This window comes from Symphalangus syndactylus, chromosome 14 (assembly GCF_028878055.3).
Source record: "Symphalangus syndactylus isolate Jambi chromosome 14, NHGRI_mSymSyn1-v2.1_pri, whole genome shotgun sequence".
NCBI classification, from domain to species: domain Eukaryota; kingdom Metazoa; phylum Chordata; class Mammalia; order Primates; family Hylobatidae; genus Symphalangus; species Symphalangus syndactylus.
In genome coordinates, this window is record NC_072436.2 from 16,632,223 (window position 1) to 16,701,488 (window position 69,266).

The window sequence follows — 69,266 nt, forward strand, 5'->3', positions numbered from 1 at the left end:
CCAGACGGGGCGGCCGGGCAGAGGCACTCCTCACTTCCCAGATGGTGGGTGGCCGGGCAGAGGCGCTCCTCACTTCCCAGACGGTGGGTGGCCGGGCAGAGGCGCTCCTCACTTCCCAGACGGTGGGTGGCCGGGCAGAGGCGCTCCTCACTTCCCAGACGGTGGGTGGCCGGGCAGAGGCGCTCCTCACTTCCCAGACGGTGGGTGGCCGGGCAGAGGCGCTCCTCACTTCCCAGAGGGGGCGGCCGGGCAGAGGTGCTCCTCACCTCCCAGACGGGGCGGCCGGGCAGAGGCGCTCCCCACCTTCCAGATGGGGCGGCGGCCGGGCAGGGGCTGCAATCCCAGCACCCTGGCAGGCCAAGGCAGGCAGCCGGGGGGTAGAGGCTGCCGCGAGGCCAGACCACGCCAGCACACTCCAGCCCGGGCAACACCGAGCACTGGGTGAGCGAGACTCCGTCTGCAGTCCCAGTACCTCGGGAGGCTGAGGCGGGCAGAGCACTCGGCGTCAGGAGCTGGCGAGCAGCGTGGCCAAGATGGCGAACGCGTGCCTGCATCCAAAGGAGAAAAGGCAGGCAGCGGTGGCGCGCGCCGGCAGACCCAGGCAGTCCGCGGCGCGGGCAGCAGCAAGCCGAGTAGATTTTAGCCTGGGCCAGAGAGGGAAAGAAAGAAAGAAAGAAAGGAAGGAAGGAAGGAAGGAAGGAAGGAAGGAAGGAAGGAAGGAAGGAAGCATTTTCTTTTTTTTTGAGACAGGGTCTGGCTCTGTCATCCAGGCTGGAGTGCAGTGGTGTGATCTCAGCTCGCTGCAGCCTCAAACTCCTGGGCTCAAGTCATCCTCCCACCTCAGGCTCCTGAGCAGCTGGGATTACAGGTGCCCGCCACCACGCCCGGCTAATTTTTTTTTTATTTTTATTTTTGGTGGAGACAGGGTTTCGCCACGTTGCCCAGGCTGGTCTCAAACACCTGGGCTCAAGTCATTCTCCTGCCTTGCCTCCAAAGTGCTAGGGTTATAGGCCTGAACCACTGTGCCCAGCTGGCTAAATGCTTAATTTGGAAAATATGGTCTTGCTTTCTGGGCCAGGGTGCTAAATGGATTCTGCACGATCCCTCTGGAAGCTTGTCCCCCTGTCCCCATCATGTCGCCCACCCCACCATTGGTAAGCCATCTCCTAGGCCCGGGCACGGTGAGAGGAAGGGAGCCTTGTCACCTTGTCAGAATCAAGGGACATTCATGTCTGCGGACTTGCGCTCCTATGAAAGATCCCAGAGCAGAAGCAACAGATGTGGCTCCCTTTTATCCAGCCAGCATGTCTCCTCTTTCGGACTGCAAAAAAGAGGGGAAGGGGAAGAGGAGCAGAGCACTTATGGGGGAGGACCAAAGTGAGCATGGGAGTCAGAGAGAGGGGCAGAGGCTGCGCGCGCGGTGGGGCCTGAGACCACGCCCCGGAAGCAACCTGGGTGCATTGATATCCATTCCAGAGACAAAAACAAATGTGCTGCTAAGGCGGGGCGAGGGTGGCTCACACCTGTAATCCCAACACTTTGGGAGGCCGAGGCAGGCGGATCACCTGAGGTCAGGAGTTCGAGACCAGCCTGGCCAACATGGTGAAACCCCGTCTCTACTAAAAATACAAAAATTAGCTGGGTATGCTGGCACGCACCTGTAACCCCAGCTACTCGGGAGGCTGAGGCAGGAGAATTGCTTGAATCCAGGAGGCAGAGGTTGCAGTGAGCCAAGATCGAGATTGCGCCACTGCACTCCAGCCTTGGCGACATAGCAAGACTCCATCTCATAAAAAAAAAAAAAAAAAGAAAAAAAGAAAAAGAAAGCAACGTGCTGCTAAGGGGGAGTGTGCAGTGATAGCGCTGCTAACCGGAGCAACTGGGAAACTCAACACAGAGGGAAAGAGCTGCTTGAGATCTGAGCGATGAGGAACCCAGAAAATGTGCCAGCAGCAGCAGGACACCCTGCCAGAGAGCACATAAGAGTGACCAAGGGAAAAGGGGGCCCGAAACCCAATTGTGATTAAGAAAATCAAGAAGGCCAGTGCCGTGGCTCACATCTGTAATCCCAGCACTTTGGGAGGCTGATGCAGGAGGATCGCTTGAGCTTAGGAGTTGGAGACCAGCATGGACAACACAGGGACACCTCGTCTCTACAAAAAAAAAAAAAAAAAAATCAGCGAGGCATGGTGGTGCACACCTGTGGTCCCAGCTACTTGTGAGGCTGAAGCCAGAGAATTGCTTGAGCCTGGGAGGTTGAGGCTGCAGTGAGCCATGGTTGTGCCACTGCACTCCAGCCTGGGTGGCAGAGCGAGACCCTGTCTCAGAAAAGGAAAAGAGGCCTGTAATTCCAGCACTTTGGGAGGCCGAGGCAGGCACATCACTTGAACCCAGGAGTTCAAGAGCAGCCTGGGCAACGTGGTGCAACCCCCATTCAGAAAGAAAGAAACAGAGAGAGAGGAAGGAAGGAAGGAAGGAAGGAAGGAGGGAGGGAGGGAGGCAGGGAGGGAGGGACGGAAGGAGGGAGGGAGGGAAGGAAGGAAGGAAGGAAACGAACGAGAAAGAAAATAACCTTTTCTGAATGAAAAGATACTCTCAGTGTGGAAATTAAGAGGCCCACCTCCAGGTACCTGTTCAACAAGGTTGAATCTTCAAAAACCTCAAGATCTTCCAGGAAGAAAGGAGAGATCATGTTTAAACATATGAGACTGGCTTTGAGTCCTGTTATGCCAGCCTAGGAGAAGAGAAAAGTGGGGACAGTTCATATACAGCCAAGAGAAAAGTGACTTTTATTAAAGCCTGGATCCACAGCCAAGGAATATTTGTCTTTAAAATACTCATAGTTTTCCCCAACCCAAATCCATATGTTGAAAACCTAACCCCGAGTATCTCAAAATGGAACTGCATTTGGAGATAGGGCCTTGAAAGAGGTGATGAAGTTCAAATGAGGCTGCTACAATGGGCTCTCATTCAACCTGACCGGTGTCTTTATAGGAAAAGATTAGGACACGCAGGGACACTGGAGGTGTGCACGGAGGAAAGGCCATGTGGGGACATAGGGAGAAGGTGGCCTTCTGCAGGGCAAGGAGAGAGGCCTCAGAAGAAACCCAAGCTAACACCCTCTTCTTTTTCTTTTCAGACAAGTTCGCCCTTTACTCTGTCGCCCAGGCTGGGGTGCAGTGGTGTGGTCTTGGCTCACTGCAGCTTCGACCTCCTAGGCTCAGGTGATCTGCCGCTACATCCAGCTATTTTTGTATTTTTTGTAGAGACAGGGTCTTGCTATGCTATTTAGCCTGGTCTTGAACTCCTGGGCTCAAGTGATCCCCCCTGCTTCGGCCTTCGAAAGTGCTGGGATTATAGGTGTGAGCCACTACATTTGGTCGATACATTGTTTTGAACTTCCAGCCTCCAGAATTGTAAGAAAACACATTTCTGGCCAGGCATGGTGGCTCACGCCTGTAATCCCAGCACTTTGGGAGGCTGAGGCACGTGAATCACTTGAGGTCAGGAGTTCGAGACCAGCCTGGCTAACATGCGAAACTCTGTCTCTACTGAAAATAGAAAAATTAGCCAGGCGTGGTAATGCATGCCTGGAGTCCCAGCTACTTGGGAAGCTGAGGCAGCAGGATCACATGAACCCAGGAGGTGGAGGTTGCAGCGAGCCGAGATTGTGCCGCTGCACTCCAGCCTCGGCGATAGAGTAAGACTCCATCTCAAAAACAAACAAACAAACAAACAAACAAAAACTCATATGTTGTTTAAGCCACCCAGTCTGTGGTATTTTTTTATGGCAGCCCTTGAAAACTAATAAAGTCCAGAAAACAATTTGTCAACCAACTTCCAAACAGCAAAAATCATATATACCCTTGGGAAGAAATGAAAGACGTGAGCAATAACCATCCTTAGATATTAACAAATGATGAATGATAGACAGTAAGATCAACCAGCATATCAAACATGTGGTGGGAATTGTTAGGAAAGAAACTCAGAATTTCAAAAAGGATTTTCTTTAGCTAAGATATTTCAGCAGATGAGTGGGTAGGCTATGTAGGGAGAAGGGAAGAAGGATAAACTGAAACCATTTAAGTCTTTCTCTCCTCTAGAAGCCAGTTGAGAGATTGGCAGATTTAATAATACTTTTCATTTACATTTCAGTGACGTGCTTACCAAGGCGATGATCACTTCATTTTATTAAAGGTTACACAAATGCTAAAAAGAAACTGTTACCTAATGTGTTTTTTGTTTTTGTTTTTTTTTGAGTTGAAGTTTCACTCTTGTTGTCCAGGTTGGAGTTCTATGGTGCTTCTATGGTGCGATCTCAGCTCACTGCAACCTCCATCTCCTGTGTTCAAGCGATTCTCCTGCCTCAGCCTCCGAGTACTTGGGATTACAGGTGCCTACCACCACGCCCAGCTAGTTTTTGTATATTTTAGTAGAGATGGGGTTTCACTGTGTTGGCAAGGCTGGTCTCCAACACCTGACCTCAAGAGATCCACCCACCACATGTGTCCCAAAGTGCTGGGATTACAGGCGTGAGCCACCGCGCCTGACCACCTAATGCATTTTATTAGGAAAATGTGATATTGGTTCTCAAATCTGATAAGCCCAGCACTAGAAAGTTCGAAGCAATGCAAAAGATCCCCGAGAGTGGTCTTCCTCTAATCTTCTACATCTGAGAGCACCTGCAAGGTGTGGGATGGAACAGACAATGGACCAGGAACCAGGAGTCTTGGGTTTGGGTCTCAGTGTTGCTCTTGAGCAGCTTTGGGCTAGGGGCATACCATTTAATCTCTCTATGCCTCAATTTCCTAAGTTTGTGAAACAGTTACAATACTCCGTATGCAGGGTTATTTGAAAACACTGATATTGCCCCAGCCTGTTGGTACAAGTGAGATAGCAATATTAACACCAGGGTTATGGTGGCTCAATGCAAAATTGTCTTGACCAGCCTGGCCAACATGGTGGAACCCCGTCTCTACTAAAAACACAAAAATTAGCTGGGTGTGGTGGTGTGCGCCTGTAGTCCCAGCTACTTGGGAGGCTGAGGCAGGAGAATCACTTGAACCCGGGAGGCAGAGGTTGCAGTGAGCTGAGATCGCACCACTGCATTCCAGCCTGAGCTACTGGGTGTCAAAAAAACAAAACAAAACAAAACAAAACAAAACAAAAAACTAAACAAAACAAAACTGTGTCTTGAAAGAGCCTCCCTAACAGTTTCTGGAAGTTCCTGTTTTCACTGGTGCTCAGAGACAGGTGAGCTAATCTTGCAGCTGGCTTCCTGGAAGACAGCCCCCCAGCCAGCTGAGGAAGGCATCCTGCCTCTGGCCTAGACCCAGCTGCTGTTGCCATCCGTGGAGACACAGATGCTCTTCCCTGATACTGGGTTCTCTCCTGCAGGGTCCCTGCAGGTTGTTCCATTTAGTTCTTCATCCATGGAACTTTGTGCTTTCTTCCCGTGCCTGCTTCTGTAGGGCAGGCTCAGGCTGGGCTGGGGCCAACATTATCTGGTCCTCCGGTGGGCCTTCTCCCTCCCTGGGTACCTGCATTTGCATCCCCCTCCTCCTTAAGCAAAGAATAAAGTGCAGGTGCATCAACCCTGCCTGGGGACACATCTGTGTGTGCACACAGAGGTGTGGGTGGGGGGGGGGCCCTCCATCCTCAACACCTGCTCAGGGTCAGTGTGCACCACCCTGGAGCAGAAGTGTTGGGCTTACAGGTCCTCAATCCTTTCTCTGAACTCGGCACCACGTGTGTCCTGGAATTCAGAATCCATCAGAGCAGAGAAAGGTGCTGTGTGGATCTAGTGGTGCGCGTTCGATCACGATTCCGCGGGGTGTGGACAGTAGTTCGTGATCACTCCACTAACAGTCCCGGGTGGGGCTGGCAGGACTCACAATCACAGGACAACATCGGGACCAGAAATCAGCTCACATCGGCTCACGCTGTGCCGCTAAAAGTGTTTGTGGCAAATTTTGGAAACGTTTTGGTTTTCAGAGGTTTTTGGAGTTGAGAATCATGGCTAATGCATTGGAAACCCACATCATCCTCTTTCTGGGTTAGCTGAACCTCCCTGTCTGGACATCCCTGCTCTGGGGAGAAGCAGAGAGGCAAAGTGGAAAGCCAAGCATTGATTCTGCATTGACTGTGTGCTGGGTGCACAAACAGCTCTTTCACTGATGTCATCCCACTAAGAGGGTGGGGGCAGGTCTGAACCTCCCATTCAGGACAAAGGTCAGCTCAGCCTGACCAGGGAGCAGAAAGTGGTCCTAGCTCAGCTGCTAATGTGTTTACCCACAGCCTGGAGCAGGTGGGAGTTCCATCTGCTAATCTCTCCCAGCTGCCTCTCCGGGATGGTGGTGCTGAGAGGAGAGGGGCCCTGGAGAGGTTCCCTGGAGAGGCTGAGGGTGGGGGGCAGAGGTCCTCATGGCTCTGATGCGCTCTGCCAACTCCCGCCTCCCAGTGATGGAGGAAAAGACCTTTCCCCAAGGGGCGTGGGCTGGGGGGGCTCAGCAGAAGCTCAGGGTCATCTCCAGCTAGGTCCTCCTTTCCTGCTCTCCCAGTACCCTGGGTTAAGAGACCATTTTCTTTCTCCTCATTGGCAACAACAAAAACTATAGCCCCAGTGCTGGTTCTGGGCCCACGAACCTTTACTGGCTTAGGGCAGGGAGTAATGTGGAATCAAACCAGGGTGTTTGAGACCTAAGGGGCTGTGTCTTCTGTGGGCCTGGGCTCCTTACATCTGATTTAAGATCACCCCTTTCTGGCTGGCCCTGGGGGCTTTTATCCCCCAAGCAGCCCCCTCCCATGGCTCAGCTCAACTTCTTTGTTTCCCCAGCCTAAGAAATGCCTTCAGTCCTGAAAATATCTTCCTTTTCAAACTCTGGCATTGCCACTAGGAGCTGGAGAGGTGATCCATTCAGGGAATGAGAGGCAGGCACCCGGAAACGGGGGTGGGCTGGAGACAATTCGCATCCATCCATCCGTCCATCCATCCATCCATCCATCCATCCATCCATCCGTCCATCCATCTATCCATCCATCTGTCCATTTTTCTTTCTTTCTTTTTTTTTTTTCCTTTTTTTTTTGAGACGGAGTCTCGCTCTGTCGCCCAGGCTGGAGTGCAGTGGCGGGATCTCAGGTCACTGCAAGCTCCGCCTTCTGGGTTCACGCCATTCTCCTGCCTCAGCCTCCCGAGTAGCTGGGACTACAGGCGCCCGCCACTGCGCCCAGCTAATTTTTTGTATTTTTAGTAGAGACAGGGTTTCACTGTGGTCTCGATCTCCTGACCTCGTGATCCACCCGCCTTGGCCTCCCAAAGTGCTGGGATTACAGGCGTGAGCCACTGCGCCCGGCCTCCATCTGTCCATTTTTCTATCCATTCAACCAACATTAATCTGGCATTCATGATGAGCCAGGCAAAATGCCCCCCCTGCAAAGGAATACCCACAGCACTGATGCTATTAGCCCGTGCCTGGCAGTGCCCTTTCATCTTCCCAGGAAATAGGGATTGCTGGTGAAGCAAACGTAAGAGTTGGCTAAGTTGTCCTCCTCTCTACCTGGGAGCCACACCCAAGGGAGGAGCCTCCACCCCCACCCAAGGAAAGCAAGCTGTTGATAAACGTTTTTCGGGCACAACCTCAAAGGCCCCAGTACATGTGGCCATGAGACACCCTGAGCTCCCCAGCTGGGCCCCTCCTCTACACTTCTGCCCCTTCAGGGAGTCCTGGAGGCTCCATCACAGGCTTCACCGCCATGCCCTCTGGCTGTGGTGCCAAAGTGCAGGGCAGGTAGGCATCGTGGATGACCTGTCGGACAGTGGCCCAGAAAGTCTTGCTGACAAAGCAGTAGAGGCTGAAGTTGGCTGCCGTGTGGAGCATGGCCACCATGTTGGCCACATCCAAGGCCAGGTGGACCCTCCAGTCCTGGTGGACAGGGGCCATGTACATGTGGTAGAGCATGACGAAGACCCGGGGTGCCCACAGGAGGGTGAACAGTGTGGTGATGCCCAGGAGGATGGCTGTGCTCTTGCCCACCCGGGGCTGCAGCCCACTCTGGCCCCTCCTCCGTAGCCGGTGGATGATGGCTGAGTTGGTGACCAGGAACACGCCACAAGGGATGAAATAGACAGTGAGACAATGAGCCCACTCGAGGACCTCATCCAGCGTGCTGGGTGAGTCAGCGTCTCTCCACACGTCCAACCACCAGTAGAAGGGGATGCCGGTCAACAGGGCAGCACTCAGGACAGCAGCAATGGCCCGGCGGGTCCGACCTGGGGACGAGGTGGCCCAATGGTGCAGGGGGTGGCACAGGGCAGTGTAGTGGTCAACCGTGAGCAGGATGGCAATCCAGACCGAGGCGTGGTTGGCAGCAAACTCCAGGATGTTGGCCGTGCGCACCACAGCCTGGGGCACCTGGCGGGCCAGCACGGCTCCCTGCAGGAGGAAGCCTGCGAACATGACGACCACCTGGAGGATGATATCCGAGGCTGTGAGTGCCAGAAGGTAGTAGTAGGAGGGCTTCCTTGTCCTGGTGGCAAGGCGTGCCAGGGCCACTGCGGTCAGGAGGCTGACTGATGGCAGCCGAGGTGAGGGAGGGGAGAGGCATCAGAAGAGAGCTCAGACTCTGCTTTCCAAGGTGTCGCCAACACCCCTCCCCATCTGCATGTGCAGAGGCTGAGCTGGCTTCTCTTTTTTCTCCTTCCAGATCCTTCTGAAACCCCACTTTGCCCAGAAGGCAACCCAGGCCAGCTCTGCCCTGTCCATCCACTGCAGGCCACTGACTGTACTGCAGTTACACATAGGTAATTGCACGTGGCAGGGTGTCCTCAGAAGCCACCTGTCCTGGCCAGGCGTGGTGGCTCACACCTGTAATCCAGCACTTTGGGAGGCCAAGGTGAGCAGATCACCTGAGGTCAGGAGTTTGAGATCGGCCTGACCAACATGGAGAAACCCCATCTCTATTAAAAAATACAAAAAGTAGCCAGGCATGGTGGTGCATACCTATAATCCCAGCTCCTTGGGAGGCTGAGGCAGGAGAATTTCTTGAACCTGGGAAGTGGAAGCTGCAGTGAGCAGAGATCACACCACTGCACTCCAGCCTGTGTGACAGAGCAAGAATCCATCTCAAAAAATAAAATTAAAAAAAAAAAGCCACCTGTCCTATGGCATTGTCCTCCAAGTCCTTTTTAGGTTTTCTGTGTCCTCCAGAATGGAGGCATCCCTAGACACAGGTATGGGTTTAGCTACTGGACTTGGGGAAACCCCCAGGGCCAAGACCACTCGCCCTTCCCATATCCACACACCCACCTCTGCCCCAAGCTCTGCTCTCTGATGGCATGGGCAGCATGGGGAGCTTTGTAATGAGCTGAGCCAGCTCCTATGTGAATTTTGTTATCTTAAGAGAGTGCTCACTGCTGGGGAAAACTTGGGTTTAGCTGTGAGCACCCCCAGTCCTAGCCCCTTACTTTTATTCCCCTCCAGTGACCCAGAACACCCTGACAATGGCAAGGAAAGACCAGGGGTCTATGATCCAGGGCCTCGGGGTCAAACACAGAGGACTGGCACCCATTGAAGGAGGATCCCCATTTCTGGCCAAGCCCAAGTCCCCAGACCCCAGCTCGCCACTCACCAGGCAGCCCCAGGCCCAGCAGGACACTGTAGTAGATGACAGGGATGACACCAGCCACACACGGGGACCAGTCTGTGATCTCTGGCCAGTGGCTTTCAAACTCCTGACTCAGCCCACTGACGTTGGGTGTGGGCAGCAGGGTCACTTGTGGTTGGCCAGCTAGAAGGTGCGGACGGGCAGAGTCAGGGCCTCCGGTCTGTTTCTAACCTGGCTGGGTGCAGCCACGCCCTGACCTGGGGTCTTTCTAGTCACCCTGCTCTGTGCAGACCCTCTAGTCAGACCCAGCTGAGTGCACTGTCTGTTGCTGTGAGAATTCTTGCCAAGACCACCCTCGCCCCCACCCCATCTCACCCCACTCCCTCAGTGGCCCGGCTCCCCCACTGATGGGAAGTCCCTGGCAGCGCGGCCTGCTGCCATAGAGACCATTGCTCCCCATGGGTCCTCCCCATGGGTCCTCACCCTGCCTAGCAGGGGCTCTGAAACAGGATCACGGGGGCACTTGTTGAGGTGCAGGCTCCTGGGCCTCCTCCGGGCGGGCTGAGCCAGAGGGTCTGAAGTGGGGTTGCAGCAGCCGTGCTTGTAATCAGCAACCTGGGCGATTCCGACCCAGGTGAAGCCAGCCACACACAGGGACCTCTCTAGGAGGTCCACAGCGGAGGCCCCAGGTCTGCCCAGCTCCACTCAACAGCTGCCCCCCTCTAAGGAGAGGCTATTGGTAGGGCCCCCTCTTTTCTAAACTAAAGATACCCTCTTCAGAGGTGAGCACCACTAAAGCTGGAATGGCCCAAGTCCACAGATGGAGAAACTGAGTCCGCAGGGGTAAGGTGGCTGGTCTAGGATGAGCACCGTCCACTCTGGCCCCTGTTCTCCTGAAGCCACACTGCGCATCTCTTTCAGGTTGAACTCCAGCTTTGCGTTTCCTGCTGAGGCCGGGGGGCTCACTGCTTACTCACTCTCAGCTTTGGCCCCTACTCCACCCTCTAGGTCCCTAACCTGCCTCCTGTTCCCTCCTGCCTTTCCACCTTATTGCCCCCAGCACACCCCACTTCAAGATGCCTTACCTGTCTCTCATCCCTCAAGCCCCATGCTCTGGGGCCCTGAGCCCTGGGTCACCTGTGGCTTTTTCTGAGGGTCCCCGTAGCTCCCTGTCAGCATCGCCAGCTGTACCTCTCACCCCTTGGCTCTCCAAGTGGTTGTTTGCCCCGGGATCCTTCCCGAGACACTGAGCCTGTTAGTGCAGGGGGGCGGGGCGGGGGAAGGAAGAGGAAGGAATCAGTGGGTGGAGGCCCGGGGGAAAGAGCTAGAGTAGATGCTGGTGGAGCAAACCAGAGTCCTCTAAGGCGCACAGGCAGGGGAAGGGGTTGGGCTGGGCAGGGGCTTCAGCTACAGGAGAGATGAGCTGAGGGTGGCATGGGGTTCACAGGTATGTCTATGCCCGGGGGAGCAGGAAGTGAGGCGAAGAGGCGGGATGGCAGGATGAGGGTTCTGGGGGGCTGCCTCCCACCCCGGGGCACTCTGTGAGCTGGCCTGGGTTCAGCTGGGGTCAAACCTGGGGCTGAGGACTTTGGGGACAGGCAGAAGGACTCAGGGTGCTGACTCTATGAGCATCCAGACTGAGAGGGAAGAGAGTAGGGCACCTCTGTGAGGAGTTGGGGGAGTCGTGCCAGGTAGGAGGGGTAAGGCTGCCACAGACAGGGCTATGATCCTAAGAGGCCCAGGGGACCAGGTGTACAGGGTCAGTCCTGCAGTGGCCATGGTGGGGGAGGTGGAGGCTGTCCGCAGGGGCAGGATGGCAGGCAGCCTTGCACAGGGTGGGGCATCCTCTGGGAGCAGCCGGAGCAGGCTGCCTGCAGCCGGTGCTGGGAAACCACAGTCCTGCAAGCTGTTGTTTTCCTGGCCCTGGTGAAATGGACCATCCCTCAAGAATATCAATCCCTGGCAAATAAACACCAGCTATTTCTGGTGAGCACTCAGAAGAGGCCAGAATCTGCAGCTCTGGCTCCCCTGCCCTAGAGGAAGAGTCACCAGAGCAGCCCACAAGCAGGCACGCAGGACATGGATGCCCCGTGGACTGCCTCGCGAGGAGAGCTCAGGCCCCCCTGGCATCACCTCCCACGGCCTGTCCTCCGGAAATGCAGCAGAAAATATGGCAGGAAATATAGGGAGCTTCCCGGCTCTGGGAGTTAGATCTCACATCAGAGCCTGGAACTCCCTATCCCAACACCCCCTCGGATACTCACAGCGCAGGCCCTGCTGCCCCCTGGTGGCCACATCCTGACCCTGCAAGTCCCACGGTTTGGCCAGGCCTCCTGGGTGGCACAGTGGGACTGGAGACGGAGCTGCCCGCTCAGGACAGGTCCTCTGGTGGAGTGCTGGGACCCCAGCCCCAGAAAGTGCAAGTAGCACAGATGACGCCCCAGGCCACCACCTCCTTGCAGCAGGAGGCTAGGGGTGAGAGGAGGCAGACCCTCTCTTCAAGGAGCTGCCATGGGTGAGGGGCAAGGAGGGTCCCTACCAGCATTTACCGAGTGCCTACCCTGTCCCTACACTTTGTTTTTTAAATTTTATGTATAGATACAGACAGAGTTTGGGGTCTCGCTGTGTTGCTGAGGCTGGTCTGGAACTCCAGGTTTCAAGTGGTCCTTCTGCCTTGGCCTCTCAAAGAGCTGGGATTACAGGTGTGAGTCACCATGCCAAGCCCACTTTGTTTCTTTGAGGGATGTACACTTGATTGGAAACCTTAAATATTCTTCAGACAGAACACAATGGTTTCAACCAAGGCTCTCACACAGGCTACACAGAAAACTAGAGCTCCCTGGATTCAGAGCAAGGAGAGGGAGAGATGGAGGAGGGGGACTAAGTTTTCTAAAATGATGCCCCATGCACGTCCTTCCAGCAACTTAGAATCCCACCCCATAGAAGCCCTGTTCTGGGAGACGGCTGGATTCACCTGGCGGAAACTGCTGGAGTCCTCGGATGGTCTTATTCGGAGGTCCCAGCTTCCCCGTGTGACCTGTGGAGACCTCAGCCACCTGGAATGGCTGAGACAAGAATGCTGGCTTTTCTGTGCATGGGACACCACTGATTTGTCTTCCTCAGTATATGCTTCTGTACCCAGGACAGCAGTGATGTCCTGCAGGGAAGTGGGGTCCCACTGGATCTTTTGCATCCATGGGCAACATCATCATACTCATTGCTAACAACGCTGGGATCCATGGTTCAAGAGGTGGAACCTGGAGATGTTCAGCTCAGTGGCAGCAGCAGACAGGACAGGGCAGCCATGTCATCAGCCAGCACACAGCCTGTACAGAGGTGAGAGGCCCCTTCCTGGTGGTGGCGATTCTTTCCTACACGGTGTGGTGTCAGTGACCAGGGCAGGCTGCTAGCCCATGGTGGAAGGGATTCTATCCACTAAGGCAGACAGCTCTGAGCCAGCCTGGACAAGGTGAAAGATGTTATGAAGACCCAGCCACACACCTTGACTTTTTTTTTTTTTTTTTTTTTTGAGACGGAGTCTCGCTCTATCACCCAGGCTGGAGTGCAATGGTGCTATCTTGGCTCACTGCAAACTCTGCCTCCTGGGTTCCAGTGATTCTCCTGCCTCAGCCTCCCAAGTAGCTGGGATTACAGGTGCGCGCCACCACGCCTGGCTAATTTTTGTATTTTTAGTAGAGATGGGGTTTCACCATGTTTGCCAGGCTGGTCCCGAGCTCCTGACCTCAGGTGATCTGCCCACCTGGGCCTCCCAAAGTGCTGGGATCACAGGCGTGAGCCACCGCGCCCAGCCACACCTTGACCTTTTTGGTCTCTGGACTCTGATCAGTCCAGCCGGAGCTACCAGGCATGAGCACCAGGGTCTCTCTCTTTTTTTTTTCCTTCTGCCTCCCCACCCCTCAAGACAGGGTCTCACTCTGTCATCCAGGCTGTGGTACAGTGGTGTGATCATAGCTCACTGCAGCCTCGAACTCCCAGGCTCAAGCGATCCTCCCTTCTCAACCTCCCGAGTAGCTGGGATTATAGGCATGCACCACCATGCCCAGCTAATTTTTGTATTTTTTGTAGAGGCGGTGTTTCACCATGTTGCCTAGGCTGGTCTCAAGCTCCTGGGCTCATGCAATCCACCTGCCTCAGCCTCCCAAAGTGCTGGGATTACAGATGTGAGCCACTGCACCTGGTCAAGGATTCCTTCTTATTTAAGTTTTTGTTTGTTTGTTTGTTTGAGACAGAGTCTCACTCTGTTGCCCAGGCTGGAGTGCAGGGGTGCAATCTCAGCTCACTGCAACCTCTGCTTCCCGGGTTCAAGCGATTTTCCTGCCTCAGCCTCCCAAGTAGCTGGGATTAGTCACCAGCCACCATGCCCGGCTAATATTTGTATTTTTAGTAGAGACGGGGTTTCACCATGTTGCCTGGGCTGGGCTTGAACTCCTGACCTCAAGTGATCCGCCTGCCTCAGCCTCCCAAAGTGCTGGGATTAAAGGCGTGAGCCACCATGCCCGGCCTCATATTTACCTTTATGTTCTCCTCTGAGTACACAGGGCCTGGAAATTAAACCCATGATTTCCTGTCCCCAATCCAAGTGGCCCAGTGACTCAGGGAACCCTAAGTCAGGACAGGAGGCACTACAGATGCAAGGGAGGGTGCCAGGTAGGGCCAGGCTGCATCTGGAGCCCACCCCTCTGAGGTGTTATCACAGTCCAGTGTCTGATCACCCCCTTTGCAGATTCAGAAACTCTTCATCTGGCCCCAAGCTTGCAAGAGTTTTCCGTTGCTTTTACGGTACTAGAGATTCCTTGTCCAAAGGGATCACTTATCACAATTGGAAAAACTTCCCCAAAAAGACAGCATGGGCCGGGCGTGGTGGCTCACGCCTGTAATCCCAGCACTTTGGGAGGCTGAGGCGGGCAAATCACGAGGTCAGGAGATCGAGACCATCCTGGCCAACATGGTGAAACCCCGTCTCTACTAAAAATACAACAATTAGCCAGGCATGGTAGTGGGTACCTGTAGTCCCAGCTACTCCGGAGGCAAAGGCAGGAGAATCGCTTGAACCCGGGAGGCAGAGGGTGCAGTGAGCTGAGATCGCACCACTGTACTCCAGCCTGGCGACAGAGTGAGACTCCGTCTCAGAAAAAAAAAAAAAAAAAAAAAAAAAAAGACAACATGGTGTTGTGAAAAGAAAAATCAAGTAGCCAGGTGCAGTGGTTCATACCTGTGGTCCCAGCTACTTGGGAGGCTGATGCTGGAGGATTGCTTGAGCCCAGGAATTTGAGGCTACAGTGAGCTATGAAAGTGCCACCACACTCCAGCCTGGGTGAAAGAGTGAGACCCCATCTCTAACAACAACAACAACAACAAAAATCAGAAAAAAGAAAAGTCAAGCAGAACTCAGAACTCGAAAAATAAATCCTGCCTCTGAGGTTCCTGGTCATAAGACCTCAGACACATGGCTTGGGCTATAAACACTCCCGTCTGGGGCAGGAAGTAACATTCCTCTCTGGGATGTTCATCAGACTTGCCTTCAAGGAATTATGGAGCTCCCAGATCCATGGGGCCCATATATGTGTGTGTATATATATATGTGTGTGTGTATATATGTGTATATATATGTGTGTGTGTATATATATGTGTATATATATGTGTGTGTGTATATATATATGTGTATATATATGTGTGTATATATGTGTGTGTATATATATGTGTATATATATGTGTGTGTATATATATGTATATATATATGTGTATATATATGTGTATATATATATGTGTATATATATATATACATGTGTGTGTATATATATATATATGCAGTGCTGCAGATCCTTCCTCTCAAAGACTTGGCCAAGCACTGTGGCCCACGCCTGTAATCCCAGCACTTTGGGAGGCCAAGGCAGGAGGACCACCTGAGGTCAGGAGATCAAAACCAGCCTGGCCAACATGGTGAAACCTTGTCCTACTAAAAATACAAAAATTAGCTGGGCATAGTAGTGCACACCTGTAATCCCAGCTACACAGGAGGCTGAGGCAGGAGAATTGTTTGAACCCAGAAGGTGGAGGCTGCAGTGAGCTGAGATGGCGCCACCGCACTCCAGGCTGGGCGACAGAGCGAGGCTCCATCTCAAAAGATAAAAAAAAAAGACTGCTCAGGGCAAATACCCAGCTTCCTCTCTCCCGCCCCAGGACACTCCCCCACACATACACATGCATGTACACACACCACACACACATATCCACAAATATGCATGCACACACACCACGCACATGCATGTACACACACAATATGCACACACATATAAATATGCACATGCACACACATGCACTGCATACACACGTGTGCACATGCATACCACACACACAGACACTTCAGCAATGCTCTGTTAAGAAAATGAGAACAGAGAATGCCTCTATGTGGAAAGCTAGTTTCTAAATCATTCGAAGAGGGCCAGGGATAAGGGAGATTAGAAATAATGGGAGGTGGGGCCTGTCAGAGTTGGGGAGTCAGAGGTGACTCTCCTGGGTCTTCTTGATGATCCAGGGCCTCCCAGCTTCTTTCACACTTGAAATGCCACCAATCTAACTCTAGTAGGTAGCGCTTGTCTTGGGGTGTGTATAACAATTGTCTGGGAGTACTTAGAAAATACAGACAGCCAGACCCTGCCCCTGAAAATTCTGGTTCCAAGGTAGAGCATGGGAGATTCTAATGCAGGTGGCTACCCTTCAAGAATGACTGATGCAAAATTAGCTAGGGGTGGTGGCACTGCCTGTGTCCCAGCTACTTGGGAGGCTGAGGCAGGAGGATTGCTTGGGCCTAGGAGTTTGAGGCTGCAGTGAGCTATGATTGTGTCACTGCACTCCAGCCTTGGCGACTGAGAGATTCTGCCTCTGGAAAAGCAAAACAAAACGAAGAATGACTGATGCAGAGGCTGAAGGAGGCTGGAGTTGAGAGGCACAAACATCAAATGACAGTTTTCTGAGTAGCGGGTTCCCTTATCATCAATAACATTCCTATCAAAAGCACTGTGCTTGGAAGCTGGAATGCCCTCAGGGACCAGGGCTGCCCTGCTGCATGGAGACTCGGACTTGCTGGGTTGAGCCAGGACATGGTACAGCCCATGGGAAGGGCAGGCGGGCAGCCAGTGGGCAAGGGATAGTGGATTTGGACGAGGGGAGCCAGGCATGAAAGTCAGGGCAGCCGGAGGGGTTTCCGCTGGGCTGGAGAGCTCCAACTCTGCCAACCCGGACGAGGCAGGTGCCAGACCCAGTTCTTGCTCTCTCTGCAGCTCCAGAGAGGGGGTGGAGCTTTTGGGTCTCTGTGCCAGCCAGAGGCAGAAATCAATGCATCGAGCTGGCCCCTGGGATCCAGAGAGCCAGGGAGAGGAAGATTCAATTCATCCCCAACCCAGAGCCCTGCCTCAGAGTCAGATCCCTTGGGAGTCACCTACTTCGGTTAGCCAAGCTCAAAGGAGTCCCTCCCACGAAGAGCTGGGGCTGACCCTGCTGGCTCCCTGCGAAGGTGAGGACTCACAGCATGCCATCCTACACACACACACACACACACACACACACACTTCCGCTGAGCTCCAGACTCACTTTCCTCTCTCTGTTGCCTTTGTTTTTAGAAGAGCACTCCTCTGCACTAACCCAACTGAGACTGCAACCTAGCTCCCTGCCTCAGTTTCCCTACAGTGGGAGTGAAACACCAGGTCTGCAGCATGCCTCCTTGGCCTGGAAAAGGAAAAATTACAGTTGGAAATAAGACAGAAACTGGTAAAACAAGCCTTCCAAGGAGGTGAACCCAGAGACCTGAGGCCACTTGGGGAAGGAGAATTCAAGTCAGGAAATAGCAGGGCAGACAGTGCCCAGCCTTGGGCTGGCTGGAGCACAGAGCTAGAAGGTGGCCAGCCCCGCTCTGGGCAGGGGGCACCCATGCAGTGGTGCACGGGGCAGGGTGCATCTGCTGTATGCCCAGCCCTGCCACCTGGCTCAGCTTGCCCCTGGGGGAGGTGACAGTCACAGTCCCCACAGAACTTTCCCGCCAGCCCATCACCCTCCCTACAGCATTCCAGGAACCTTCTTCAACAAAGAATATGAAACTGACATCAGTTGCCCATGGGCCCCTATTCGAGAGATCCCTGAGCTTCTCTCTGAGGAGCTGCCCCACCCCAAAATGGGAGTGGGGGAGGGGTGGGAGCCTCAGCCGCCTCTCCTTTCCTCTTCCAGGCCCTTCCTTTGCAGCCGGCTCACCATGGTGCTCCAGCCACGACGCTGCCAAGTGCGCTCCATGCCAGGGCCGAGGCCTGGGGTTGGGGGAGGGAACTGGGGACCCTCAGGCCAATGGCTGCCAGTGGTCCTGGAGCCCCTCGCCTATTCTCCAGAGAGCCTGAAACTTTCCAGGGAGAGGCATGGCTAGCCCTGCTGGGTGGTAAGGAGATTAGGGGAGGAGGGTTCCGGATCTGTTCCCCTTGGGGGCCCACAGGCAGCACAATAGCCCCCGGGGCTGCCACTCTCTGGCTTAAGTGGTTGCCTGGGCAACAGCTGGGGCCAGTTTCCACCAATCCATGGAGGAGGCTGAGTGGGGGAGGGAGGCCAAGCAGGAAGGGGGGTGCCGCCCCCTTGTGCCGGATCCGATATAAGGAAGAGGGATGTGAGCAGAGTGGTCTGGGCTTCACCGTCCCTCCAGTGGACTTGGGGGCTGAGCATAAAGATGCCTAGGACAGGCTACTCCAAGCCTGGGTCCTGGGGCAGCTTCTGGGCGATGCTGACCTTGGTGGGCCTGGTCACCCGTGCAGGTGAGCGGGCAGTGGGCCAGGTGCGGGGCAGGGTGGAGGGGCAGGATGTCCCAGCCCTGGCTGCACGCGGCTGGCCAGGAGGGGGCGGTGTCCAGCTGCTGGGGAGAGCACGGGGTGGACCGGACTGCTCCACGGACTCATCTCTCTGAAGGAAGGAGGGGCCTGGAAGGCAGGTGGACAGGGGTCTTAAGGACAAGAGGACCCTCCATTGCCCATTGTCCTGGGCAGAGGCTAAATGGGGACGCCATCAGCATTCAGGTCCTTCAAAGTGACAGCTGGGGAAGGCAGGGCTGGGAAACGCACTACCCGCTTCTCTTTCACCCTCCCTTTGTCCCTCGGCCTCCCTCATGCACAGATGCTCTGCTCCTGTGCGAGCCTTCCCTCCTGTGTGCACCACGGGCCTGTGTGTGCTGTGCGTGCACATGTGGCCGGGGCCCATCTGCTGCTATCAGGCCCCCGCCCGCCTCCCTCTGCGAGGCTCCCCTCGCTGTTCTCAGCTTGGGAAAGCTGCTGACAGTTTCTGTAACTGAATGCACATCCCCATCTGACCGTCAGGGCATCCTGGAGCATGAGAAAAGGGCTGGCCTGGCCAGCCTCAACGCTTACTTACCCAGGAAGTTCTATTCCAGCACCAGCTGGCCCTTCACACTTTCTCCTGTCCCCTGCTGGCCACCCACAGAAAATGGGCTTCTGTCTCAGAGATCAGGACCCAAGAGGGCAGGGCTGGGCCTGGAAAACAGCTTCCCTTCCACACCCGCAGCCTCGTCTGACACCCGCCCCTCTCTCCTGCCACTGCTCTGGCCTCCCTAACACTGTCCCTGCTCCCAGTACCCCAGGCCCATTCCCTTCAAGGGCCTTTGCACGGCTGGAGCCTGCCTTGACACTGGTTCCCTGACTGGCTCCTTTAAAACTGGAGTGCTTATTTGTGTGTGTCTTACCCGTCTGATATGTCAATTTGTGCTTTTACGAGCTTTTATGAGCATAAGAACTTGGCTTGCTTTATCCACTGCCATATCCCAAGCTCTTAGGAGAATGTCTAGCATATAGTATTTGTTAGTGAATGCACCACTTTGACTACTGTTCCAAGGGGTTAGATGGACAATTCTTTAGGAAGTGAGAAGGGTGGGACCATGAGTTTCCTCAACCCTTGCCTGGGGGGCTGGCAGCATGGAGATGAGTTCTAGGCATGTTGTCCTAAACCTGAGCACAACCTCTCCCTGCCTGAGTGCACCCCCTTCCAAGAGCATCCTCTTGGGGTTTGCATTGGCATGACCTTCCCACCCAGGATGCGTTTGTGTGTGCACAGATGCATCCACGCGCCTTGTGGGCACAAACAGGTATGCACACACAGCCCGCCTAGGCCCACCTTGCCCTCTGCTCACACCCATGCATATGTCTCCAGCTGGTCCCTCTCCACCCCCAACTGAGGTTCTGGGCCCGGGCACCTTCTCAGGCTGTGCTGTGTTCCTTCCTGCTGCAGCCCAGAGAGCCGATGTTGGCGGGGAGGCAGCTGGCACCTCCATCAACCACTCCCAGGCGGTGCTCCAGCGCTTGCAGGAGCTGCTGCGACAGGGCAACGCCAGCGATGTGGTTCTGCGGGTGCAGGCTGTGAGCACCGATGAGGTCCGGGTCTTCCACGCCCACCGCCTGCTGCTGGGACTGCACAGTGAGCTGTTCCGGGAGCTGCTGAGTAACCAGAGTGAGGCGGTGCTGCAGGAGCCGAGGGACTGCGCCGCTGTCTTCGACAAGTTCGTCAGGTGGGGATGGGGAAGACTAGGGGGAGGCTTCATCCCTTCCTCAGCCCCCCGCTCCTCCACCTACAGGCCCTTAGAGGTTGTTATGTCCATTTCCCCAGACATCATTGGGATGACAGTGACCCCTGCATCCCTTCTTCCACTGTACAGCTCCCTGTCTTTGCCCATGTCATCTGTGCAGTTTGATGTCACTTTCGGTTCCTGGTAACCCCCTCAGAGCTGCTTCCAAACCTGGCCATAGACAGCTTTTAAAAACTACAGTTTTGGGGCCGGGCACGGTGGCTCATGCCTGTAATCCCAGCAATTTGGGAGGCTGAAGCAGGCGGATCACCTGAGGTCAAGAGTTCAAGACCAGCCTGGCCAACATGGTGAAACCCTGTCTCTACTAAAAATATAGAAAATTAGCTGGGTGTGGTGGCACACGACTGTAATCCCAGCTATTTGGGAGGCTAAGGCAGGAGAATCGCTTGAACCTGGGAGGTGGAGTTTGGGTTTGCATGAGCTGAGATCGTGCCACTAGACTCCAGCCTGGATGACAGAGCAGGATTCTGTCTCAAAAAAATCAACCAACCAACCAACCAACCAACCAACCAAACAAACAAAAAAACTACAGTTTCACGGATCCCAACCTGGATCGTCAGTTTCAGGTCTAGGGTTAGGGCCAGCAATCATTTTTTATTTTATTTTATTTATTTACTTTTTATTTTCCGAAATATTCCATTATAGAGGAATATTTTTTATTTTAAAGCATCGCTGTGGTTTTGGTGTTTGGCCAGTTTGGAACCACAGGGCTAGGGAGCTGAAAAAGTTAGATGGCTCTCTCTACCTCCTGCCTCCTGCCATGGTGCTGCTCAGGGGGTGCCATTCACACTAGTGTCTAAGAAAGTAACTCTTCTAACGGTTCAGACGAGATGCCTGCAGAATTCCATACATTGCTTCCAAGTTCCAGGCAACAGGAAGGCGGATAAGACAGAAGGGCAAAAAGGGTCTTTCTGTTACCCTGAATCAGTTGCATTTAACCAGCCCTCCTGCAAATCCCAAACTGTGCCCATTGACCAGCAGTTAGTCACATGGCCAAGGCCACAATCAGGGAGCCTGGGAAATGTGGTCTTTTATTCCCAGAGGCAATCACGCAGGGGAAAGGGGAGAAATGGACGTTGGGGAAGATGGCTGGCAGTGGCTGCCGCACTCCTATAGAGGCAAGTGCGGTGCCATGTGCCAGTGGGGACTGGCAGGAAGGGTGAGCAGCGGGACAGTGGCAGAAGTAAGAGGAAGAGATACTCAGCACAAGTGATCACCAACAGTAGGAGAGGAAAAAGGAAGGTGAGGCTGCAAAAAAGAAATGGGGGCTCACACCTGTAATCCCAGCACTTTGGGAGGCCAAGGTGGGAGGACTGCTCAAGTCCAGGAGTTTGAGACCAACCTGGGCAACACAGGGAGACCCCATCTCAAAAAAAAAAAAAAAGCTGGAGTGTAGTGGCATGATGATCGTAGCTCACCGCAGCCTTGAACTCCTGGGCTGAAGCTATCTTCCCGCCTCAGACTCCCAAGCAGCTGGGACTACAAGTGTGCACCACCAAGCATGACTAATATTTTAACTTTTTTTTTTTTTTTTTTTGTAGAGATAGGGTCTTGCTATGTTGCCCAAGTTGGTCTTGAACTCCTGGCCTCAAGCAATCCTCCCATCTTGGCCTTCCAAAGTGCAGAGATTCCAGGTGTGAGCCACTGGCACCCACCTAGCCTGTGGCAAGATTCTTTATTCTCCTCTGGTTGTCACAATAACCCTGAGGGGTGTGTGCCACTCCCCCTTTCCTAGATGATTGATTAGCCTAAGGTTCATTGAAATTAAGTGACTTGCCCAGACTCATGGCAAGGAGAAGGCAGGCCATGGATCCCAACCAGAATGGAAACCCCAACGGCAGGAGCCACCTCTGTTTTGTTCCAGCCTAGGGTTGCACGCCTAGTAGAGGCACAGAAATGCAGGCAATTTCTACATCACCACAGAAACGGAAAGAAGAGCCTGTGAAGTAAGAATGGCCTGGAAGGGTCCTTGAAAGGAAAACATGGGAAGCCTCAGGGTGGGGCCTCCACTGTGTTTGCACCCGGACCGTGAAGCTCCAACTCCAGGCCGGGTCCCCTGTGGACTCAGAAAAAGCTATGCTGGGAGGTGGGTACCACCCTGACCCCGCCCCACCTCTTGGTCTCTCCCGCAGGTACCTGTACTGCGGGGAGCTGACCGTGCTGCTGACCCAGGCCATCCCCCTGCACAGACTGGCCACCAAGTACGGCGTGGCCTCCCTGCAGCGCGGCGTGGCCGACTACATGCGCGCGCACCTGGCGGGAGGCGCGGGCCCGGCGGTGGGCTGGTACCACTACGCGGTGGGAACCGGGGACGAGGCCCTGCGTGAGAGCTGCCTGCAGTTCCTGGCCTGGAACCTATCGGCCGTGGCGGCCAGCGCCGAGTGGGGCGCCGTGAGCCCCGAGCTGCTGTGGCAGCTCTTGCAACGCTCGGACCTGGTCCTGCAGGATGAACTGGAGCTGTTCCACGCGCTGGAGGCCTGGCTGGGTCGCGCGCGGCCGCCCCCTGCCGTGGCCGAGCGGGCGCTGCGCGCCATACGCTACCCCATGATCCCACCGGCACAGCTCTTCCAGCTGCAGGCGCGCGCTCAGCAGCCCTGGCGCGCCACGGCCCCGCAGTGGCCGACCTCCTGCTGCAGGCCTACCAGTTCCACGCCGCGTCGCCGCTGCACTACGCCAAGTTCTTTGACGTCAACGGCAGCGCCTTCCTGCCCCGCAACTACCTCGCGCCCGCCTGGGGCGCCCCGTGGGTCATCAACAACCCGGCCCGCGACGACCGCAGCACCAGCTTCCAGACGCAGCTGGGCCCGAGTGGCCACGACGCGGGCCGCCGGGTCACCTGGAACGTGCTCTTCTCGCCGCGCTGGCTGCCCGTCAGCCTGCGGCCCGTTTACGCGGACACTGCGGGCACAGCGCTGCCCGCCGCGCGCCCGGAGGACGGCCGACCGCGGCTGGTGGTGACGCCGGCCAGCAGCGGCGGCGACGCAGCGGGCGTCAGCTTCCAGAAGACGGTGCTGGTGGGGGCGCGCCAGCAGGGCCGCCTGCTGGTCCGCCACGCCTACAGCTTCCACCAGAGCAGCGAGGAGGCCGGCGACTTCCTGGCTCATGCCGACCTGCAGCGGCGCAACTCGGAGTACCTGGTGGAGAACGCCCTGCACCTGCACCTCATCGTCAAGCCCGTATACCACACCCTTATCCGGACCCCCAAGTAGCCTCGGGGTCTGGGAATAAAGGCCTGGCCTAGGTGGTCCCTGTGGGTCTGGGAAGGGCAAGGCGAGCATGGAGGTGGCAACAAGCCTGGTCCCCTGGATGGCCAGGCGCGGGCGACCCTAGGGCTGGGGTGGAGTCCAGGTGAGGCGTGGTAGACAAGATGCCTGGTTTCAACAGCTGATTTCACAGCTGACTTGAAGGAACGTTCTTGGTCCTGAATAAACTGATGCTCACAGTGGTAAGGGGATGATTGAACCAGTCAGTTTCTGGGTAAAAACCCAGGGAGGGTCCCACAAGCCAGGGGGTTTAGGGGTTTCACTCCCCTTTGTTGAGCTTTTCCCCCAACCCAGACACAGAACTAGGGCAGGTAAAAGCATCCACATGGTCACAGCAACCCACCTGCCTGGGAGACAGGGAGCACCCCATTCCCCTTGCAGGAGTTTCCTCACTTTGAGTCTGAGAGGCTTAGCTGGGCAGTTTCTGAGCCCTGACCTCGAGGGGCAACCGCCTCATCTGGGTTGTGAGACTTTCTGGCATCCGGGCCGCCCCAAGTCCCTGACCTCTCCTGGGAGGGTGCCTGGGCAGGTGTGAAGACTGGGATAGGGACATAATGGACCTTGCTAGCCCCACCATGGGGAGAGGCCTCAGGATCCAGAGAAAAACCCCTCTCCCCCAGGTATTGGTAGGTTGGTGCTATATAGTGAGCTGGGGTAGATGGGGACTGGGGGGAGGGGAAGTTGGCTGAATCTTAGTCATGGCCACCCCACATTCCAGACAAAGTCAAATTTCCAACACAACCATCAAGACCCAAATGGGATTTTATTGTTAAAAAGAGGGGGGTGAGAAAAAGATCCCCAGTTGTAATACGTGAAGTGCCTGTCGGCGCCTCCCCAACCATCCAGGATGCCCGTGCCCCACACCTGCGCCAGGAGCCCCGTCTCACTGTTGCTGCTTTCTGGTTTCCAAGGCCGAGGCTGGCCTCAGGGCTGTTTAGGGTTTGGCAACAGCATTCTGTCCAGGGCTGGGAGGCCTCGCCTCACCCCTTGTCTGGTGATCTCGAAGTATCGGGACCTCTCCTTCCTTGGAGTTGCCTTCAGCGACTCCTCCCTTTTCTTGCCCAGGCTTTTCTTCTGGCCACGCAGCCAGAAGATGCCCATCCTCATGATGCCCGACTGCCCGGGATGGGGCCTCGCCCGTGCTGCTGGACAGCTTATCCTCACTGGCAGCATGCTGCAGCGTGGGGCTGGGCAGCCACGCATCGTCGCCCTCAGTGACTGCAGGGACAGGCTGCTGCGCTGTCGCGGGCGCCAGCAGGTGTCGCCCCTCGGTGCCCAGGGCCCACGAGCGCTGCCAGGCGGCCTTCACTGAGATGCACTTGGCGCCAGTCAGGATCTCCTTCCTCTCTGCAGCGGGGCACAGGGAACACCCAACCCGAGATCAACGCCACCTCTCAACACCCTCTTCTGACATGGCAGACATGGATAGGAGCCAGACCGCCCGGGCTTCAATCCCAGCACTGCCAGGGGTTTGCTATGTAAGAAACTTGGGCCCATTTCTGAGCCTCACTTTCATCTGCAAATGGGGGATGGTAAAACTAATACCATCGGGTTATTTCCAGGATTAATTGAGGAAATGGACTCAAGCTACATTATCCAGGGGGCAGACATTGAATCGATATTTGCTATTACAGTGATTACTGAGAGGAGGCGGCAGGGGCGGGGGGACATAATTCTCTATGCCACATGTCTCTTTTCTAATTTCCGATTTTGCCCCCATCACTCTAAATGTCCTTGACTTAGAGAGGACTCTTAAGTGTCCTTGACTGACTAATCCTCAGGGGCAATGGTGCCTCTACAGAATGTGTAGCACCCAATGCATGGTTGCACATGGCAGTGCAGTGGGCAGGAAAGGGCTTTGGGCTGGGTGATCTGAACAGTTTAGACGAGGCCAGGTGAGGTGGCCAGGGCAGCAGAGGGCACGCATACCTTTGTGGGACAAAGGGATCTCCGACAGGTTCTCACTGCTGTCGGGGGAAGAGTTGATCCAGCTGCCCAGGCTGTCCTGAGCCGGGGCCTGTGGGGTGGAGTGGTTGGGAGGAGGAAACCCTTAAACACAGCAGGGACCCCATGCCCAACTCAGCAGAGACAGCAGGGCCTCAGGCTGGTGCCATTTGGGAAAGGTTCCATCCCAACTGCTGCTCTCCACCCTCATGTCCCAAACCCGCTGCAGTGGAGCTTGTGGGGCCATTGGGTACTGAGAGCTCACCTCCTGCGTCACCAGGCTGCCAAGCTGGATGGGAGGTAGGGTGGGCACAGAAGAGCTTTTTGCCTGCGAGGCCCCAGTACCAGCCTTGAACACGTGGTTGGCCTTCACTGAAGTTGGCAGAGGAAGATGAGTGGCTGCAGACCAGCCTGTGTCACCGAGGTCCCACCCCCACCCCAGGGGAGAAGCTGTTGGTGTGAAAGGAGAGAGAACCCAGGAGTCCTGGCTCCAGACCTGGGCCACCTGCTCCCTCTCATTGCTGCTCTGTGTTCCCCATTTAGCCTCAGTTTGGGTTGGCCTCTCTGGGACAGGGGGCGCAGGGTGGGGGCTGGGGCAGGTGGCCCCCATCTTACCTCTCTGTGCTGACGGGAGGGAGGGCGCTGTTCTGCAGGCACTGGGCATCAGAGCTCAATGTCTTCACACTCTCCAGGTCATAATCTGGGGTCAGCGAGGTTCCTGCTGGGCTAATTTCGGGCAAGGAGCTCTCCTGGGGAGGAGGGAGCCAGGGTGGACAGTTAGAAGGTTTGGTCCTGGACCAAATCAGCACAGAGTCACAAAGGCTCACGGGGTGACAAGGGCTGTAAGATGGCCTGGGAGCCCCAGAAGGGCAGTGGGCTTCTGTTTGGGTCCTCGGGGGTACGCTGCGGTCTGCTAGGCTTCCCCAGTGGCACTGCCTGATGCATGGTCTCCTGGGAGGGCACCTGGGGCCGTTTGTGATATCTCAGATGGCCAGCCCTGACCCTCAGACCCTGGTTGGGAACAAGTGATGCACAGGAATGCCCAGGGATGAAGGTCTTACTCAGGCTCGACAAGGCTTTGGGTGGGGTAAGAAGGAAAGCGAGTCAACCCCCTGGGGTGCCAGCCACCCTAGTCCTGTCCCCTCCAGCTGCCTGAAGGCATTGCCTTGGTCATCAGCCCCTCCCTGGGCACATGTGCCCATGTTCAGGCCGCCGAGGCGCCCACCCACCTGCAGGGCCCTGGAGGCCACTTGGTCCATGATGGTGGCCTGCTCTAGGCTGCCCTCCTCCAGCTCCCGCAGGTACACATCGTAGTGCTCTTCCAGGCGCTGCGGGACGGCCAGGTTGTAGTCTGCCAGGGAAGGGGCAGGGCTCAGCGAGTGCCAGTGGCCCCCCCACTGCAGGTGGCTCACATGTGCGGGGGCGTGGGCCCTACCGTCGATCATCTGCTGCTGGCCCTGGAAAATCTTGTGGCAGAGACTGCGGTCCTGCTCCCGGCGGCGCACGGCCTCAAACCGCATCAGGGTGTTCTCCACCTCGAGCTCGTGCACGCGGCACAGCAGGCTGAGCATCTCGCACCACTCCCCAGAGCCGATGCACCGCGACGTCTCCTTCAGGCGCCGGCTCTGCGTGCGCAGCTCCTGGTAGCGCTGCTCCAGTGCCAGCTGCAGGAGGCACAGGTCAGCACCCGACAGCGGGAAGAGGGGTCAGATCCGCCTGCCCAGCCCGTCCTCGCCCCTCCAGCACCTGGACTCCAGGCATCTGTCTGGAGCTCCAGGCTGAGGCCAACCCTAAAAGCTGAATCTTGGGCCTTACAATCAGAGACTGCTTCAAGGTGGCCCCTCAATGTCCACTTTCTTGCCATCCTGACCACAACCCACCCCTGGAACCAGCTTGGATAATTGCTCAACCCCAGCCCATGTGACCCCCTCAGGGCTCATGATACCCTAAAGCCCCCTTGGTCTGGGTATGTCCCAGAACAGAAGGCAAAGATCTGTTATTGGGAAAACCCTAATTATTATTATTTTTTTCTTTTTTGAGACAGGATCTCTCTCTGTCACCCAGGCTGGAGTGCAGTGGCACTATCCCGGCTCCCTGCAACCTCTGCCTCCCAGGTTCAAGTGATTCTTATTCCTCTGCCATCCGAGTAGCTGGGATTACAGGCGTGAGCCACCACACCAGGCTTTTTTTTTTTTTTTTTGTATTTTTAGTAGAGACGGGATTTCGCCATGTTGGCCAGGCTGGTCTCAAACTCCTGGCCTCAAGTGATAGGCCTACCTCAGCCTCCCAACGTGCTGAGATTAGATTACAGGTGTGAGCCACTGGGCCCGGCCTGAAAAACCCTAATTATAACATTAGTTACCATGTTTTGAGTTCTTGGTATGTGCCAGGCATTTATGTAATCTTCCCAGCAACCCCATGAGGGCTGCACCATGGACTGCTCCCATTTTACAGGTGGGGAATGTGACGCACAGAGAAGTTAAAGAACTTAGCAAAGTCACACGGGATTTGTGGCCTGAGTTCCCAAGTCTCACGGCTACCCCCACCCCGGCCCCTCCACCTTGCCTCTCAAACCTGCTCACCCTGTCCCCTAAACCCACTCTCCTTGCCCCCCAAAACCCTGGACACCTTTTGCTCGCGCAGCTGCTTCGGGTCGCCCACCAGGGCTGCAATACTCTCCCAGGCTGCGGCCACCTCCGGTGGCTCCAGGATGTCTGGCTGGTCATCGCGTGTGTCTCCGTCCTTCTCGCTGTTGTCCTTAGCGTAGCACTCCTTCCGCTGCTCCTCCCGCCATCTGAGGGCCCGGTGGGACTTCTCATGCTTCCAGCTGCTGCAGCCCCACCCAGAGAGACAGGGCATTCAGGCCATGGGGGCAGGGCACAGTGTACAGCCACAGGTCGTGCTCCTCTGTCCCAGGCACAGGGGTGGGGCCTGGAGGGTCCTCGGCGGGGGGCTTACCTGGTGGTGGTGAGCAGGTGTCGGGAGGTGTTAATCTGGACCTCCATGGCGCGGTTCTCCAGCTCCAGCAAGCGCCTCCACACACCCATCTGCTCCCGGAAGGCACTGACGAGCTGCTCCCGAAGCTGTCCCATGCCGGCCTTCTCACCCTGCCCGCTGTGCAGCTGGACCTCAGCTGCCGGTGAGTGAGGGTGGGCAAGGTAGAGGAGGTGGCAAGTTCAGCTAGGAAAGCCTGGGCCCACCTGGGGCCCTCCCCTCCCTTTCTTCCCAACTCAGTGCTCCCACTTCCTGTCCAACTGCTTCCTCCAGGAAGACCCCCTAGATTACTACATCCTCCCACACCCCACTCCCACATTGAGTCTTCAAGCTGTTGCCCAAAAGCGATTCCCAGCTCCTTGGTATGAACTGGGCTCCTGCTAACCCTTACAGCACCTCTGTGCCAACTATAAAAAGGTACCCCTAGAAACTTTATTGTCTGTGGCCAGGCACAGTAGCTCACGCCTGTAATCCCAGCACTTTGGGAGGCCCAGGCGGGCAGATACCTGAGGTCGGGAGTTTGAGACCAGCCTGGCCAACATGGCGAAACCCCGTCTCTACTAAAAATACAAAAATTAGCCAGGTGTCGTGGTGGGCACCTGTAATCCCAGCTACTTGGGAGGCTGAGGCAGGAGAATCGCTTGAACCCAGAAGGCAGAGGTTGCAGTGAGCCTAGATCATGCCACTGCACTCCAGCCTGGGCAACAGAGCAAGACTGTCTCAAAAAAAAAAAAAAAAAAAAAAAAAAAAAAAAAAAAAAAAAAAAAAACAAAACTTTACTGTCTGCCTCTGTCTTTATATTAGTAAATTTTTTTTAAAAAAGAAGCTTTACTGTCTGTTGGAAAACCATCATAGCAAATATGCAGGTCTACAAGGAAACGGAGCCCATTCCGGGGGTGCAGGCATGACCTCGCGGCCCTACGCCACAGCCCTTAGTGTGTGCCCTGCACAGCTCATTGCTCACGTGCCTCTCCCTCATGGGATCCCACCTACTCTTCCAAGGTGGGGTTGTAAAATGGGGTTGTGATCTCTGGCAACTGTCTGAAGCAGAGATGACAACCCCATTTAACAGTTGAATGCTAGGAGGCTCACAGCTGGTGAGTGCCTAGCTCAACCACCCAGCCAGAAAGAGCCCGATTCTGGATTTGAACACAACATGGCCTGATCCCAAAGCAACGTGAGGCTGCCCGAAGGGGGCTGCCACTCACACAGACCCAGAGGCACACCTTGGATGTAGAGGATGTCACTCCGATCCTGCCGGCCCCGGGCCTGGCCCCGCCCAGTCTGCTCATCAGTCTTGCACTTGAGTTGCTGGATCTCGGCCCGCGATGATGCTGGGTGTCCTGGGCGATGTGGTAGGAGACGTTCATCAGGTTCTGCTTCACCTGCAGGGAACACGTATGGAGCGGAGAGGATGCAGTCACCCTCGTGCACTCACCGAGGCCTGCCTGCGGGGCCTTTCTTCCCCCGCCTCCCCCAGTCTTTCTGGGTGATGGCCTCCTTTCCTCCACTTCCACAACCTCCTGCCACACTCACTGCTGATCTCATCAACCTTCAGTGGCTTCCTAATGGCTGCGGGGAATGTCCTCATTCCTCCACCCGTTGTTGAAGGGCCACCCCCATCTCTCTGAGTTTCTCTGGGCTCACTGCTCCTGCATGAACATCCCGCTCCGGTTGAAGACCTGTCCTGCTCTCCCCATACCCACCACAGACGCCATCCCCTTCCTGCCTTTGGAACCTGTGCCCTCCCTGCTCCCACCTTTCTGGAATGTCCTCCCAGCCTTCAGGGTCCCACTGACAGTCTCCAGAGAGTTCCACCGGACCCCACCACCTACCATTGGCCTCATTTACCTGCTATTAGGAATATTCTGAACCATCAATGAGCTGTTTCAAGAATGTGTCTCCCGTCCCCCATTGAGGGGTTGGAATAAAACTTAACGCCCTCAGGACAGCAGCTGGCAAGTGTTAGGTGTTGGGAGAATGCTCCCTGCATGCTATCATACACGTATCCATTCCCACTCCTCCGCACACAAACAGGCGGAAATGGATTTCTAAGTGGATGGCAGGGGCTCCAAGTGCCCACTGAACCCCAGGAAGGGGTCCTGATGCTCCCCTCCCTCTGGTAGGGCAGGCACCATCTGCCTGGGCCTGATGGCAGCCGGGTTGCCAGGGGTTATTATTAGACTCCCTGTCACTGGCGCTTGGGCACCTCACACTGGATCAGGATTCCCTCCAAGAGGCCCTGCTTTGCCCCGACCCGTCCCGTATCTGGAGAACTTGACACAGGGAGAGGCCGCCGGGGGCCAAAGTCCTGAGATGGGCGCCTGGCTCTGAACAAATGGACCCTATCCTGGGCCACTGGCCCCAGAATCTTTGACCCAACACAAGGAACTGACACAGGTGGGCTCCCGGGGCCAGAGCAGCCGTGACCAGACCTGAGACGGGCTGGGAGATTCTGCAGCTTTGTTTGTCTGGGCAGGGAGGTCTGGGGAGCCCTGGCCCTGTCTGTGGGGTGCAGAATCCTGCCAAGGGCCAGCAGAGTAGGGAAAGGGCGGGGAAGCCGGGAGTGACTGCCCTAGGCCAGAAATTCAGGGCTTAGAAGGTGTGGGGTGGAGAGAGGGGTGTGGGGGAACAGGAATAGGCGAGTCTAGGACCAGGGGACACAGAGAGGCTGATTGTCAATGCAAGGGGGTCCTCAGGACAACAGTGTGAGGTGGGCTGACGGAGGCCACCTTCCTTCCCTGGAACAAGCCCAAGCAGCTGTGGATTCTCTGCGCTAGAGGGGAAGTGACCCACGCTGCTTCCCCAAGCCCTGCAGCCTTCTAGCTGGGACTCCCACCCTGCAGGCCGGGGCTGGGGAGGAGGGGTGCTGTGAAGACCGACTCGGGAGACTCTACTCGGTTTCTGTCAAACTTTCCTAGGCCACTCAGCCCGGGAAAGAGAGCGCCCCATCTTGGAATCTCAGACGGTCGAAAACGTCGGGGCACCCCTCAGCATCCCCGCACCTGGCGCGCCAGGATTACCCCGACACGAACGCCCTGTCCCTACCCCTACCCCGCGCTGCCCTGCCCGCTCAGCGTTCAGCCCCTCACCCCGCAGGCGGTCTCGCGCCCTTCCTCCCCTTCCCCACGCCCGCTTCACTCTGATCTCTTCAGTTTTCCCGGCCCCCAGGTTCCCAGACAGGAGGGGTCGAGGGCCAAGGGCCTGGGAAGGTAGGGGAGAAGGGGAGAGGGGAGATGAGAAAGGGCTGCGCGGGGAGAGAAGGGGTCTGAGAGGCACGTGGTAAAGTGCAGGCTCTCGAGGGGAGAGGGGGTAGTGCGGGGACTTGGGGCGCGCATGGCTGGGGTCTGGGGCGGTGTGAACTCACCTCCTGGTAACTCTTGTCACCGGGGCTGAAGGTGCTGTTCACGGGCTGCAGGCACAGGCCGAGGTGCAGGACGCTGTGCAGCCACACGACCCACCAGGGAGCGACGTAGTCCACGCGCAGCACCTGCATGGTTCAGCCCGAGTGCTACCCACTACCCACAAGCTGAACGGCAGCTGCGCTCACCTCCCAGCCGGGTCCCCATGCCCGCCCCGCCCCGCCACGATCCCAGGCCCAGTTCTGGGCGCGCAGCCCGCTACCATCGATAGCCCCTTCCTGGGCAGGGATCTGTCCTGGCCGGATGGGAGGAGGGAAGTGAAAAAAGCTCCCAGAAGTCTCTAAATCAGTTTCAGTCTCGAGGTCCCCGGGCTGCTTATTTATGATCAGATCAAGGGTATAAGGTGTCAGTGGGAGCAGCCAGCAGTCACAGGCCAGAGAGGGGCGACTGCCAGTCCCAAGGGCTTGTCACAGGGTAAGTAACCGACAGACTGGGAAAGGAAGGAGGCAATCTTCAGCCACTCGGTCTCTCATTCTAAATTCACTCTCATTTTTTGGGCATCTACTGTGCAAGCCCTGTGGACTGAAAAAGAGAAATAAGATGCCGTCCCTGCCCTCGGGAGCTCCTGGCGCATCTGCCCCAACAACTCACTGAAGCCGCCTACAGGATGCCTGAGTGAGGACAAGGTGTCTCACTCAGAAAATTTGCTTGATTCTTTCTGGCAAGTGGGACGGGTGAGCTTCCCGGAGGAGGGGACCTTCGGGCTGTGTAGCGGAGAAGGTAGGAGAGCGATGAGAGCGCCCGTAAGGGACAAGCATTAGGGGAGACTGAAGCGCATGCAACAACAAACTTATTGAGCACCTACTACGTGCCAGGCACTGTTACGTCGGTGATGTAACAAAAGCCGACAAAAACCCTCACCCCGAGGGCAGGCACTGCAGAGGGCGATGACGACCTGAGAAGATGCTGAACGCAGGCCAGGAGGGGGCTCTGGGGAAAAGCAAAAGCAGGGGAGGCTGCCCATCGGGGAGCCTCACGTCCCTGGGCCCTCCGTACTCTGCACATATGCAGAGGCCCCCACTCGTCCTGTAACCGCAAACGGCTTGGCGTGACTTGGCCAGCGGAGGGAGGAGCCCAGGCTGGAGGACAAGCAGGAGTCAGGGGTAGGTGGGGGTGGAGTGATGGGGTCGCGGCAGATTGGGCGTGGAAACCGTGCTGGGCAGCCAGCCTGAGGGGTGTGTAGCCACCGCAGCAGGGACGCCGGCGAGAAAGGAGCCCAGGTCGGACGGGGGCGGGGCTCCTAGGGTTCTGGCTGAAGGGACCGGGTGGATGCCGGCCGACTGAAAACGCTCACAAACACACATGGCTGCTGGGGAGTGGGGCCCCGTTCACCCAGTGCTCAAAGGCCCTGTGTCCATTAGAGGAAGTCCTGGTGTCGGGGCCTCTCCTCGTGGCCGTGATCCCACAGTTCTGGGGTCCTGTGGGAGCCCAAAAGCTGAGGGGCCCCGGAGGCTGGAAACAGCCGTTCTTCTCTCATCGGAGTGTCTTTCAACAAATTTTCTTGAGCACGTTCTCTGTTCTAGAGGATACAGTAATGGATAAATCACACGTTCCCGCCTGCATGGTGTCTACAGCCTAGTAGGCGAGGTGAGGTAGACTTGTATCCTGCAGAGATTGCAGGCCTTGCGAAATGTCAGAGTCCCTGCTGTAGGTAGAGGGCACAGTGACATGAGCTGAAGGATGATCGGGAGTCAAAGAGGGGGGTGCTGGGGGAAGCCCCTGTGCAGAAGGAACAGGACCCTGTGAGATCAGGGACTAAGGCCAGTGGAAGGGGAAGCAAGCAAGTTCCAGAATAGGAAAGGGGAGCCGGAGAACTGCAGGAGCCAGGCGATCAGCTTGGAGACTGCGGCAGGGGAAGGAACTTCTTTGGGTGAAAATCTCATTTTAAAAGGTCTTGGTCTCTGACTCAGTCCCTGCAGCTGCTGGGGAAAGTGGACTCTTCAGGAAGGGCTCTGGTAGCCGCCTTTAAAGCCCCTGCCCTCAGAGGCCCCCCAAGTGGGAAGGGCCTGCCTCCTAGGCAGTGGGTGGTCACCGAGGACTGACTTTGAACCCCGGGCAACGGAAGCCCCAGAAGGCTGGAGGCCTGCACACGGTACTGGAAGAAACAAACTGCAAAGGCTGTCCCTCAGGGCTATCCCCACAGCCACCGGAATGAAGCCTGGAATATCCAAACCTGTCAGCCCACCTGCACCCAGCCAGACAGCGACCATTCTAGCTGCTTCCCCGGAGGCCTAGTGACCCAGAGAGGTGTCAAAAAAGCTGAGGCACAACACAGACAGACCTCCCACAGACTCAGCAGGGAGTTGGAGAACAGTCCGCAAACCAGCAGCTGTAGCCCCTCCCCCTCCCCCCATTCACCTGGTATGCAGCCCTTAGGGGCTTGCTGAAACCCCAGCAAGACAGTGGCCCACCTGAGAGCTTGGAAACACACCTATGCCCCAGACCACCGCAATCGCAATCTCCAGTTAGCCCCAGCCACCACAGTGAACTGCCTAAGTGCTCCAGATGACTGAGTCACAAGCCAGGGCTGGGAGGCACTGCATGAAAGGCGGCCTTCTCCAGACAAGGCTGGACACACCCCGGCAGGGCCTGTCTCCTAGGAGCTGGGATGAAACCCCGGACGATGTGCTGGGAACAAAGAAAACCCACGTGGTAAAGGCTGCTCTTCCTTGGGAATCTGCAAATGTTTACAGAACGGGGAAGGCTGAGAGCCGCCCACAGTGCCGCACCTGGGCCTGAGGGCTGGCGTACCTACCCTCTCCCGGAGGAAACAAGACCCACGACCAGACTTAAAACCACCTCACACCCTCACAATCCTTACAGAATATTCAAAGACTGGCACTTCAACCTTACAACCTGGGCGCGTTTAAATGCCTAACACAATACCAAGCACACTGTATACCACACTTTTAAAAGGTAGAGAGCTTAAAGAAACAAGAAACACTACCTTGGGCACGAAGACAGGTTTTATGATGCCAGTCATTTCCAGGGGTGCTGTCCGCTATGGCACAGCACCACCTGGTGGCCACCCCAACCCACCCACACACCCCCCACCACAATCCCAGCACCCTGACAGGAGGTGGAGGTGGTAGTGAGCTGAGATCGCACCACTGTGCTCCAGGCTGAGCCGCAGAGCAAGACTCTGTCTCAAAAAAAAAAAACAAAACAAAACAAAAAACAAACAAACAAAAAAACAAAGATGCAGGAAGGAAGCAACAGGACCTGCGTCCTGTTCCATCAGAAGCCACTACCAGGTAGCATTTTTCCCTTTCCCATCCGCAAAGACGAAAGACACTTAGGATTTTTAGTATTTTAATACAGTTCCAATCAGTGTGTCTGGTTCATTTCAGTTCCTTCACTGCCAAACCTAGAGGGAAAGAGACAAAAGCCATCCAGAAGACACATCTGAGTTGCTACTGCTTGTTTAGATTTTGTACTTAAGCTAAAGAGAGCACACAAGGTTCAGAAATTAGATCCACCAGCGAAGTTTCGGTTAAAATATTTAGTGTTTGATAAAAAGACTTGGTCTATTATATTCGATAAAAAGACTTAGTCTATTATATTCCATCTGTTCCCCTGTAAAAAATGGGGACTATCAGTACTAGCACCAACCTCGAAGGGTCGTGAACAGGATTAAAGGAGCTCTAACCTCTCTTCTGGCTAAGGAAATGATTTCTGGTACTGTATATAACCTGAGAATCACAACTATTCCTCACACTCCCAACAGCAAGAGCAGATTCTTAGACCATAAAATGGGCTCTGAAATCAGAGGGATTCAAAACAAGATACAACATGGCCACACACAGCAACCTTCCAAACCCCACCCACCCCTGAAGTGACTTCAGGCTCACTCACCAGGGGGCAGGGACTGCTTCAGTTTCTCTGCCTTCTCTTTGTCAGTGATGACCAGGGTGTAAAGGTATCTGCTGCATCGAACTTTAAACTTCACATTGTCCTTATTTTTCTTGATCTTGACAGCTACCGGAGACCAGAATCAGGAATTAAATTGTATCACAGAAAACAGATGTGACACAGTCCATGTGCAAACACACTCAAGCAGTAAGCAGCATGCAGGAGACAGACAGCACCCACCTCCAGTACCGTCCCTCTGTGCAAACAGAAAACACTATTACCCGTTTCTCCAACTTGTGACTTTTATTGGGTACACTGAACACAACATTGTAGAATATCCTCTATCAACCTTATTATCTTTCTTATTTCTACTTTCTTTTTTGAGACAGTCTCGGTCTGTTGCCAGGCTGGAGCGTAGTGGCGCAATCTTGGCTCCCTGCAACCTCCGCCTCCCAGGTTCAAGGGATTCTCCTGTCTAAGCCTCCTGGAGTAGTTGGGATTACAGGCGCGCACCACCACACCCAGCTAATTTTTTGTATTTTTAGTAGAGATGGGGTTTCACCATGTTGGCTAGGATTGTCTTGATCTCTGGACCTCGTGATCTGCTGGCCTTGGGCTCCCAAAGTGCTGGGATTCCAGGCATGAGCCACCGCGCCTGGCCTATTATCTTTTTTAAAAGGGATGGAAGAAGTGATAAAGTAAGGAGACGGGCTCTCTGCTGGGACTGAGCGCTTTTCAGCACTCCACTCCTGGAAATCATGTCTCCGCATGTGAGATGACATTCTGGGCCAGTAAGAGCTCCTTCTTCAGGATGCCTCCAGCCACTGCACACAACATGCACCCAGGCTTTTCCTTGAATTTATGTGGAATCCATTTTCTGGGTTCTTTCCTGCTGCCAAGTTCTATCTCAGGATCACAGCTCAGATAAGACACAGTTAACATGTACCTCAAATTCAGCTGTTTGGGGTTTGAATTGTGCACCACTCTGGTTATGTACTAGCAGTATCAATGCACTGCCATCTGGCTGCTGTGAGATAACCCCTTCCCAGGAGTAGTTACCACTCCATGTACTCATTGAATGCCTTGTTCCAACTCTTTAAAAACTGCTCAGAGATACTCCCAGGATTATATTATAATAGCAGTGATGTGCCAATCAAGAAGCAGGTGGCTGAGGGCTAAACATGGGCTCTAAGGCTTCAACGCAAGCACCTGGCCAGACGTAGCACACAGCACTTAACCTGGTAGATGCAGCACAAGATGATCTTGTCCTCGCAATTCCGCAACTCCATTTCTGCCAGTAACTGCTATAGGAATGGGGGACATCAGAGGAAGCAGCACTGTGACTCAGAGCCTGCCCAAAGCACAGGCTGCCTGCACTCTTGTTCTTAATATATCCAGACACCTGGATATTCATCCAAACTAACCCATTTCAGTGTAACACTGACCCTAGCAGCTGAACTAAGCTGAACACCACTTGTAAAGACATATGGAGCTCTTCAAAATGTTTATTCAGTTGGGCGCGGTGGCTCATGCCTGTAATCCCAGCACTTTGGGAGGCTGAGGTGGGCGCATCACCTGAGGTCAGGAGTTTGAAACCAGCCTGACCAACATGGACAAACCCCGTCTCTCCTAAAAATACAAAAATTAGCCGGGCGCCTGTAATCCCAGCTACTCAAGAGGCTGAGGCAGGAGAACATGGGAGGCAGAGTTCTGCCACTGCACTCCAGCCTGGGCAATAAGAGTGAAACTCCATCTCAAAAAAAAAAAAAGTTTACTCAACATTGCCATACGTGCCGCAATTCCATTTCTAGGTTTATACCCCAAAGAACAGATAGCAACCACAGAAGAAATATTTGCACATCCACGTTCAGAGCATTATTCACAACAGCGAAAATGTAAAAGCAACACAATGTCCATCAATAGACGAATAAACAAACCGTGGCCTACCCACACAATGGAAAACTCTGGTCTGGGTGTGGTGGCTCATGCCTGTAATCTCGGCACTTTGGAAGGCCAAGGTGGGAGGATTGCTTGAGGCCAGGAGCTGGAGACCAGCCTGGCCAACATAGATCCCGTCTCTAAAAAAACAAAAATGAGCCAGGCGTGGTGGCGCGTGCCCGTGGTCCCAGAGACTCTGGAGGCTAGGGTGGGAGGATCACTCACACTCAGGAGATCAAGGATGTAGTAAGCCATGATCACACCACTGCACTCCAGCCTGGGCAGGAGTGAGACCCTGTTTGAAAAAAGCAAATTCCGGGCCGGGCACGGTGGCTCACGCCTGTAATCCCAGCACTTCGGGAGGCCAAGGCAGGTGGATCATAAGGTCAGGAGATCGAGACCATCCTGGCTCACTCGGTGAAACCCCGTCTCTACTTTAAAAAAAAAAAAAAAAAAATTAGCCTGGCATGGTGACAGGTGCCTGTAATCCCAGCTACTCGGGAGGCTGAGGCAGGAGAATGGCATGAACCTGGGAGGCGGAGCTTGCAGTGAGCCGAGATTCCACCACTGCACTCCAGAATGGGCAAGAGTGACACTCCATCTCAAAAAAAAAAAAGAAAAAAGAAAAAGGCAATTCTGACACATGCTTGAGGACATCTGAAGAGAAGCCAGTCACAAAAGGTCAAATATGCAATAGCAGACCCACTTGTATGGGGTAACCAGAGCAGTCACATTCAGGGACAAATTGGAAGGTGGTTGCCAGGGGCTGGGGAAGAATGGGGAGCTGGCGTTTAACAGAGGGAGTTTCAGTTTGGGAAGATAAAGTTCTGGGGATGGGGGGTGATGGTGGCAGCTGCTCAACAATGTGAATTTACTGAATGCCACTGAACTGTACAATTATGCTTTGCTGCCCAGCCCGGAGTGCAGGAGCATAACCATGGCTCACCGCGGCCTCAATTTCCTGGGTTCAAGCAATCCTACCTCAGCCTCCTGAGTAGCTGGGACCACGGGCACAGGCCCGGCTAACTTTATTCTTTTGTAGAGACAGGGTCTCACTCTGATGCCCAGGCTAGTCTCATCCATCTGCCTCAGTCTCCCAAAGTGCTGGGATTACAGATGGGAACCACCATACCCAGTGTAAATGGTAAATTTTATGCTACGCTTATTACACATTAAAAATTAATGCAACAATTTTGAAAAGCTTTTTCAACAAACAGCTACTGACACTATACTATCCCCAGGGGACTGTGACCGCTACCTTTAAAGCCACATCATCTAAAATCAAGGTTCCCAACTTTTGAGACAGTCTCGCTCTGTCACCCAGGCTGGAGTGCAGTGAGACAATCTCAGCTCACTGCAACCTCCGCCTTCTCGGTTCAACTGATTCTCCCGCCTCAGCCTCCTGAGTAGCTGGGACTGCAGGCGTGTGCCACCATGCCCAGCTAATTTTTTTATTTTTAGTAGAAACGGGGTTTTGCCATGTCACCCAGGTTGGTCTTGAACTCCTGGTTCAAGCGATCTGCCCGCTTTGGCCTCCCAAAGTGCTGGAATTATAGGCATGAGCCACCACGCCCGGACCACCACCCTTTTAAAACACAATCAAAGGGTGGTGTCATGTTTAACTTGCTGAGAAGGGTAAGTTACCGCTGGTAGAGTTGGGCTTCCAACTAGGCAGTGACCCCATATGGTCTGAAATAAAACTGACCTGATAACCTCATCTCTTTATACAAAACCCTGGCAGACAGACATCATTCCCACCAGATGCTATTTGTTCCCACAGGTGGTCACTACCTCAAAGGTGACAGCCTGTTTTGGGTAATGGGGACACAAATATGACCCCCATCTCTGCCTACCCCCAACTCACAGAAAGACTCTTCCTGTACACCAACCACACCGTCTGACCCCACCTTAACAGACCTGTCCCATGCAATCCCACTTCCACATGTGACCTGATTCTATTTCATGCAGCCGAAAAAAGATGACTCTGGGTTCAAATAACAACATAACTCAAGACCTAGCTTGTATCAAACACAAACCCCCAAATCTCCTTCAAGTATCACAAAGGGGTAACACAACTACCTCTCAGGCTTGGTGTAAAAATTTAAGTAACTGGGCAGCAGAGATTGGTACCTATCCATCGAAAACCTGCTGTTCAAGGTTTTTCATTAATCACCTTCTTTCCCCTGTATGTACAAGCTGGGAAACATACCTATGACAGTCCAACTTAAACTCTGTGATTTTACAATGATGGTAATGCGATATACATTCAGTAGAAGCCCTGCTTCAAATTTTGATCTTGGCGGGGCGCAGTGGCTCACGCCTGTAATCCCAGCACTTTGGGGGGCGGAGGCAGGTGGATCATCTGAGGTTAGGAGTTCGAGACCAGCCTGGCCAACGTGGTGAAACTCTGTCTCTACCAAAAACACAAAAATTAGCCAGGCATGGTGGCCCGCCCAGCTACTCTGAGGCAGAGGGATCGCTTGAACCTGGGAGGCGGTAATTGCAGTGAGCCAAGATCGCACCACTGCAATCCAGCCTGGGCAACAAAGCCAGACTGTCTCAAGGGAAAAAAAAAAATTTTTTTTTTGAATATTTTTCTGGGCTAGATAGGTATACCTTCTGACACTGGCCAGCGACAGGATCATGAGGTAAACGACTATACTGAAGTGTGCCGTCCTCAATACACTACATGCAAATATCCGGCACTTTATTACAAAATGGGTTTTGTGTTAAAATTTTACACAACTGCAGAGAACCTAAACTCAGTGTTTATGGGACGTGTGTCTTGAGGCTTTCGCGCAGTGGAGATTCCGTTCCGATAATTTTCTGTATTATACAAAAGGAAACAACACAGGGCAGCCCGAGATGCTCGCGATTAGCTAAAAATAGTCCTAGAAATTCCAGGGCCTCAACGTGCCCCACACAGATCTTTCTCATGGGAAATAGGATGAAACCACTGCTCCCAGAGGGCCAGGGACACACCCAGACGGCCTAACTCGTCTCCTGCCTGACATTCCGGGTAAGATGCTCCCGGAGCGGTGCCAGGGTAGGAACCGCTCATCTTGAGCCTTCGGAGCAACTACTTACATTTGGCATCCTTTCGTCGGGCTGTGAGCAAGAAGTCCTTAATTTCTTCAATTTTCCGAGGCTGCAATACAAAGGAAGCGGGTAAACAGACAGCAAAGAGACACGTCTTCCGCCGATGGTCCAGTCCACCAGCTCCCCCCGGCCTCCGGAGATCCCTGGGAGGCTCTCTCGCCCTCGCCCCGGGGCCCCACGAGCCCACCCCAGGAAGGCGCCAGGCAGGGACCGTACTCACCATGGCGACGAGGCACGCTGGGCGCTGGCGTGGACCGGGACCTGCGGGAAACAGTCCTCGGCGTTAACACGGCTCGGGGGCTGGCAGCGAACTCCGTTTTCCCGCTCTCCCCCGAAATATCGGCCCCCTTCTCCTCCCCGACACCCTCCACGTGGACCTGGGGTCCCCAAATTTCACCTGGCCGTGGATTGCCCCAGATTACCCTTCTCACCCGCGTACCACCCTAGAGACACTCACAACAAACTGCAACCGGGAAAAGGGACGAAAAACAACGAAACTTCCGTTTCCGGGCAGTTAAACCCTCCCAACGGAGGAAACTGGATACGGTGCCTGCCGAGGGTCAAGACTCATGTAGGCGTTCGCACTTCCAATTTCAGCAGCCCTGCTCCCTTGTGGTCGAAGTCAACAGTGCAGCTCCAAGAATGGAATGGACCATCCTGGCTGCCGCCCTCCCTCCGCCTCCCTCCTCCCGCTCCTCCTCATCCCTTCCTCCTATGACCCCCGCCTCTTCCCCATCCACCCCTTCCTGTCTTCCCCCGCAATCCCCCAAACCCCAACCTGATTTTGGTAGGTTTTAGCTCAGATTCAGTTTGAAGAGCTAACGCTTATTCTCCACAGCTTTCATTGGACCTGCGCAGGGGCATCTACACAGAAAATTCTTCATTTAATGGCAGGGACCATGTGCACCTTGTGCACCTTGTAGAACCTCTTGTTCTGGCGCCTCACGTTTTCTTCCGGTCTCTTTTTTGGGACCTGAATCATGACCAGGGCCCTGGGCTCTTCTTTCCGTAAGAGGGAGTGTTCCTGCCGGCTGCTTCCAATTCCCTTAGGAATGGGTGTACAGTGAAAGCAAGTTAAGGCCGAGCGCGGTGGCTCACGCCTGTAACCCCAACACTGGGGGAGGCCGAGGCGGGCGGATCGCTTGAGGTCAGGAGTTCGAGACCAGCCTGGGCAACCTAATAACACCCCCCCCGCGCCATCTGTAGCAATAATAATAATAATAATAATAATAATACTTCCAACAGCTGTCGCAGGGCTGCCCCTGGCTAAGTGTCTCACCCCTAGGGCTGATGGTGCAGCAGTGGGAGTGCTCCTGCTCTTGCCAGGTCTCATGACCGCCCCGCAGGGGAGAGGTGGACTCAGGACTTGAACCCCTGCTGGGCAGATCCCCCAGCCCAGGCTCCGGCCACTACTTGGGGAGGCTTGGGAAGCCTGGGGAGGGCAACATTCCTTTCTCCCCCATAACATCTTTACGTTAGGCTCTGAGCAACCTGTGGTTATCAATTTTATTTTTATCTTCCACTTTTATTTTATTTCCAACCTCTCTACAAATGTCTACATTTTATTATATTTGTTTCCCCCAAATTTAATAACCACACTGCTTTGTGCTTTGTGCTTATTATTACAGAGCGGCCCTCCTGAAGGGAAAGAGCACTTTGCCACGAGCTTTACTTAGAACTTATTTAACTTCCCTTCCTTTCTTCCTCCCTCCTGCCCTTCTGTTAACAAGCTCAGGCTGAGCACCTTCCTGGGGGTGCTGGAGATACAGGAACCAATAGACCTTGCTGCAGAGAGATCACAAAATCCTGTAATAGCACTGAAGAGTCTTTTAAAGAAGCTGAACGGTGTCTCTGCAACTGTAAATGTGTCGGGGTTCTAGCAGTGGGAAAAGTTAATTGGCAGAAGCCTAATTTTAGATGTCTGAAGGTCGGATCCGATCTGAGAAGCACGAGTGCTTCAGCTCTGACCTCAGAAGGACTTTCCCATACCTCAGAGCCCGGCTTTGCCAGCCCTTCCCATCTCAGGCAATGCCTTTCTGGTCTTTTCTACCCCAATGCTCCTCCACAAGCAACCACCCTTTCAGCCAAGCCAAGGGGCACTTTCGGGCACTTTCCGCCCTCCAGGTATTTGCTCTGCTGTCCACTCTGATGCCAGGTGCCACTGGTTCTTCTGAGCTCAGCTCCCACCTCCCCTTTTTCAGGCAGGACCCTTCACCCTTGACTTATGTTGCTCGCCACTCATGCAGTGGTTCCTCACAATCACTTCTCCGTAGGCTGCGTGGAGGTGTTTAACTTTTCATACATGCATACCACTCTTTTTATTTTTAATTTTTTAAAACTTTTTTAGAGACACGGTCTCCCTAGGTTGCCCAGGCTGGTCTCGAACTCCTGGGCTCAAGGGATCCTCCTGCCTCAGCCTCCCAAAGTGCTAGGATTACAGGTGTGAGCCACTACGCCCCACCTTACCACTTTTCCTTGAAGGTGAGGACAGGGCTCAGCATTCTGTCGATAACTCTCGAAGTGCAGTACCCATCTGTACAGTAAGTGCTCAATGCTAACATTGCAGGATGATCCGGCTGGATGTGGCATCTGAGATCACTCACCACATGAAGGGGTGGTGGATGGAGGGAGGAATTCAGGGAGAGCTAGAAGGAGACACTGATGTGCCTGAAGCAGTGCCTGGCATGTAGTAGGTCCAAAAACTATTTGTTGAATGAATGAATGGTGCTTCTTGCCTCACTGCGGGCCTGACGGGACAAGGACAGGGATAGAAGGAGGAGCTGCACCTCCCTTTTGGCAGCGATCCCAGGGAGACAAATGTTCACCCTCTTGAGTTGTATAATTTAAGGGACCATAGATGTGTAGTAGCAAAACACAATGGCAAATTTGTTCAAGTACCAAAGACCTCCAGCTCCCCAAGGGGGACAAATAGCAAAATAAGCTGCAGCTACTAAAAGTGAGGCAAGGCGCCCAGAAGGCACGCTTCCCTGCTCCATGGGAAGATGAGCCCCAAATGTCCTGGAGTGGCCGGGGACTGTCAGAGACCAAGGGGGGCAGAGCCCTGGCCCTGAGTGCCACAGCCTGAGACCTTGAGCGGATGCTGACCTGGACATGAGCCTCCCTGGTGATTCCCATATACACATGAAACGAAACGCTCCAGGGCCCGGGGTGGATCCTGTAGGAGAGGAAAGCCCCGGACTCGAGGGCAGAATGGCCCAGGCTGCCTGTTATGGTCACTCTGGCCACTGGTAAGCTGGAATGTCCAATGCTGGCAGCTACGGGACAGTGAGGGCTACTGCTGTTGTCAAGAGGTGGTAGGGAGGGTCTCAAGCAGTGTGTTGCAGCATGGCTGGAGGCTGGAGAGGCACAGAGGGAATGTCCGGAGCTACAGGACACAATCCAACCCTTTTCCCTCCTTCCCTTCCCTCACTCTGCTGGCTCTGGGCAGAGAGGGTCTCAGAAGGCACTGGGCCTCCCCTCCTCCCTCCAGCAGCCCCACTCTGGCCACCTCTGAAGGCCAAATGGTTTAGAGTTCTCTCTTCAGTTTTCAGGGACACATTGGAAAGAGGACCAGGATCGGTCAAAAAAACCTCCAATGCCCCAGCATGCAGGTGGGCAGAGGGCTGGCACAGCACATGGCTGGGAAGACCTCCCAACCTCCAGGATTTTCTCCCATTCAATCCATTCCATTCACTTGGTGAACATCGATTGAACTCCTACTCTAAAGCAGACACTGGGCTGGGCTTGGGAATAAGCAGAATGCGGTTCCTGCTCCAAACACTCATCACTGCTGGGATCCCATAACAAGCTGTGGAGGATGCCCAGAGGCTAGGGGTCTAATTCCTCCTGAGGGAGTCCTGGAAGGCTTCATGGAGGAGGGGACACAGTGTGCTGCCTCCGAGAGGGGTGCGCAGCAGCTTGCCAGGAGAAGGACTTCCAGACAGAAGGAGAGAGGGAGCTGATGTCAGCCCAGGGTCAGGAGAATGCGGGGTGTTTCTGAGAATGAGTGGGAAGTTCAGTGTGGCAGAGGTAAGGAGGGTCTGGGGCAGGGGGTCGGGGAGAAGAGGCTGGAGGGGGAGTTGGGCTGGAGTCCAGGGCCTTCAGGAGTTCCCCTTCCAGCCTCACTTATGCCTGCTGTGGTCATCGTCACCGAAGGGCCCATCCCTGGGGTCCATAGCACCTCCTTCACTGCCCAGCGGTGATCTTCCGAGCCTTGGTTTCCTGGTTTCTAAAGCTCTGTGTGTGTGTGGCGTGCACGTGTGTGTATGTTTTGGGGGTGGGAGTGTGTGTGCTGTCGCCTCTCTCCCGCCTCGCAGGGTTGCAGCGAAGCTTGAATGGGGTAATTTCGCAAAGCTCTAACCCGCATCTCTCAGGCAAGGCCCGCCCTGGGTGCTGTGTCCACTGGCGGCCGCACGGGGGCGCTGAGGCCGCGGCTGGAAACGGAATAGCCCCTTCGGCGCGACTCCTGGGAGCTCAGGCGGAGAGAAGTGTACATAAAATATCGGGAATATTTGTATGCGATTTCATACCTGGTGGAGTGCTTTCATATCCACCATCTCATTTAATCTCCAAGAGGCCCCCAAGAGGCCCCTGCCTTTGGCTGCCGGCAGGGCTGGCCTTTAAACCATCTCGGAAGGGAGTTGTTTATTAAACCTTAAAGGTTGTCAGCAGGCCGGGACTCTGGTCCCTGGCACTGAACTCATTTACCTGGGAAAGGATGGGGAGTGGGGTTGGGGGGTGAGTTGGTGCTTTATTTATTTATATATTTTTTTGAGGCAGAGCCTTGCTCTCTTGCCCAGGCTGGAGTGCAGAGGGGCAATTGCTGCTCACTGCAACCTCGACCTCTCGGGCCCAAGTGGTCCTCCTGCCTCAGCCTCCCAAGTAGCTGGGACCACAAAAATAAGTAGTCTTATTTTCTTTCTTTCTTTCTTTCTTTCTTTCTTTCTTTCTTTCTTCCTTCCTTCCTTCCTTCCTTCCTTCCTTCCCTCCCTCCCTCCCTCCCTCCCTCCCTCCCTCCTTTCTTTCTTTCTTTCTTTCTTTCTTTCTTTCTTTCTTTCTCTTTCTTTCCTTTCCTTCCTTCCTTCCTTCCTTCCTTCCTTCCTTCCTTCCTTCCCTCCCTCCCTCCCTTCTTTCCTTTCCCTTCCTTCCTTCCTTCCTTCCTTCCTTCCTTCCTTCCTTCTTTCCTTCCTTCCTTCCCTCCCTCCCTCCCTTCTTTCCTTTTCCTTCCTTCCTTCCTTCCTTCCTTCCTTCCTTCCTTCCTTCTTTCTTTTCTTTATTTCTTTCTTTCACTCTTTTTCTTAGAAATGGGGTCCCCTATGTTGCCCAGGCTGGTCTCTAACTCCTGGCCTCAAACGATCCTCCTGCCTTGGCCTCCCAAAGTACTGGGATTACAGGCATGCGCCACTCTGCCCGGCCCACTGGTGTTTTTTTGGAAACCGAAGATGGTGAGTTTAAAGGGATGCTGGTTACTCACTCTCCCCCTGGCCCCCAAAGAGTCCGTGAGTCCCTGAGAGGTAGACAGGTTTAACATTCTCCCTGCTGCTGAGCTAGAAGCCACGAAGCAAGGCCAGGCAGACTGGAACAGGGGTTCTTACGCCCCACATGGTTGACCTTTGTGGAAGGGGTCACTTTCACTTTCTGTTTAGTGGCTGGGGCTCTTCTGAGCCTTATGAGGATCCCAGGCCCCTACCCGGTTAATGCTAGACCCTCACAATTGTGAGAAACGAAAATGTCTCTAGACATTGCCAAATGTCCCCGGGGAAAAGCAGGGCAATGCCACTTGTGGTTGAGAGCCGCTTGACTAGAAGGCCAAAACCACGAGGACATTCTTTGTCATAATGGATATCTCTGTTCTGTGCCTATGGCCAGGTAACTCATGGGCTCAGGCTACTGTCTTAGTTGCACCTAGCCTAGGGTTTCAAAGCTTTTCTGTGGATGCTCTAAGGAGGACCGCCCTGGGTGCTGCCTCTGCCTGGGTTCTGTGGGTGGCAAGGCGGGGTGCAGTCGGCTCTAGTTACCGGGAGCCTCATCTCTACTCTGGGAGGCAAGGCAGCTGATGTCAGCCCAGAGCGGGTGGGGACACCTTTTCCAGTGGGAAGCCTCGGGATGGGGTGGGGAGCTAGGGTGGGAGAAGGGAGGAGAGGCATGGGGCCCGTCTTTAAGGTGTCTCTAGGTACCTAAGTGGTGAAGATGCAGAAATAAGATCCTGTCCCTGTTCCCATCTCAAGGGACACACAGACTAGTAAGGGAGGCGGTGATGAGCTTGGGCCCTAGGTGTAGGAAGTGTTTGGAATTGTGGGACCAGATGGAGGCCATGGGGATCTGATACAGGCTGGGGAAGGGGTGATACAGGCCAGGAAAGTCCTCCAGGAGTAACATCGATGGTGATTCACAAAGAGGAGTAGAATATTGCTTTGTCCTGAAAACCCAACACATCTAGAGGAGCCTGCTAGAACGTGCAAAGCCTCGTAGCAAATAAGTTCCAGGGTGACAAGAATGAAAGAACCATCAGATTGAGTGGTATCAATCCAGGTGGTCTTCCTGGAGGAGGCAGTATGATAGGGTGGGAGGAAAATTCTTCCTGGAGGCAGGCAGTCTTAGGTTCAAATTCAGTGTCTGGCTGGGAGAATTTGAATGAGTCTCCTGAGAGCTCTGAGCCTCAGTTTCTGTTGAGTATTAATTCCTGCTTGGATCCAGGCCACTGCGGCCAGTTGCGTGCAGCCTGCACAACTGTCTGCGGCTGCCCTGCTTATGAGAAACCAGAAGGCACCAAGAACAGAAAAATGCTTAGCCTAGCAGCCGGCTCTGTGGCTGTTAATTGAATGTGAGTCCCAGGCAAGAGTTGCCAATGGATTTGGAGGAAAAAACCTGTAACCTGGAGGAAGCGTGGGCTGGAGCGGCGAGGAGCCCTCCTTGCCCAGACCTGTGAGGCAGGGGAGGGACACCCCGAAAGCCCCGTACCATCTCCTCCACGGGCGGCAGAGTCAGTCTGGACAGATGACATCTCCCCAGCTCCCCCGCTTTTCCCTACTGGCCCCTTTCACTCCAAGAGCTGCTTCCTGGGTGTCCAATCTGCTAGCACAGAAAGGACAGATGAGGCCTCATCTACCAACAGCGAGGAAAATAACACTGAGGCAGAGGAGAATGCATTTTCAGCATGAGGGACAAGCACCCTTCCTATAGATCAACATGTGCCAGGGTGAGGGGACATCAGAGTGAGAAAAAAGGGCACAGACCCTTCAAAGAGGGCCGGCCTATCGGCTTGTATATATCTTGCATTATGTGGTGGGAGAGAGGAAATCAATAGAGCTGTCAGCTGCTTCATGCATTCAGCCTCGCAGACGTCTGCTTCTCGGGATGCTCCAGACAGATGCTTCAAATTAAAAACCAGGGAGGGGGGTGCTGGGAGACAAACACCGTGACAGGCCAGAGGGAAAGGAGGGAAGCCACTGAGGATCTGGGGAAATTAAAGTCCATAAATCACGAGCATCCCGGGGGTGAATGACACGAGCGTCTTAGCAGTAGTGCTGGATGGGTTGTAGGTCCTTCTGCCAGGCAGAGTCCCCCAGGGGAAGGCTGGTGACTCAGTGGGTGGGCTTCTCTTCCCCAGGCTCGGACCCCCTGCAGGAGAGAGGGGAGGGCAGGGCAGACCTCTGGCCTTGCTGATGTTAGTGCTGGGATGGAGGGTGTGGGTGTGGGCTGGGCTGGGGCATGGCGTGGGGGCACAGGGTGAAATGGAGGTGATCTCATTACCTGGGTTGTGTGGGTGGAGTGTCCTTTGGGTGGGCGCAGGTCAGGGGGTTGCAGCATCTCCATGGGAGCACAGCGCTTTGCTCCCTGGTAACTGCTCCTGGGAAGCTCTGGTGTCTGAAGGCTGAAGCCGCGTCCCTGACCCGCTCCCTGGGCCGCAAGAGTGGACCCCATGGAGAGCCCCGCAGCCTGTGCTCAGTCAGCCCTGCCTGCCTCTCCTCTGCCCCCCGCTGCTGCTTGTCTGTCTGCTCCTCCCACTCTCCCTGTCTGTGAGCCTGTCCTGCCCGCTGGGCACCTGCTCTTCCCTCTCCCACAGAAGTTCCTGCCTTCTGCCCCTCTCATTTTGCAGTGGAGCCCCCAGGTGCTGCTTTGTTCCCTTATTTCTTTTTTCTTTTCTTTTTTTTGCCGGAGTTTCAGTCTCATTGCCCAGTCTAGAGTGCAATGGCGTGATCTCGGCTCACTGCAAGCTCTGCCTCCCGGGCTCAAGCGGTTCTCCTGCCACAGCCTCCTAATTAGCTGGGATTACAGGCACTCACCACCACGCCCAGATAATTTTGTATTTTTAATAGAGACAGGGTTTTGCCATGTTGGCCAGGCTGGTCTGCAACTCCTGACCTCAGGTGATCTGCCCACCTCAGCCTCTCAAAGTGCTGGGATTGCAGGCATGAGCCAACGCGCCTGACCTCCTACTTTGTTCCCTCCTTCCAGCCGTGGGCCAGTGGCCCTTTTGAGGAGGGCTGAGTGGTCATGGGTCCCCTCTGTGTCCTGCCCAGGGCTGGCCAGCCTGGCTTGGGGTATGGGAGAGCTGGTGCAGAGGCTCGGGAGGGAAATGTTTGAGGGGGAGAAGGGCTGAGTAACTGTCCCTGTCCCCCCGAGATAACTTTGTGCCGCCCTCACCCTGGGATCATCTGTCCATGGGGGCCCAACAGAGAAGAAAACCAGAGAAGAAACAACAGGGAGAGGAGGGGCTGCTTCCCCCAAATGCTGTTCACCCCCCACCTGAGGAATCCTTCAAGGTCCTAACAGGAAGTGGAGGCACAGCCAGACTGTGTGCTTTGAGGGTAATTTTCATAAAAGGTCTGTTTGCAGGCGTGGGCAGGTGCAGGACACCAGGGAGGAGAGTGTGGAGCTCCAGTGAGCGTCAGCGGGGACTGTTACTACGGAGGAGGAGGGGAGGGGGTCACCAGACCCAAGACAGCGCTGCTGTGAGGAGGGGTCTGCTTGATGGGGCTGGGACTTTCAGCCAAGCAATGCCCTCAGCCCCTGGCCGCCTCTCAAGGGAATGAATGTGTCGAGCTCACAATCTTCCCTTCCTTCTTTCAGTGTCCTGCCTGGGCACCTCATTGGCTGAGCCCAACAGGTTCAAGGCCGTCCTCCTTGGGCACAGAGCAAGATATCCAGCCCACCCCCTCCCCAGCACAGTGCAAGGAGCCCATCAAAGGTGGCATCTGGATGGCTTTGTGAGAGATCTTCTCTCCCCTTTCTGGTCACAAGGCAGAGGAGTCCCCCAGGGCTTGGGCTAGCGCTCTTCCATCCTGTCCCACTAGCTCTCAGGAGCCCTTCGCTCCCTTATCCCCTAAATCTTGGCCATGCCTTTAGCTGAGGTTGGAGACACACTCTAGCTAGCCTGCACAACACACAGATGAGCCCAGACACTCCTCTCCAATGCACAGCTGAGTCCGGACACATCTCTCCAGTGCACAGCTGAGCCCAGACACACCTCTCCAATGCACAGCTGAGCCCAGACACATCTCTCCAATGCAGAGCTGAGTCCAGACACACCTCTCCAATGCATAGCTGAGCCCAGACATACTTTCCAATGCACAGGTGAGCTCGCATGCACGCGCAGTCATGTGCCTGCCAAGGCATCTGGAGAAACAGATAGGCCTGAGGTTGCTTGGTGGTGTTGCACCACCCAGGACAAGTTCTACCAATTAAACTGGTGACCATGTTTCCAAAAGCAATTACCAGAGTGCTGCAATGCCTCCCAAGGTGAGGAGATTAAAGACACGGCTCCTGGCTAGAAGCAGGGACTCGAGTGGTCTGTGTGCTGCGTACATCAGAGACAAGCCCACAAGTACCTGCCTGTGATCACATGCGTGTTTAGAGCAGCCAGACCTGGGAGGGATTTGGGGGAAGGAGACACACCAGGAACGCACCTGCAGAGGCCAGCAGCCCCTCAGCACAGGTGGGGCCTGGGTCACTGTGTTCCTTCTTTCTTCTGTTTTCTTCTCTGGTGTGTGCAAGCAACAACAACAAAACAATTTGTGCGAATCTAGACTCGATGCTGGGGGATGGGGAGATGTACCTGCTTGTTAAAAAGGGAGGAAGTGGCTGCCATTGACCTAAGTGTTAAGAAGCCACCTCTTCCTCACCAGCAGCTGCGTGTTCCCATGTCGCAGGAATTGCAAAATCTTTGGAAAAAGAGGGATGGAGGTAGAAGTGGCCCTAACCCCTAACCGGTCTCCTGCCTGGCTGAGTCTTGGGGAGGAAGGGTTTCTAGAGAGGGCATGGCTGCTCTCCACAGTCTGGGCCTCTAAGCCATGGCTCTGTCCCTAACCCCCACCTGCTGTCAGGAGCACCTTGGAGGTGGGCCTGGGCTGTTCCGGTCACTCAGTCATCTTTCCCCTTCCCTGTAGCCTGTGGCTTCTGGAAAGTCAGCCTCAGGGGTAGAGGGAGAAGAAGGGGTAAGGGGAGGGGTGGAGATGGAAGGGCAGGCTGGATGCCACTGCATCATGTCCCTGGTCCTGTCCTTTCTTTCTTTCTTTCTTTCTTTCTTTCTTTCTTTCTTTCTTTCTTTCTTTCTTTCTTTCTTTCTTCTTTCTTTTCTTCCTTTCTTTCTTTTTTTTTTTTGACAGAGTCTTGGTCTGTAACCCAGGCTGGAGTGCAGTGGCGCAATCTCAGCTCACTGCAACCTCCACCTCCTAGGTTCAAGTGATCCTCCTGCCTCAGCCTCCTGAGTAGCTGGGATGACAGGCACCCACCACCATGCCTGGCTAATTTTTGTACTTTTAGCAGAGACGGAGTTTCACCATGTGGACCAGGCTGGTCTCTAACTCCTGGCCTCAAGTGATCTGCCTGCCTTGGCCTCCCAAAGTTTTGGGATTACAGGCGTGAGCCACCGTGCCCAGCCCACTTCCTTCTTACCTTTCTGTTCACAACCTCTCTGTCAGCCCTTGCCTGACAGGCTGATCTGCTATTAATGGAGCAAGACAGCTGCAGTTGGCTTGTTAATTACAGCAGATGAAGTCTTCAGCCCAGGCTCCTGGGGAGGGCAGAGGGGGCGTGGCTGCAGTTGGTTGTCAACATGGCCTTCTCCTTGCATTTAACGCCCTGAGAACAGAGGTCTGGCTGGGTTGGCAGAGGGTCAGTGTGTGTGGCTGGCTGGAGTCACATCAGACCTGGGGAGGAAGCCTGCTGGTAGAGCAGAGAGGGACTCTGTCCTGTGGTTTCAGCATAGAACAGGGAACAACAGCCTCCGCTCTGTTGAGTGTCTACTATGCGCCAGGAGCCACACCAGCTGTTCCACGAAGATCATCTGTAATCCTCGTCACGGCTCTAAGTTAGGCAAAATTGAAACGCTCATTTTATAGATGAGGCCTCTGAGGCACAGAGAGGTTAAGTGACTCACCCAAGTTCACACAGCTAGTAACTGGAGGGCAAGGAAGCCTCGTGACTTGAGTGTGCAACGTTACCTTATTGAATGCCTCAAAGCCTTTGCCTCCTTCTCCAGGGACCAGCTGGGTTATGTGTCACTCAGAGCAGGACCCAAACTGTGAGATGACTCATTTATTCTACAAATATTTACTGAGCACCTTCTCTTAGCTAGAAGATGATCTTCTCTTAGAGATGAAGAAACATGTTCCCTATCCTGATGGAGATTGCCCTCCAGCCTGGGAGATGGGCCGTTTTCCCAGCTCCGCATCCTGCCTGATGGCCTCAGATGATTCGAGTATCCTGGGACAATCCTGGGGTTGGGACTGAGACTCAGAGACTCTCTGGTTTGTGGTTGATTGGCCTGAGATTTCATGCAAGCCAGGAGCAAAGGGCACTTATTTGGGGGAAGCCATAAGGGGTGTTGTATGCAGAATCCAGAGAGCAGGTGGCCCTAGAAAAAGAGCAGCTGTAGCTGGGCATGGTGGCTCATGCCTGTAATCCCAGCACTTGGGAGGCCGAGGTGGGCCGATCACCTGAGGCCAGGAGTTCGAGACCAGCCTGGCCAACATGGTGAAACCCTGTCTCTACTAAAAATACAAAAACTAGCCAGGCATGGTGGGATACGCCTGTAATCCCAGCTACTTGGGAAGCTGAGGCAGGAGAATGGCTTGAGACAGAGTGAGACTCTGTCTCAAAATAATAGTAATAATAATAATAATAATAATAATAATAATAATAAAAAGGGCAGCTGCTTGCTGGACATTCTTTGTCCCCATGAAACCAGCTGTACTTTCTGCCCCTGGGTATTGTGAACTTTCCTGCCCCCTAACTTCCCTTCCCACGTATTTCTGATTTTTCCTTTAGCTCCCTTCCCAGGCATGGTGGTGCTCACCTGTGGTCCCCAAAATGGAAAGTGAATGAGAAGTCCTGGTTAAGGTGGAAGAGAAGACAAGAAGTCCTGCCTAGGGCATAAGACCCTTTCACTGTGGGAACACCGAATGGGGGGCTGGATGACTCCCTGGGGCCTGAACAAATGCCTGGGTCTTCACCAGGCAGGGAAGAGGGACTGGGGAGGTATTCCAGGAAGAAGGAGTGGAACCTGGCAGAGGGAACAGCATTAAAGGTCGAGGGGGCTGTGCAAGAGCATGACACGCTCAGAGGCCTGCAGACAGGGGTGTGCTGGCAAATGTTTAAAATCCAGATTTCTTTCATTCTTTTTCTTTTTTTTGTGACAGAGTCTCGCTCTTGTCGCCCAGGCTGGAGTGCAGTGGCACGATCTCAGCTCACAGCAACCTCTGCCTCCTGGGTTCAGGCAATTCTCCTGCCTCAGTCTCCTGAGTAGCTGGGATTACAGGTACCTGCCACCAAGTCTGGCTAATTTTTTGTATTTTTAATAGAAATGGGTTTCACCATGTTGGCCAGGCTGGTCTGGAACTCCTGACCTCAAGTGGTCCACCTGCCTCCGCCTCCCAAAGTGCAGGTGTGAGCCACCGTGCCTGGCCCAAAATCCAGATTTCTGACAAAAAAAAAAAAGCCAGAAAACCTTGACTGGTGGCATTTGCTGATTCCTGTGGTGTAAATGCTCTCACCATGGCTGATTTCAAGCTGCCAATTGCCTTGCAAAACTTTTGAGTATGTAAAAAGCAGCTCTCACAAGCTGGGTGCTGGTATAAGCCACTTCCAGCATGCCACAGCATCATCAGGTCATCTGTCATTGCCAAAATGCAGAGGTAGGTGGGGAGGATAGGAGAAGAGGCTGGAGAGGTGGACTGAGAGAGGATTGGGAAGGGTTTGAACGTCACATTTGGGAATTTGAGCTTTAACATGAAGCAGCAAATGCCCAGACCCTGATTGGGTGGCTCTGGGTATATGTGTGAGCCAGCAGCTGTCCTGCTGTTTGCTTTTCTGTTGTGCTCTGGCTGTCCCTTAAGCTGATCCTCTTAATAACCCCAAGGGGCCTGTGTGGACTAGGTAGTAGACCTGGAGAGGTGTGCACAGAATGTGAGGTGCATTGTTTTCTAGTAGGGAGGGAGAAGGAGAGGTCTAGCTCACCCCAGGCAGCTGCACTGTGAGGCCATCCCTCATCTTAATGGGCTCATCCAAATCTCGTTTGCTAATGAGGAATTTAATGGTCACAGACTGACAAGCGAGGAGAAACGGGAAGGTCGTTATGAAAATGAAGTGTGTGGCTAAATACCACCTCACTTCCATCCCACCAGCCCACCCCTGTGTGCCAGCCTATAGTGGGTGGTTTGGTGGGAGAAACAGGGACTGGCTTGATCTCAGCTGGAAACTGGGCTCCAGGCTGGGCCTGTGGGTCAGCACCACGGACAGGGCCAGCACTGTTCTTTAAAGTCCTGTGGGCTGGAATGCCTTTTCCTTTCTGCTCCCAGCCAGTTTGTTTGACCGAGACTCAGATGGGGTGTCACCTTCCCCTGCAAACCTTGCACACAGCCCCAGATGGACGAGGACCACAGTGTTTACATGACTTCTGCACATTCTCATAGTGCCTATGCCATGGTGCTAAAATGATACATTTCCTTGGCTGTTTTCCCTGCTAGCTTCTGAGTAACATGAGTGCAGAGTCTGTGCCATTCTCTCCATGTCTGGAATGCTGACCACATGCCTGGTATTGTGAAAGACATAGGAAGAGAATTTCTGAGACTAAATGAATGAACTAGTGAACAAATGAGTAGGTAGAGGAGTGAAGGAAAGAATGCATGAATAATGGGTTTGATGAAACCATCAATAGCAATGGAACCATAGGCCAGACTATTGAAGGGGAGGGTAAGGATCTGGAATCAAAAGAAACATCCCATCCCTTAGATTGCATACACAAGCCAGGCAGAGGGAAGTTAGAACAGAGATTTCCAGAAATCTCCACATCCACTCCTCCATCCTCCCATCGTACAGGGCTGTTCATAATAAAACTACATATCCCAGCACTCTTTGCGGTCATTTGTGACCATGTGACTAACTTACGACCAATGGGGTGTAAGGAGATGTGTAAAGGGAGCTTGCATCTATTCTCTGTTGCTGTAATGGAATATCTGAAACTGGGTAATTTGTATAGAAAACAAATTTATTTCTTACAGTTCTGGAGGCTGAAAGGTCCAAAGTCAAGGGGCTGCATCTGGTGAGGGCCTTCTTGCTCATTTGGACTCTGTGTAGAGTCCTGAGGCAGCACAGGGCATCACAGGGTGAGAGGACAAGAAAAAACAGCCAAACTAACTTTTGTAACAGCCCTCTTGTGATAACTAACCCATTCCCAGGATAACTCATTAACCCATCCCTTGTGACTCAATCACCTCTTAAAGGCCCCACCTCTTAATACTGTTCCACGGGGGATTAAGTTTTAACATGAGTTTCAGCATGAGTTTTAAAGGGGACAAACACTCAAACCATAGCACATGTCCTTCTCCTTCCCTTCCTCCTTCCTGTTGGCTGGACGGTGGGAGTGATGGCTGGAGCTGAAGCAGCCATCTTAGACTTGGAAGCCAGGCAACAACATGATAGAAGTGTGGGTCTTTTGATGACAGAGGGCTCCTCTCCTCATCCACCATGGAAGAGCTCAGTTGCATCTCACCTTGTGCTCAGTATCCTGAGAAGAAGGAAGGTAACAGGTCAAGGCTGCTGGGTTGGGGCAGCCAGGAATCCTGGCTGGTGTTTGGGACATAGAGGAGACCATAGACCAGTGGGAGCAAACCTGGTCTGCAGGGAAGAGCACTGGACAGAAAGTCAGAGGATTATGTCATATTCTTGGTTGTTTTCTTCATTTCTTCTCCTATTTGGTAAGACTTTCAATTAAGGTTGGCTGCTGGATTGTTTATTGGGGTCAGTTCAGCAAACTGGGATTAGGGAGGCAAGTGGTGGTGAGGATGGCTCAGGAAGGGATGTCTTTTCAAGGCCTGGCTTTGGGAATGTGGGGAGGAGAGGCTGGAGAGAGAGAGCTCAATGGAAGGTGCGTTAGGCAGAATTGTACGATGAGCCCCAAGGACTTACACACCATTGTATGATTCCCTCCCCTTGTGTGTGGGTGAGACATGAAACTTGCTTCTAGTTAATAGAATATGGCAAAGATGACTGGGCGCAGTGGCTCATGCCTAAATCCCAGCACTTTGAGAGGCTGAGGCAGGGGGATCACTTGAGTTCAAGAGTTTGAGACAAGCCTGGGCAACATAGTGAGACCTTGTCTCTACTAAAAACAAAAGAAAATTGGCCAGGCATGATGGCATACACCTGTGGTCCCAGCTGTTCAGGAGGCTGAGGTGGGAGGATTGCTTGAGCCTGGGAGGTTGAGGTGGAGGCTGCACGACAGAATAAGATCTCATCTCTTAAAAGAATATGGCAAAGTTGAAGAGGTTTTGCAGATGTCATTAAGGTCCCTAAACGGTTAACTTTAAGTTGATCAAAAGGGAGATTATTCTGGATGGGCCTGGCCTAATCAGGCGAGCACTTCTTATTTAATTTAATTTAATTTAATTTAATTTAATTTTCTTATTCGAGACAGAGTCTCTCTCTGTCACCCAGACTGGAGTGCAGTGGTGTGATCTCAGCTCACTGCAAACTCCACCTCCCGGGTTCAAGCAAGTCTTATGCCTCAGCCTTCCAAGTAGCTGGGATCACAGACATGCACCACCATGCCTGGCTAATTTTGTATTTTTAATACAGATGCAGTTTCGCCACATTGGCCAGGCTGGTCTAGAACTCCTGACCTCAAGTGATCTGCCCTCCTCGGCCTCCCAAAGTGCTGGGATTAGAGGCGTGCACCACTGCCCCCAGCCCATGAGCCACTGCACCTAGCTCAGTAAGCACTTTAAAAGAAGACCTGGATATCAGAGCCTCTCTCCTGCTGGTTTTGAAGAAGCAGGCTGCCATGAGTCTACAGCTGTAAGGAAATGAATTCTGCCAACGATCCCATGTGCTTGAAAGAGGACCCTGAACCTCAGATGAGACCCAGTCCCAGGAGACACTTTGAGTGCTGCCTTTCAGGACCCTGAACAGAGGACCCAGTTGAACCATCGATAGGCTTCTGACCCACAGAAACTGTGAGACAATAAACTTGTATTGTCTTAAGCTCCTAAGTGTGTGGTCATTTGTTACACAGCAATAAAAGGTTTGTAAGAAGGTCAGATGTGCCCTGACTTCCCCGCTTTGGTTCAGCCCTACCGCCTGCCTCTCTGAAGCTGGGAGGTAGGGCTGGGATCACAGCTCAGGGTGATATGACAATGAGAAAGAACATTAAAATCCAAGATGGAGCGATTCAAAACTGTAATCTCGGCAAACAGTGGCACTTAGATTTCCCATTATTGATCCCCTCTGCGGATATTCTCCAATCTCATAATTACAGGAGGACTTTTTCAATTTGGGCTGAAATGATTCCCCTCCCCCCATGCCCCTCCTTTATTTCTTTAAACTCGCAATAACACGCAATAGATTGTATGCAGCTGTGGAGTCTGAATAAACAGAGCTAATCATTTTAATTGAAATCCGATCTCAGTAGCAGGAAGGCCCTTCTGTTGTGATATTCTCCCCCTTATCTCCCTACAGCAGGGAGCAAGTCTTGCTCCTGGCTTGGGCCACTCAGGGACACAGACACACACACACACACACACACACACACACACACACATGCACGCACACACCTTTCTCCACCTCCGCCTTCACATCTATTCATCCTGAAGGACTTGGTTCAGACATCACCTCTCTGTCTCTCCTCTTTGCTCCCAGTCCTAGGGCTGACCACCTGCAACCTCCTAGGTCCCCACTGGTTTCTGGGAGATGCTGACCAGTGCTGGAGCTGGGGGTCAGGCAGGCCCTCTCAAGCACAACCTCTTCATCCCCCTGCCTCCAGGCACAGGGTAGGCCAGTCTCTGCCAGGTTCCTCCTGACAGCTCACACACGTCCTTTATTCACCACGTTTTTGGCCACTGGTAGTTCTCTTCAGCTAATCTGGGGTTCTCAGACAGAGAAGGGCAATTTTGTCCCCCTCCCCCAGGAACACTGTGAGACATTTTTAGTTGTGACAACTTGGGAGGAGAATTCCCACTGGCATCTAGTGGGTAGAGGGCAGGGGTGCTGCCAAACATCCTACAGTGCACAGGATGGCTCCATAACAAAGAACCATCTGGCCTGAAATGTCAATAAATAGTGTGGAGATTGAGAAACCTCAAGCTAACCTAAGTTCTTCTTCTTTTTTTATTTTTTGAGATGGAGTTTCGCTCTTGTCGCCCAGGCTAGAGTGCGATAGCACGATCTCAGCTCCCTGCAACCTCCACCTCTTGGGCTCAAGCAATTCTCCTGCCTCAGCCTCCCAAGTAGCTTGGATTACAGGTGCTGATCATCATGCCCAGCTAATTTTTGTAGTTTTTAGTAGAGACTGGGTTTCACCATGTTGGTCAGGGTGGTGTCAACCTCCTGACCTCAGGTGATCCGCCCACCTCGGCCTCCCAAAGTGCTGGGATTACAAGTGTGAGCCACCTCGCCTGGCCCCTAAATTCTTCTTGAACTCATTTAATTTTGTAGAATGGAAAGAAGATTAAAAGCCAGAGGTGGAAGGAACCAATAAACTAGGATGATGACACACACGGCACACACATGCACACATGCACGCATGCACACAGACGCACACGCATGTACACACACATGCATATGCACACATGCACACACACATATGCACACTGAACATACGCACATACACACATGCACACACACACATATGCACACACTCGCGTGCACCCACATGCACACACACACATGCACATGCACACACGCACACACCCCCCTTTCTGCATGTCTGCCTTCACATCTGTTCATCCTCCAGGACTCGGTTCAGACATCACCTCCTCCTGGAGTCTTCTCCAAGCTGTGGGTTGTGTGACATGTCCCTCCTCTGTGCCCCCTGGGTCCCCCATGCATGTGATTTCCTTAGCATTGACCATCCCCAGTGACATTACCAAGTTTTCATGCAAAACTGACACGATGACAAAGGTCAGGACAATGGTCACCTTGGGGGTGGGGAGTGGCTGGGAAGGACTTTTGGGCTTCTGGTGGGGGGTGTTCTGTTCTGTTTTATTTCTTGCTCTGGGAGCTGCTTTGCTGTAAGTTTCACTTTGTGAAAATTTGCCTTGCTAAATAAACACTATCATCTGTGCATTTCAATAAAAACTTATAAAAGTTTTTCCTTGTAACCTCATCCAGGTAGAGACGCAATAATGACCCAATAATCAAACCTGAAGCACTGACACATGACACATATCCCTGCCTTGGCTGCCCTGAACCCTGGCCCCCCTGGGCCGCTGCCATCCTGGCTTGGGCCAGGTGTGGGCTCACCTCTGTCTCTTCCTCCTCCCTCCCTCAGCTTCCTCCAAGAGACGCCCTTGGCCACAGCTTCCAGAGCTGGTCCCTCTGTTCAGAGCCCCTCCCTACCTCCTGGCCAGGAGCATGTTAAAGAGAGATCGTCCCTTTGAAGTAATTACCGCCGCAGGCACCAGGGAGACATTTACCACTCACTAAAAAACATTTTCCCTAGCACGCCCATTAAACCCTGGCGTTTAACCAGGAACTACAAATCTCAGCCCAAGAGAGACCCTGCCACTTCGTAACCCAAGAACCAGGGGAGCCACCAGCCTTACACAGCTTTTGCTTCTCATCACTTTTATTTTTTTTGAAATGGAGTCTCCCTCTGTCACCCAGGCTGGAGTGCGGTGGGGCAATCTCAGCTCACTGCAACATCTGCCTCCCAGGTTCAAGCAATTCTTGTGCCTCGGCCTCCCAAGTAGCTGGGATTACAGACGTGCGCCACCATGCCTGGCTAGTTTTTATATTTTCAGTAGAGACGGGGTTTCGCCATGTTGGCCAGGCTGGTCTCGAACTCCCGACCTCAGGTGATCCACTTGCCTTGGCCTCCGAAAGGGCTGGGATTACAGGCATGAGCCAATGCACCTGCCCCTTCTTATCACTTTTTTTTCGAGTTTTCAGCAGGGAAAGATGACTCCTTGTCTGACTGCCTCTGGCCAGTGACAAGGCCAAGATTCTTTGGTTTCTAGGAAATCCAATTGCCTGTTGTTACGGGGACATTGAGGCTTGCATTCATTAATTCATTCATTCAGCCAACACTCATGGAGTACTCACTAGGCTGGGTGCTGGGGTACCAAGATGACAAACTCAGTTCTAGTATGTGGAGTCCTGAGAAGTAAGCAACAAGGAGGAACGGGTCTGGGGTGGTGGGGTGGGGATGTGGGGACCGGGTGGAGGGGTGGGGAGAGCAGTTGTTCTAATCACAGACAACTCGCTGGCACAACTACATCACTCTGCACATAGCCCCAGAAACATGAACCTATGAAACTTCCCTGCAGCCCCCTGCCCCTTTGTAGACAGCCCCTTCTCTGCTGTGCTGCCTCTTGGACCTTGCAATGTATCTTAATGTATCTTCATACTTTCTCTAATAAATCTGCCTTTGTTTACCTACGACTGTCTTGTTACATTCTTTTACTGCCTGCAAGGCCAGCCCTAGCCAGTTGTACCCACCACATAGCAGACAGCCTGCAAGACTCCAAGGTACCTGATCCACCTGTGTCCCCATGTGAAATGAGAGGCCACAGGAACCCCGCTTCTCTTGTCTTGTACTCTCCACGACTCGGAAAACTTGGCCATGACTGTTGGAACCCAGGATCAACATCCAAACCAAAAGCAAAGGTGCAGAAGGACATGAGAAGGCCATCTTCTTGGGACGTAGGGATGATGAGGTTGCTCGGTGGAGGTGGTCCATCCGGTGCTAAAGAAAGTGATCATGGAATTGGTGTCCAAGGAGCATGACCAGACCGCAGGGCTGCAGATGACCACTTGGGTCCTGAGGGAGGGGACCTGTTGCTCTGGCCCTCCCCAGTGCTGGTTACTTCCTTGTTTCTTCCTGTCCCTGTGTTTTTCCCAAAGGCCTCTCCCTGGGACTGAAGTTTCTAGACAGAGTGACTGCACGTACTTGTTTGCCCAGGAGAGCTCTGGTTTATGCCTGGTGTCCTGGCACTATCATTAACAGCTCCCTCTTTCACCCTAAAAAATGTCCTGGCTTGGACTTTTTTTTTTTTTTTTGAGATGGAGTCTCGCTCTGTCGCCCAGGCTGGAGTGCAGTGGTGCAATCTCAACTCACTGCAAGCTCTGCCTCCCAGGTTCATGCCATTCTCCTACCTCAGCCTCCTGAGCAGCTGGGACTATAGGCGCCCACCACCACGCCCAGCTAATGTTTTTGTATTTTTAGTAGAAACGGGGTTTCACCATGTTAACCAGGATGGTCTCGAGCTCCTGACCTTGTGATCTGCCTGAAACTCCATCTCAAAACAATCAGTCCAAGGGGGCCAGGAAGGGAGTCCTGGGGACAGAATGGGCACACAGTGTGGCTGGTGTGAAATGAGGCCAGAGAGGCCAGTGTTGGGTGGGGCTTGCACCACACAACAAGGGGCTGCCCTTTATGCTGGAGGCAGTGGAGAGGATGCAGATGGTCCAGGCTATTCAAAGCATGGTCCGAGGGCTGGTGCCAGTCTAAGAACTGTGTGTTACCCATCATTGACTAAGCAAGTCTAGAAACCGAGAGGAAGCATTTAGAAACGGTTGTAGCAATTTGACAAGGTAATTTTATGTCTGTTGATTTAATAATAAAAATTAGCCTTGCGTTTTGTATGTTATTTCAAATTTATTTTTTCTAATAATTAATATTCATCTTGTTTTTGCAAACACAGTGATGGTAACACCACTTTGGCAGTTCCTAAAAAAGTTAAACCTGGAATGCTACTCCTAGGTGTATACTCAAGAGAAGTGAAAACGAATGATCCCACCAAAACCTGCACATAAATATTTGTTACAGCATCACTAACAATTGCCAAAAAGTGGAAACAGCCCAAATGTACATCAACTGATGAATGGATAAACAAAATGTGATATATCTAGGCCGGGCATGGTGGTTCACACCTGTAATCCCAGCACTTTGGGAGGCCATGGCAGGTGAATCATTTGAGGTCAGGAGTTCAAGACCAGCCAGGCCAACATGGTGAAACCCCATCTATACTGAAAATACAAAAATCGGCCAGGCATGGTGGCGCATGCCTGTAATCCCAGCTATTCAGGAGGCTGAGGCAGGAGAATCGCTTGAAACTGGGAGGTGGAGGTTGCAGTGAGCTGAGATTGTACCATTGCACTCCAGCCTGGGTGACAGAGTGAAACTCCATCTCAAAACAACAACAACAAAAACAACAACAACAAAGCACCCCCCCCCGCCAGAAAAAACCCAATGTGTATATCTATAGGACGGATTTTTTTTTTTTTTTTTTGAGACAGAGTTTCACTCTTGTTGCCCAGGTTAGAGTACAGTGGCGCAATCTCAGCTCACTGCAACCTCGCAACCTCCACCTTCCGGGTTCAAGCAATTCTCCTGCCTCAGCCTCCTGAGTAGCTGGGATTACAGGCATGCACCACCACATCCAGCTAATTTTTTGTATTTTTAGTAGAGATGGGGTTTCATCATGTTGGTCAGGCTGGTCTCGAACTCCTGACCTCAGGTGATCCACCTGCCTCGGCCTCCCAAAGTGCTGGGATTACAGGCATGAGCCACCGTGCCCAGCCTATAGGATGGAATATTATTCAACTACAAAAAGGAATGAAGTTCTGATCCATGCTATGACGTGGATGAACCTTGCAAACATTATGCCAAGTGAAAGAAGCCACATATTGCATGCTTCCATTTATATGAAATGTACAGAACAGGCAAATCCACAGAAACAGAAAGTAGATTAGTCATTGCCAGGGGCTGGAGTAAGAAGGAAATGAGGAGTAAGTACTAAGGGTATGAATTTCTTTCCGGGCTGATGAAAATGTTGCGGAATTAGGTAGTGGTGATGGCTGTGCAGTGTTCTGAAATACCTTGAAAACCACGGGATTGCACATTCTTAAAAGAGTGAAATTTACAGTATGTGAATTAAATCTTAATAAAAATATTTTAAGGTATTGATCTGTCACAGACTGGTAATTAAAAAAACCCACAGGTCCCGCACCTCGGGTGGCTGGAGATGCACTGAATTAGTTCATCTGTCCAGTGAGAAACTGTGTGCCAGCCAGGGGGAGGAGTGACCAGGCTCCCTGGGTGAGAAAGTCAGGCGGCCCAGGGCTCAGGTCCTGACTCCTGCCCAATGTAACCAGCACTACGGAAATCAGCCAAGTGTCTGTTATGTTCTGCAATGGGGCGGTTCTAGGCAGAGGTCAGTTCATGAGAAACCGGCATTGGGGGGATGTTGTGATAATTCTAGAAGTCTGTACCTCAAAATAAAACTTTTTCTGTTGCTGTTGTTGAGATGGAGTTTGGCTCTGTTGCCCAGGCTGGAGTGCAGTGGTGCGATCTCAGCTCACTGCAATCTCCGCCTCCCAGGTTCAAGCGATTCTCATGCCTCGGCCTCTGGAGTAGCTGGAACTACAGGCACGTACTACCACGCCTGGATAATTTTTGTATTTTTAGTAGAGACGGGGTTTCACCATGATGGCTAGGCTGGTCTCCAACTCCTGGCCGCAGGTGATCCACCCGCCTCAGCCTCCCAAAATGATGGGATTACAGGCATTAGTCACCACACCGAGCCATCAAAATAAAGCTTGTTCAAGACTTTCTGGGAGGAGGTGGGAGTAGACTGGCCTTCCTGACCTTGTCTCCCCGTCAATCTCAGCTGGGAGTTGGCCACTGCAGAGACCAGGCCTCCTCCGTCAGTCAGCAACCAGTCTGCTGGGATCCAGGGTCCCAGGAGCTGCCCTGTCTCTGCCAGGAGGAGCGGAGACCAGGGGTTTGCTTTCTTACCCTGTGGAAGATTCATTATTTTCCTGCCAAAATCCTAAGAAGTCTTCAGCCAGGAGAAGGTGTGGGGAGCACCTGTACCCAGCTGCCTGCCTCTCATCTGCACGGGGGCAGCCAACGTACTGGAGAGGGAGTTGGCAGGAGTAGGGGGAAGGGACCAGGTCCTGGGAATCTACTGGGAGCAAAATGAAAATAGCCTGGAGCTAGGCTACATAATGACAAACGATGACAATGATCATCCCTAGATTTAATAGGTGCCTGCTCTGTGCTAAGAGCTTCACAAATGCTGCTGTTGCTAAACAGCCCAGGCCTCTCAGAGGAATATCATTATTGTCTGTCAGTTACTGCTCGGGAAACGGAGTCTGAGAGGAGCCGAGTGACAGCGCCCTCATGGTGGAGATGTAATGCAGGTCTGCTTGCCTCTGCAGCACACACGTGGCACTCTCGTGGATGCCGCACTCCCGTGGGTGCCGCACACAGAGTGGAGAGCTGGCAAGCAGGGAGGAGGAAGGGCGGCCCGAACATGGCAGGGTCCCCACTCTTGGGAAGGGTCACTCGCATTTTCCCTATCACCGCCGGCCATGGGACGAGGGGAGGGAAGCTGGTGCTGGTGCTGAACAACTGACCCAGGGCCCTGGAGTTCCTTGCTGGAGCTGGGAGGGAGGCAGGAGGATGGATCAGGTGACCTGTAGTCCTTCCAGACTCATGACTCCGCAGCCATGTGGCTGAAACAGGGTAAGTTCTGGGAGAATCGGAGGCTTCAGGCACTCTCTCTGCCATTTCCAAGCTTGGAGTTTGGCCAAGCGTGTTGGGTGGGACCTGGGGGTTGTGATCCAAATGTGTGGAACTGGGAAGGCCTTCCAGCCCTTTTTGGGGGTTGCAGGGAAACAGGAGGGCCTGCTAGGGCCCTATACAAGAGGCCTCCCAACATAGGAGGCCCCCCGAATGAGCAGACTGAGGCCTCTGAGGCCATGAGGAACAGTTACATGGAGGAAACTTCTGGAAGGCAGAGCTTTTAGGCAGGGTCTGGAAGAGAAGGGAGGGAAGCCTGCAGGAGGAGGGAGGCAGAGGCTGGGGTCCAGAGGGCATTTCGGGACATCTCCACTATTATTTAAGTTTCATTTCGCAACCCCACCATCACTCACTCCGAATGCAGATCATAAAAATTACAATTGATGTTTCAATTAGTTATAATTTACAGAGCGATTACATTTAATTTCTCTTTTATTGTATTTTAATGGCTTCAAATTTCTTGTTGATGAGATTCAGCCCCATGCTCTGAAGCTACAGGCCAAGGGTAGGGAGGGAGCTTTGTTCTTAAGGGGGCAGGTGGGCCGGTGGAGCTCTGGGGCCACTTGCTGCCTGGGTCTCCCCCAGCCAACCCAGCAGCCTCTCACCAGTCTTCCCAGGCTGGGGTGGGGAGTGGGAAGCAGGTAGAAGGAAAAGCTGCAGGGCCTGGGGTCGGGGAGGTTTCGGGCCCTGCCCAGCAGCCATCTGTTTAAATGATGCTGCTAATGGAGAAGGAACATTTGCCTCTTCTTAACTAAGGATCCAGGGGAATGAGGCGGAGACAAGGGGAGGGGCCGGTGAGGAGCCCAGGAGAGAATCAATGATCTGTGCTCCTTTCCCAGGCTGGAGGAGCTGGAGACAGCCTGGGCAGGGAGTTCAGCAGCTCAGAGCCTAAAGTGCAGAGGAGAGAAGCTGGGGAGAACAGAATTTGAGCCTTTGCACAACTTCCGTTTTCTTCGCATGCCTAGCTCAGTGTGAGACAGCACAGGGGCACCTCTGGCGCTTAGTAAATATCACACCAGTTGTTCACGTTTGTTCGTGGGAACTCCTCCGGTGCAGTTCTTTGGAAGTGCAGTGTTCTTTGGAAGAAGTTCCTTGCAGACTCGCCTCCCTCCTCCTGCTCTTGGGTGACGGTGGGCCCTTGCTGCTGGCTGCAGAGGAAGGGCCCACCAAGGGCACTGACAGGGTGACGGTGGGCTTGGTAATTAGAGGTGGCCCAGGGCTGCGGGGCCTTTCTGCAGCTTGGCCTTTCTGCAGCTCACAACACAGATGGCTTTGAAGAGGGTTCAAAGTGTCTCCCAGGAAGGTCCCCAAATCTCCTGAAAAGCAGCCTGGAGTCTGTCCACTCCAGGAGTGGGAGAGAGGCGAGAGCTTTGCTGAGCTTCCCAGGTGGGAGGCAGGAGTCAGCACGTCAAAGTCTCAGAAGGTGGGGACCTGGGGGGAGACTAGAGGTCCTGAATCACACTGTGGAACCACCTGCTGCCTGGAGAAGCTGCCTGGGCTGGGCTCTGGATTTCTATGTGGAGGGGGCTGGGAGGGCTGGAATGGGAGGAGTCAGGAGCTGGGCTCTCCCTGTTCTGTGTCCACTCCTGGGCCTGGGGGCTGATGGGAGAGGCCTGATCTCAACACGTCTCTCCCCACCCCATGCCTCCGGGCAGCGGCCACCATCCTGCCCCAGCCCAGGTCTCCCGGCAGGGCCAGAGCCACAGGCAGCCCAGCAGTGAGGCTGCAGTGAGCAGCGGTGAGCGTGTGTACAGATTGCTCGCCAGCGAGGTGGAGGCCCTGCAAACCATATCAAGGAAAGAAGAATGTTTCAAGGAATGAAATCTCAGCCTGGAAAAGAAGAAACTAGAACGCTACTGCACTTTCTGACTTCCAAACAATTAAATTAGACAAGGAGCTCGAAGGCTCAGTGAGGGGTTGAACGTCCTCTTGACCCTGTCAAAATCTGAGGCCAAAAAAATGCCTGCTTGATCTCCAGCGCTTTGCCCGTTGCTCAGAAGCATTTAGCTTCCTGACGATTCCAGTGTTCTCAGCAGTGACTATCAAACACTCCAGCTTTTACTAATTAATCAGATTTTTTAGCAAAGAAGAGAGAAAGAGGTCATGTATCAATTTTACTGAAGAATTCTTCCCCTTATTCAGAAATTCTTCTAACTATCTGAAGGGGACAGGCTGTTTAGCTTCTCTGGTCCTCAGTTTACTCATAAGTGGTTGATGGTGGTGGTGGATGGGGGTGCTAAAATATCTGGACCCTTTAGGGTCTGCCATGTCACACATGTGTGCAGGCTCTAGACAGACAGTTCAGGGAGGAGTGGTCCTGAGCCCAGTCTCCGCAGCAGAGTGGCAGCTGGTGGGTGTGGCTCTGGGAAGTGAGCTGGCACCTCCATCAGGAGATTTCCAGCCCCCTAAAACATCCGCCACCCCAGAAAATGGCACAGGGGACATCTTTTGGTCTTGGCCTCCTGGGTTCTCTTCTTAGAGTTGCCATCACAAATGATCACACACTTGTTGGCCTAAAACAACAGAAATTGATACTCTCCCAGTTCTTCAGCACAGAAGTCTGAAATCCGGGTGTCGGAAGGGCTGTGCTTCCTCTGAGGCTCTAGGGAAGGGTCCTTTCTTGCCTATACCAGTTGCTGGTGGGGCTCCTGGTGTCCCTTGGCTTGTGGCCACATCACTAGAGTCTCTGCCTCCATCCTCACGTGGTCTCCTTCCTGTGTCTGTGTTTCCTTTTCTGTCTCTTAAAAGGACATGCTCTCTGGATTTAGGACCCATCCTAATCCAGGATAAGCTCTTCTTTTTTTTTGAGACAGAGTCTCACTCTGTTGCTCAGGCTGGAGTGCGGTGGCGCGATCTCGGCTCACTGCAACCTCTGCCTTCCAGGTTCAAACGATTCTCCTGCTTCAGCCTCCCAAGTAGCTGGTATTACAGCCACCACATGTGCCATCACGCCCAGCTAATTTTTGTATTTTTAGTAGAGATGGGGTTTGGCCATGTTGGCCAGGCTGGTCTTGAACTCCTGACCTCAGGTGATCTGCCCACCTCAGCCTCTCAAACTGTTGGTATTACAGGCGTCAGCCACCACGGCTGGCCCCCCAAAACAGCCTTCAACGAGATTATCAGGAAGATAATCTCTTCTTGATCCTTACCCTAACTACATCTACAAAGACTCTATTTCCAAATTAGGTCACATCCTGAGGATCAGATGGAAGTGAATGTTTTGGGGGACACTGTTGAAACACTGCACTTTCTCAGCATGTCTCCTTCCCTCTTCCTGGTAAGATACCCTCCCTCATTTGGAAGATTCTTCTGTCCTACTCTGCATTGCACACAATTCTGATGGGCAGGCAGTGACAGTGTCCTTTCCCCTCCCCTTGACCACAGGGGCAGACATGTGTCCCCTGGGACATCGTACCTGTCTCTCAGGCCTTAAGAATGGATGGGAGGTTGGGCAGTGGGGACTCAGGGATCGGAGCTGGTCCAGACGGAGTCATTCCTGAGATTTAGATATTCCTCAAGATATGTCTGGGCACAGTGGCTCACGCCTGTAATCCCAGTACTTTGGGAGGCCAAGGCGGGTGGATCTTCTGAGGTCGGGAGTTCAAGACCAGCCTGGCCAACATGGCAAAACCCCATCTCCACTAAAAAAAGTATAAAATTAGCCGGGTGTGGTGGCAGGTGCCTGTAATCCCAGCTACGTGGGTACTTGGGAGGCTGAGGCAGGAGAATAGCTTGAACTCAGGCGGTGGAGGATGCAGTGAGCTGAGATTGCACCATTGCACTCTAGCCTAAGCAACAGGATCAAAACGCTGTCTCAAAAAAAAAAAAAAAGATATGTTCAACAAGAGAGGGAGAGGGAGCCTCTGGGATCCTGTGCTAGGATCGTGCAAGCCTGAAGGAGGAGCCTGTGGGTCATCTCCCTTCCTCCTGCTGCATGAAGGAACTGGCATGCAGAAGGACAGGCTGGGGCCAGCAACAAACAGAAGCAGAGCCTGGAGATGGGGATATGGGCGTGGCGGGGGGCTAAGGAAAACAGAATAAAAGGATGGGAAAACCAGATGTGGTCATCCAGGCCTGCCAGCACCTGACTCTGTTCTCTTTCTTACCCTCAATCTGCACCTGCCAGCACCCAACTCTGCTCTCTCTCCCTGTGCAGCTCCTTTCTCTGCTCCAGTGAATCCGAGTTGCTGTTCTGTCCCTTGCCACAGAACCCTGATGGACACAACAGTGTATGGAATAACTGGTGGCCCTTGGGGGGCTGGGAGAGCAGCCATCAGTGATGTTATCAGAAGGGATTCCCTCTTGGGCAGGGGATGCAGAGATGCAAGCCAATGGTAAAACTGTCTTTAACGTATGCAAAGTAGGTTAACTGGAGGGTAGGAGTGTGGGGTAGACTATTTTCAGGTAGCTGTCAGGTGGTAGCGTTGGGGTGAGCCCTTGGTGGCTTGGAAACAGCTCTCTCTGGTGCACAGCAGGTGTTG

At 53.6% G+C, this 69,266-nt stretch overlaps 4 protein-coding genes across 7 annotated transcripts; 1 reads left to right on the forward strand and 3 right to left on the reverse strand.

The window, feature by feature from the left end:
* Positions 1–7,697: 7,697 nt before the first annotated feature.
* Positions 7,698–13,092, reverse strand: GPR142 (G protein-coupled receptor 142). Its single transcript, XM_063617431.1, is given in 5 exon segments — positions 7,698–8,569; positions 9,628–9,786; positions 10,741–10,855; positions 12,578–12,793; positions 12,795–13,092. Coding segments are annotated over 5 exon segments (1,389 nt in total). The 5' UTR covers positions 12,822–13,092.
* A 5,169-nt stretch (positions 13,093–18,261) lies between these two features.
* On the forward strand, positions 18,262–23,702 carry BTBD17 (BTB domain containing 17). The gene is given in 4 exon segments (XM_055242982.2): positions 18,262–18,413; positions 19,894–20,170; positions 22,381–22,825; positions 22,828–23,702. Coding segments are annotated over 4 exon segments (1,437 nt in total). The 5' UTR covers positions 18,262–18,328; the 3' UTR covers positions 23,458–23,702.
* A 553-nt stretch (positions 23,703–24,255) lies between these two features.
* KIF19 (kinesin family member 19) lies at positions 24,256–31,945 on the reverse strand. The gene is given in 15 exon segments (XM_055243406.2): positions 24,256–24,601; positions 24,603–24,858; positions 25,441–25,528; positions 25,721–25,819; positions 25,821–25,827; positions 26,071–26,204; positions 26,685–26,806; positions 26,891–27,119; positions 28,084–28,282; positions 28,414–28,588; positions 29,676–29,786; positions 29,789–29,834; positions 30,846–30,971; positions 31,504–31,653; positions 31,817–31,945. Coding segments are annotated over 15 exon segments (2,037 nt in total). The 3' UTR covers positions 24,256–24,435.
* Positions 31,946–35,170: 3,225 nt separating this feature from the next.
* Positions 35,171–41,731, reverse strand: LOC129462738 (large ribosomal subunit protein eL38). Of its 4 annotated transcripts, XM_063617464.1 has the most exons (6): positions 41,677–41,731; positions 41,218–41,310; positions 40,981–41,021; positions 40,749–40,809; positions 35,727–35,849; positions 35,171–35,238 (listed from the first exon to the last, which is right to left on the reverse strand). In XM_063617464.1, the coding sequence occupies exons 3-6, from the start codon at positions 40,981–40,983 to the stop codon at positions 35,213–35,215; spliced, it is 213 nt and encodes a 70-aa protein (XP_063473534.1). In that variant the 5' UTR covers positions 40,984–41,021; positions 41,218–41,310; positions 41,677–41,731; the 3' UTR covers positions 35,171–35,212. The 4 variants fall into 4 exon arrangements, with proteins under 4 accessions (XP_063473534.1, XP_063473536.1, XP_063473535.1 ...); XM_063617466.1 differs by lacking the exon at positions 41,677–41,731 and having other exon boundaries at positions 41,192–41,252; XM_063617465.1 differs by lacking the exon at positions 41,677–41,731 and having other exon boundaries at positions 41,183–41,227.
* Between the last annotated feature and the right edge of the window lie 27,535 nt (positions 41,732–69,266).

Coding starts and splice junctions, on each gene's coding strand:
- LOC129462738 (XM_063617464.1), bottom strand. Junction 35,850..40,748: donor CCGACGAAAGGATGCCAAAT/GTAAGTAGTTGC, acceptor GGTCTCCGGTAG/CTGTCAAGATCAAGAAAAAT. Junction 35,239..35,726: donor GAAGCAGTCCCTGCCCCCTG/GTGAGTGAGCCT, acceptor CTTTCCCTCTAG/GTTTGGCAGTGAAGGAACTG.